The 72,089-nt window shown below is 37.4% G+C and overlaps 1 pseudogene and 2 gene segments (V, D, J or C); all 3 read left to right on the top strand.

The window, feature by feature from the left end:
• The first annotated feature begins 20,171 nt into the window (after positions 1-20,171).
• On the top strand, positions 20,172-20,939 carry LOC119512262. The segment is given in 2 exon segments: positions 20,172-20,326; positions 20,515-20,939. Coding segments are annotated over 2 exon segments (558 nt in total).
• An 18,077-nt stretch (positions 20,940-39,016) lies between these two features.
• LOC119512809 lies at positions 39,017-39,237 on the top strand (annotated as a pseudogene).
• A 15,567-nt stretch (positions 39,238-54,804) lies between these two features.
• Positions 54,805-55,536, top strand: LOC119512267. The segment is given in 2 exon segments: positions 54,805-54,876; positions 55,061-55,536. Coding segments are annotated over 2 exon segments (393 nt in total).
• The last annotated feature ends 16,553 nt before the right edge of the window (positions 55,537-72,089 follow it).

Here is a 72,089-nt window from a genome sequence, read left to right as displayed (position 1 = left end):
TTTTATTAAATATATTGCCCAGCTTTGTCTTTTACAGACTTAAAGTGTATTTTGTTCAATATTAGTATAGCTTCCTCAGCTCTTTTTTGGCTACTCTTTTGTGGAATATCTTTTTCCCAATGTTCACTGTCAACCTATTTGTGTCTTTGGATCTAAACTGAATCCCTTGCAAACAGCACAGAGATGGATCATATTTTTTCATCTATTCAGCCAATCTGTGACTTTTAACTGGGAAGTTTAATCAATTAACATTCCATGTTACTACTGGAAAGGCAGCACTTTAACTATCTATTTTATCCTTTGATTTTTATGTCATATATTATTTTTTGTCTTTTTCTTTACCCTTTTTGTTACCCTTACAGATGATCTTCATTTTTGCACTCTCATCTACTCGATGCCTCTCTCTCTTGTCTTACAGCCTGTTCCACTCCCTTTATTATTTCTTGTGTGGTAGCTCTCTTGTTAATGATGTGTCTCAGTTTCTGAATTTCTGTGAATATTTAAAAAGATTCCCCCATTTTAATAGGACAGTTTTGCCTGATAAAGAAATCTTGGTGGACAGATTTTCTCTTTAATTACCCTAAATATATCACACAACTGCCTTCTCACCTCCTTATTTTCTGATGAGAGGTCAGTGCATAGTCTTATTGAGTGTCTGTGATACATCATGAATTGCATTTCTATTTCTCCATTCAGAATTCATTGTCTTTGGCATTTGACTTTCTGATTAGTATTTGTCTGGAGAAGGCCTATTAGGATTTATTTTGTTTGGAGTGTATTGTGTATCTTGGTAATATACCTTTATGTCTTTCATAAGTGTTGTGTGTTTTTGCACATTAGTTCTTCAAATATTCATCTACACATTTTTCCCTATCTTCTCCTTTTGGGACACTCATGATGCATATATTGTCATGCTTTTTTCTGTCAGTAAATTACCTGAGACCATGGTACATTTATTTATTCTTTATCTCATCTTCTGACTGTAATTTTAATGGTGTCCTATTCTCTAGTATGCTGATCCTCTCTTGTGCCAGTTGAAATCTTGTCTTTTATTCCTCTAGGGTTTCTTAATCTCTTCTATTGTGCCTGTCATTCACATAGTTTCCTTTACTTTTTTGCATGATTTCAAATTATTTTTTATGCTAACCCAATGTCTTCTTAATGACCTTTATGTTTTGCCATATTCCCCTCTATATCCTTGAATTTATTTAGGCTATCTGATTCTAAGTCACTGACTAGATCTTTCCATCCCTGTTTCCCATGTGAAATTTTAATTTGTTCCTTTGACTGGGCCATATATTCTATTCTTTTTGCATGGCTTATAATTTTTTGCTGGTGACTAGCCATTTGGTTTCCTTGATGAATTTCCTCTGGAGATTGGTTTCTTTCTCTTGCTTAGATTTCTCTTGTTGCTTTGCTTTGTGCTAAAACTCTCCTTGACAATTAGTTCAAATTATTTTAGGCCTTTAGAATAGCTTGATTTTTTTTTTATTTTATAGGAAATTGTATTGAGATATATTCACATACCATACAATCACCCAAAGTGTATAATCAGTTGTTCACAGTATCATCATACAGTGTGCAGTCATCATCACAATCATATTTTGAACATTTTCTTTACTTCAGAAATAATAATATTAAAAATAAGAATAAAATAAACATTAAAAAATACCCAGAAAATCTCATCTCCCCATTCCAAAATCACCATTTTCTCATCTGTCCATACACTGGATAAAGGGAGTGTTTTCACAATCACACAGTCCCACCATATAAGCAATATACTTATAAAACTGTCTTCAAGAATCAATGCTACTGGAATGCAGTTAAACAGTTTCATGTATTTCCTTGTAGCTATCTAATACACTAAAACCTGAGAACTAAAAAGGGATATCTACATAATGCATTATAATACCTCCAGAAAGGCATCTTTAAACCATTTTAAATCCCTCAGTCACTGAATATTTATTTTGCTTCATTTCTCTTCCCCCTTTTTGTCCAATGGCTTTCTTAATCACACAATGCTGGGTCCACACCAATACCAACAAGTCCTTTCTTACATTACCAGGGAGATTGACACCCATAAAAATCATGTCCCACGTAAGTGGGGAGGGCATCAAGTCCAACTGTTGAATTTGCTTAGAGAGAGAGGCCATATCTGAGCAACAAAAGTGGGTCTCTGAGGGTGAGACTTAAACAAAATTATGCGTAGGCTTAGCCTCTCCTTTGCAATAATAAGCTTCATAAGGACAAGCTCCAAGATTGAGGTCCAGCCTTCTAAATTGGTAGTCCCTTATGCTTGTGAGAATATCAGGAATTCCCCAGGTGGGTAAGTTTAATATTTCAAAGTTTTTCCCCAGTCCTTCAAGGGGGCTTAGCCAATACATTTTTATTCTCTGCCCAAATTACTTCAGGATGTGTCAGTGCTTTACAAACCCTGTAAGAGCTAGCCATATCTCACTCTATATTCAAAGATACATGTAATTATGGTGTTTGGTTAAAATGACACTGTAAGTTAAATTATACAGTGAATTGCAGAAAACATAGATTTTTTACCAAGTAAACATCTCTGCCAATGGTCTCACACAGAAATTGAAATTTCAAAACACAGTAAATAACGTCATCCATTGCCCTGTATTCTGGTTTATCTTAGTCCTAAACACGTCCATTTTGTTCATATCTCTAATTGTAGTGTGATCTCATTTTCATATTCTTTAACAGTTGCTGCATGGGTTAATGCTGACATTCATAACTGTCAAATTTTGATTCTGAGTCTCAGGTATCACACAGATGTCCAAAGTCCAGGGGTGGGCCAGGTTATACAGAAAGAGCTCAGTATCTCAGTATTCAGAAATAATAGTTGCAACTCATGAATACATGTGACTGCTGTAAGAGCTTACAATCTAGGAACTTTTACAATATGCCTTCCCCTTACAGTCTATGCTCTCAGGTTCATTTGCCAGAGTGTGCACATTATAGTTATTGCAAATTAGTGAGGTGTTACAATATTAGTCTTTCTGTTTCTGTCTTATTTCACAAAACGTAGTGTCCTCAAGGTCCATTCACCTAGTGCTATATCTCACAACTTCATTCCTTACTGCAGCAGGTCAATATTCCATGTATGCATACAACACAGTTCACCATTCTGTTCTTCAGTCAATGTACACTTAGGTCAGCTACATCCATTGCAAATTGTGAATGCTGCAGCCATAAACACCAGTGGGATAATGTCCATTTGTTTCCCTACTTTCAGTTCTCCCAAGAATATACTCAAAATGGGGTTGCAGAACCATAAGGCAACCCCATACTTAGCTTCCTGTGGAACCACCACACTGCTCTCCTAATGAGCTATAACCATAGATTAGCTCATGTTTAACTGAACAGAATTTTTTCTACTCTAATTCATCTCCTTCTGGCCCAGGATATATGATATGATTTATGGTTTGCATTATTTGTGCAATTGTATCAACCCTAGGAGAATGCTTCCTTTCCCCTATTTTCCCTATTTTTGTACTTCCTAATTCCAGTTGCCAGAAGGGGCATTGTGATGACCCATTCTCTGCTCTCCCCAGCTGTGTCTCCAGGAGAGAAGGTCACCATCATCTGTGAGTTCAGCCAGAATCCTCATACAGCTCCAACCAGAACAACAACTTAACCTGATATCAGCCAAAAAAAGGCCCCTAAACTGTCAGTTCCTGGGTGTCCACCTGGCTATGTGGGGTTCTACACTGATTCAGTGGCAGAGGGTCAGCTCAGCTCTCCTCTGAAGTGTCCCAGCCTGGAGCACAAACCTTTCTAGTTATCATCCAGTGCTTCCTCCCAACGGAAGTCTGGATTTCCACACCTGTACAGTTTGCCTGATAGGAGGAGCATCCTGACAATTATGGGGCTCAGTGTCTTGGATTTCCCCCCATGGGAGGTCACACTGAGAAATTCTGTAAAGATCTGTTTTTGTTTTCTATTTTGTCCGAAATAAATCACCAAAAGCTTATCAACTTAAACATTAGGAATTCAACATTTTATATTTCTGGAAATCAGAAGTCCAAAAGAGTCTCTCTCACTGAACAAAATTTAAAATGCCAGCATGACTGTGTTCCATTATGGAAGCTTTAGGAAAGAATCTGTTTCCTTGTCTTTTCCAGCTCCCAGAGATCTCCCTCATTCCTTGACTGCAGGCCCCTCCTCCTTCAAATCAAGTAACATTGCATCTCTAAGATCCCTCTTCAGTGTCACATAGTCCTCTAAGCACAATAGTCAGAGGCTCTTTGTTTTATTGACTAGGAAGACTGGATGGATCTACCCAGATATTCCCCCAGATTCAAGGTCCCTTTTTGTCATGTAAGGTATCATATGCCCACATTCCAGGGTTTGGGTGGGGCATCTTCAGTGTTCAGTGTTCTACCTACTACCACTTTTGATGGAAAATTCTCTTACATTGTAAGGAACATTTGGATCACCAGTACCTGCATTTCCCATAAATATACATGCTCATAACTTAACAAGCAGAATCTTAGTTATACTCACTGCTATGTAAGATCCAGAGAGTTTTACACTCCAATGAATGAACAGCCAATTCCATCTGCATTCTTCACTTAAACTCTCTATTATAACTCCTTCTTAGTTCATTTTCTTCTCTGGTTCCTTTTATTGTCCTCCAAATCCAATATCAAAATATAATCTAGGTACTTTCAGTTGAAAATTTCCACCAAAGATCTTCTGTTGACCATCAGCTGCAAGTCCAGCCACAGTATGAGCAGCTACTTAGCTTGGTACCAGCAGAAACAAGGACAGGCTTCTAAAGTGCTCATCTACAGAGCATTCAACCAGATACTTAGGATCCTAAAACCTATGGGACCAAACATTCTCAATTACCATACTTAGATGGATAACCTCATGTGATGAGTTAGCAGATTTTAGACTAGGTACACAATTTTTTTTTCAAATGCTGTGTTTAGATAAATTGATGTAGATTACAGGAATGGGAGGTAGAACATTTATTACAGAAAATCCCCATTATTTAGATGAGGTTTCCCAGTGTTGCAGTTTGAAAAGCAGGTGGAGTACTGCACTGTCATGTTCTCTAAAGTAAATCTGCCTAACATAGTGCCAAGAAATCTCAGGTGCAACTATCATAATCATGAAAAAGGTTCATTTTTAGTGTTAACAATTATAAGTGTGCAATATATATATCACTCTCAAACTATATATTGCACTCAAACTACAAGAAAAAAATCCTACTATTTAAATTCAATTTGGGGTAGTATTGGTAATAGCTGGAAACTAAACTTTGTCTGGACTCCCCAACTTTGAAATTGATTTAGGGCATCTCTACTGGTAAGGTCCCCAGTTGAAAGCTTCTCTGGAGGAGGATATATCCATCCTGAATCCTCAGGAATCCTCACAACTATCAAGAAGTCTGGGATTCTTGGCATTTAAGAAAATAATTTAAGTCAATATGAATGAGAAGCAGAAGAAATAAGAGAGGAAAGAGGGCTGCCTGGACTTCCACAGCCTTAGATTCCTAGGGCTGCTGTTGCAGAGCCAGAAACCAGGTGTCTTAAGAGAAATTTGTTGTCTAACAGTTCTGCAAGCTAGGAGCCAAGGCGTCAGCAGGACCCACTATGCTGTAAGGGAGAATCCCTCCTTGCCTCTGGTAGAAACCTTCTGGTGTTTCTCAGGAAGTCCTTGATGCTCCCTGGTTTGTAGGGGCAGAAATTCTATCTCTACCTCCTACATTTTCACATGGTCTTATTCCCAGTATTTGTGTCTGTGTCTAATTTTCTATTCTTATAAAGACACCAGTAATATTGGATTAGGGCACATCCTGATCCAATTTGGTCTCATATTGACAAATCACATCTTCAAAGACCCTATTTAAAAATAAGGATAAATCCTGAGGTAATGGCAATTAGGACATTAGCATACCTGTGTGGGAATATTCAGTACATAGTGTCCATGTAATAATTTCCATGCCCCTTTTCTCCTTTGTATGCAGTCCATGAAATGGGAAGTTTTTAATTGGGAAAATCAAGTTGTTCTGAGCATTCAAAAGGATGTTAGTAAAGAAGTACTTGATGCCTTTTTTACAGCCCCAGTAGAAGAGCCAAGTAAAATATTCACACTAAGCCCAATAGTTGCTGATTGTTTATATTCTGTCCCTACTATGAATGATAGATGGACCACAACAGGATGTTTGTTATTTTGTGAAAGTAAGTAAATATAATTCAGATCTTAGAGATTTTAGATTTTTCTTGTCAAAAGTGAATGAGCTGAATTTGGCAGATTGGTGAGGTGTAGAATTTAGTCTATCCTCTAGGGCAGCTGTTAGTCAGGAACTGTATGAAACTGGCTTTTTGGGGACTCCAGTGACAAGGCACATGTCGTACGCAAGTTTGGAATGTTTGGAAAAGCTGAGATCACAGCAAAATTTGTAAGGTCCCTGGATCAGGAGTCTGGTGAGTCTCCCCACCCCAACCCCATGAACTATCTTGCAGCTGACTCCCAGAAAGGAAAAAAAAAAAAGAAACAACAATCTGCTGTGAGCTAACAGGGGTGCTTAACCCAGCCTCAAGTGCAGAATTAATTAATTAACTTTTGGAGCTGGGTTGTTTGATAAAGGCTGCCCTCTGGGAAGAGAGGCACATAAAAATAGGCACCCATTCCCTGACTCTAAAAATGCTTGTTTTTTTTTCTACATTTTGTCTCTTGCCCTTTCTCACAACTCCTTATATTTTTATACTTCAGTAGCCACTGGCAAGGGTAGAATTAAAGCTATTGGAGAATAATGATCCAGATAATAGCCAAAAGTGCATCTTTAAACACTCTATTCTGACACTGACAAAACTTCCAGGCTGGGGAAAGGATTTAAAAGGGACTTATTTTTCTCCCATTTTTTCTTTTTTTGTTTCTATTTAATAGTAACATATGTGGCTCAAAAATTTAACGTAACATATGTGGTTATTTTCTATCAGACAGCCCAAGTTGAAGGTCCAGGCTAGTATTGGGGGGAGACAGATTACCCAGAACTTCTTTGAATTCCAGATTCACTTGTTAAGAAAGTCTCCTCCCCAGTCTTTAATTGGCAAGTCAGGCTGACCAAGGAATTAAGCTGGAGTTGTCCCAATAGAAGAGGGTAGAAGGGAGTAGTGTCCCTGGGGGACAGCTGGATTTCCTAGGATTGAGAGAATGGAGGGAGGTCCAGCTCAATTGGCAGCCCCCCTTCTGGGAATTCAGACCCCAGGGGCTGGAATTCAGAAAACAGCTTCAGTCAGTCCCTCCACCGACAGGATCAGAGTTGCCAGAACTAAAGGCACCACACCTACTTACACTTGCGGGGAAGCTGTGGGCTGGGAAGTGCCACCTGCTGGATGGATAGGAAAAACACTGAGTCTAGAGGCCTCACAGGAGGGTCTCATCCTCAGGGAATCTCCATATCCTCCTCCTGAGACCTGGGCCCCTCTAGACTGGGAAAACCTGACTGGAGTCGACCATATCTGAGGAGATCCTCTCAAAAAAAAGCTACACAGAGGAAGGGCAAGAAACAAAAAAAAAAAAAGAGGGGAAAAATTCTGATCAACTAAATAGAAACTAGATTAGAGAGCTACAGTAAGTTGAATTAAACACCAAAGGTTACAGAACAAAGCAAATCAATAAGAAAACCCTAGGTAAAACAGTGAAAATGAGCTCCAGAATAAACTAATCAAAAAAATCAGATACCTAGACAACTTAAGATAATGAGTCATACTAAGAAACACAGAAATATAGATCAGCCAAGGGAGCAACCTAATAGTTCAACCAAGATACAGGAGTTCAGGCAACTAATGCTAAGTCAGTTCAATGAACTGAGGGAAGAACTAAATAAAAGATGTTCAAAGAAATCTCCTAAATCAATTCAACGAGCTGAAAACAATAGAGAGAACAAAACAAGATTGGTTCTTGAGAAAATCTATAAAATTGATGGACCCTTAGCTAGGCTAATAATAAAAAAAAAAGGAAAAGAGGGAACAGTTGCAAATAAATGCAATCAGAAATGGGAAAGGAGACATAACTACTCACCCTGCAGAAATAAAGGAGATAATGAGAAGACACTATGAGAAAGTATATGCTAATAAACTAGATAACTTAGATGAAATGGACAACTTCCTAGAAAAGCAAAAACAACAAACATTGACTCATAAAGAAATAGATGACCTCAACAAACCAAACACAAGTAAAGAGATTGAGTCAGTCACCAAAAAGCTCCTGAAAAAGAAAAGCCCAAGACCAGATGGCTTCACATATGAATTCTACCAAGCATTTAAGAAAGAATTAGTACCAATCCTGATCAAACCCTTTAAAAAAATTGAGGAAGCAGGAAAGCTACTTAACTCATTCTTTGAAGCTAACATCACCATAATACCAAAATCAGATAAAAATACTACAAAAAAAAAAAGGAAATTAAAGACTAATCACTTTAATGAATATAAATGCAAAAATCCTCAACCAAATATTCACAAATTTAATCCAGCAGCACATTAAAAGAGTTATACACCAGGACCAGGTGGAATTTATTCCAGGTATGCAAGGCTGGTTCAACACAAGAAAATCAATTACTGTAATACACCACATTAAAAATTAAAGGATAAGAACCACACAATCATTTTGAACAATGCAGAAAAGGAATTTCACAAAAGTCAACATCCTTTCTTGATGAAGACACTTCAAAGTATAGGAATAGGAGGAAACTTTCTTAATATGATAAGTGCAATATATGAAAAACCAACAGCTAACATCATACTCATTGGAGAAAGACTGAAAGCTTTGTGTGGAGCAGAGCCCTCTTCTGGCTCTCTGGGTATATAGGATGAGGAATACAGCCATGTGTTTCTGTGGGGAAAATAGATGTGAGGTGGTGGCATAATCTAGGCCACCCCACTAATGTAGATGCACAAAAGAAAAATTTCATGAGAATAATGAGAGATGACAGCATTTTGACTATTTACCAAAGTATTGTCTTATAAGTCTAAAATGTGATATTTAATTTATTCTTACAAAAGAAAATCTTTTCATGACTGAATTCTATTTTCCAATTTATTTGCAGTTCCACCTTCCTGTGGCAACAAGTAGGACAGTGTTGAACTTTCTCTGTGACCACAGGATTCCAGGCCCTGTGGTAATCACACTAATGCTGTCCATTTCCAAGGAAGGCCACTCAGCTACATTCCTCATCCCAGTTACCAAGAGAGTAGGAAGTAAAAACAACTTAGAAATTTTCTATCTTGCCCTTTGATGTGAGGAATTAGTGGCAAAGAGAGAAATATCTCAACTTGCCTAGATCATGGCAGAGCTGAGGATTAAACTAGGTCTTTTGGCTCCTAATTTTGGGCTTTTTCCACCTTATCACACCATTTCTAAGGGTCTAAAAACTGGGACAGCACATAGGCTGAAAACTCCCTACATATATTTCCTATAAAAGAATTAAAAATTAATTTTTTTATAAGTGATAAGAAATGGCTTCTGCTCTGTACAATAAGTGGTAGAAAAATGCATCTCCTTCTCCTCCACTCTAGTCTGTGTTGTGCAAACCTCATCTTTTGAATCATCATTTACTCATGGAAATAATAACAAACTTAACCATATGTTCTTAAGTATTTGCATTTTAATATAAAGGATTTGTGTGAAACATTTTTGTAAAAGTGACACCCCAGAAAGTTGTTCCATGACATATGGCTTCACCTTGTCCCCTGTTAGAGCTCCTGGTGGAGCTGGGGGTTCACCTTATCCCAATATGGTAAGAGCTTCTGAGGGCAGCAATAGCACCATGACCAAGGTCCCAGAGCAGTATCTGGAATCCCACAGGAGCATTGTCAGTTGTCAATGCTGCAGAGTCAGCTCATGGCAGGACCAAGGTGCCTCACTGGTCTAGTTCAGCAGTAGGATTTACTGGATGTGAAAGCCTGTGCCCAGTTCTCCAGCCTTCCCTGTGTCTCTATTAACTACCCAATATAGTTTTTTTTGCCACAAATTTCTAATATATTTCTATTTTACATCTATCTGCTGCAGTTGGCTTCTGTCACTTACAACAAGAAATCTAATACACTGTGAAATTTGGAGATAGGACTCTTCAACAACAGTAATGTTTGGTAATTCAGTAAACATTACTACCATGGGAAAGTTGTGGGAACCTCAGCAGGGCATTTATTACAGCAATTGATGGTAATTTTCCAAGAGATTGGTGGCCATATTGAATCCACTATTGCCCATTCTCACTCACTGGTACCTGTTATGTCTTGTGTTCCACAGGGATCCTCATTTCTAAACTTTCTGCAATCAACCTAGAGATCAAATTCAAATCATTCCAGTATTAAACAGTGCACCCTCCATGCCCACCATACCCTCATCATATCTGGTAAGCATCTATATGGTAAAAATATTCCTTATTCTTGAAGTCATCCATCACCATCATCTGCAAAATGAGGAATAGGAGTAGGAAAAGGTGGAGTTTAATTTTTGAGATACTTGATGTCTATTATATTATTCTTCGTGATATTATCATGCTTTTATTATTATGTTGAGATCAGAATGTGCCTGCTTTCTTGATAATCTAGTCAAGACTTCCAGTAGTGACTGTGATGAAATGAGATTAGATTTGATCAAATTTTAAAGATTGAAGAAATATAATTTGCAGAAGTAGTGGAAGTGAGAATTGAGAGAAAATTAAATTCAAGGACTACCACAAGATTTTGCATTTGAGTAATTAGAAAATTTGGAATTTCTTTTATGGAGATAGGGAAAGCTGAGGAAAAGTTTTTTTTTTTTTTTTTTTTTTTTTTGGAAGAGAACTAGGAATCATGACTTTATTTGGACTTGTTAGACTTAGAGGATGCCTGCTAGATCTCTAACTGGCAGTGTTGCTTAGGGTGGATTTATGAGTCTGAAATTCATGGAAACAATCTGTGCTAGAGCTTGGTTTAGTGGCAATGAGTGGAAATAGAGATGAGCAGAGGAAAGTGACCTGGGCTCTTGCAGGAACCTCAAAATATAGAAGTCAGAGAGATGAGTAGGGACTAGCAAAGACAAGAAGGAGGATCCTGTGCAGTGGGATTTGAGTCAAAAGGGAGTGAGCCAAGAAAATATTTTAAGAATCTATTTTCATGTCACCAATGTAAAATAAAATGTTTAATGAAATGAAAAAAACTTTTTTACAGTTGATTGTTATTGAATAGTATAAGCACTGTTTTATTTGTAGGATTACAAGTTCCCCTGGTATGGGAGAAAATTTTGAAAGTTGCATATATATATTAAAAACAATGGGGCATTTACTCTCCTCTACTGGCCACATTAATGCAAGTTCTCCTTGTTCATCTCCAGCAGAGCTATTGGGTGACCAGGTGCATTTCAATGAACAGTAATATTTTGAAATGAATCTTCTTTTTTCCTCTGAGCAGTAGGTCTCAACATTTGTTTTAAAATATTTAGTAAGCCATGTGGTAAAGAGCTGGATTATCATATATGCTTTCATGTTCCATTTATTGAGCACAGGCAGAAGAGATTAACCATAATTCTTAAGGGCCCTAGGATTTTGGAATGGTTAATGTGAATTTCATTCAACCCAATTCATCAGCTGCATCAGCCCCTAAAAAACAGGCAGCCAGTCCTTCCCAGTGGAGACAGCTGAGAAAGAAGGAGGATACAATGAAGAAACGGCCTATAATTTTCACATTTCCACTTCCATTTTTTTCCATCTTTCTTTCTGGCTGTCAGAGTGGATTTCTCCTCTCCTTTTAAAATGGTGTTCATTCTGTAAATCCCAGTAATTTATTTATTTGTGATGAGGCCTAAGATACTGCAGAAAATGCGTTAATTTTTTCAAAACAAAAAGAACAATACTGAGGCAACATCAACACTCTATTGTCATAAAACCATTTCACATAAAACAAGGAGACATATTACTCCTTTAAGAGAAAGAACTGCAGGCAACATTCTGACTTTCCATATTAACCATACATATGGAGTTCCTGATGGGATTTTAGAACCCCTAGTAGACATACTGTTGTTCATCTGTCTAGTAATTCAAAGGAATGAAGAGTAAGAAAGGAGACTTTACAATTCAGGCTCTTAACTAACTGTTATATACCCACAAGTACTTCAAATAATCTGCTCAATTCAGGAATTGGCAGAATAATTGCTATACTTGTCATCAGAAATTTGGGCAAAATATAACTGAAACGAAATCCCCTGCTGAGCCATAAAATCTCTCCAGGAAGGTAGAAGAGAGGAGAAAACAATTCAATTTTTGAATTAAAACCAGGATATGATGCACATCCTAGACAAACCCAAATAGTGACTGCAAAGGCAGAACAACATATCACCTTTTTATAAATCCTGGTAAGATACAACTCAAAACACATGTGTTCTCAATGATAACTATTCCTCCATTAAGAGGACTTGACAGCAACATTCATCACACATGCTTCATCCTAAATGCACCTTGTTATGGGGGTAACCCTCTCTGTCTAGTTAATTGCCTTTATCAGGAGGAAATGATATTCCCATATCCTTCTGACAAGAAGTAGGTTTTCAACTTGGAGCCAGGCATCCATCTAAGGCACCTACCCTCCTATAGAGATGGGAGAGAAGTAAACAGTCTTCCTAATGAATCCATTTCAAGGAGGTGGTTCCCAGGTGCCTGAGAAAGACATTCCTGCATAGCTGGTATATAAAGCTGGCAAGATGCTTATTTATCTTTTAAACCTAATGAACTACAAATGAGTAAAGATTTCCCCAAGAACTTGGTCCCTGAGGTATCTAGTTTTTCTTAAAGTTCTGATCCTTCCTCTCTCTGAGGAGTGGAGTAACATGCCCTGTCATTAGTTTTTCTCATATATTGGATATAATAATTGGTTCTGTTTTGTTAGATTGCTGTGAGGAAAATTCAGTCAATACAAGTAAAATGCTTTGGGCAGTGCCTGAAACCAAGACCACACTTGGGCACTGCCATCTTTTCCATGCTGTATAAGTGGTTCTTTCTTCTCAGGCTATCACATCCTCAAGTTTTTATCCTAATGTAAGTATGTTTGTGGCTGCTTAATAAACCAGAAGGCTGGTTTGTTAAATCATCAGTCAATTGGCTGCAGCTGTAAATGATGACATCAATTAAGGGTGTGTCTTCCAGAATGAAAGAATGCAGCCAGCTGTATTTAATAAAATCAGTTGAAGGCTTTTAAGCAAGAGAGATAGAGGGCCTTCACTTCTTCTTTGGCAGACCAACAAAGCATTTCCTGAGGAGTTTATTGAAGTTCCCAGTTCATTACCTGAGGAGTTCATTGAACACGTTCATTGAAGATGCTAGTTTGCTTCCCGAGGAGTTCATCAAACAACTTCAATGGAGTTACCAGTTTGCTGCCTGCCCTAAGGAATTTGGACTCATGCACACACACAGTTGCCTGAAACACTTTTATAAATCTTATATTAATAGATATCTCTCATTGATTCTTTTTCCCTAGAGAACCCTAACTAATACAGTTGGTTTCTAAATGCACATTCACTGACTGGTGCAGATAGTCTAAAAGAAAATATAGAGAATTTGCTAAAATTTGCATTACCAACTCTAATTCTGGAAATTCTGTCTGGTTTGAACAGATGTTGCTGAACAATTTCAACCATTTCCCACCAGATTGTGATATGCAGTAAATCTGGAAAACAGTGATTATTCTTGTTGATTATGTGATCATGGGTAAAACTTTCAGTAGTTGAGCCCATTCACATTTTGGGTGACCTTATCTCTTCAGACTTACCTGAAATAGTCCTGCTTTATATAAAGTGTTGGAGAGTGTATTTTCCATTTTGGTATTTGGCCCAGATTTTCAATTTCCTCATATAGCAGGAAAATTAGTAGTTTTCTTTAAATAAATCATGATAGTTTTGAAGTTCTTTTATTTATTTTTTTACTCCAAGTTTCTAACTGGTCTCAGTTTAGGAGATATATTTGTAGTAAACACAGCTCTCACTCTAATACATGGGTAAATCTGAGACTTGCAATAAACTTTATTGCTTTCTGGGCCCCATGTGACAGCTACTTCCTCTAGTCTCAGCAGTCAATGGGTGAAATATCTGATGCATCAGTACCTCCCAACATCTTTGTACACTGGTCAATTTGGCCTTTCTCAGTGAGTTATCCACCAAAATGCACAAAGATGTCACACTGACCTTGCTGTAAACAGAGGAAATATTGCAATTTATAAATTAGTTAAATGAAAAATAGTTTTGCCTGCCTTGGAAGTAGTAGAATATGGTGTAAATTCTCTTACACAGTGTTTCTGTCATTAATGCATGATGTAAATTGGGACTATTTTTGTTTTGGAGCAGTTTTTTTTCTTTTTTTTTTTTTTTCACAATCAAGGAAAAACCTCACTGGGCAGCAACAAGATTAAAAGTTATAAGTGAATATCTAAAAAAAATTAATTATCAATTTTTCTTTGACTTTAAGTAGAAGATAAGAAAGGCAAAACTTGTATAAAAGGCTTGTGGACACTTGCTGTATAATATGAAGGCTGACCACATGAAGACCAAAACAATCATAAGTGAAAGAATATTAGCATCCATTCTGCAGGGAAGCATGTTTTATAAGAGTAGTAATCCCAACACAAATTTATCACATGAATCTGTTGAAAACCTATTTAAATGTCACTCTGAAGCATGAGTTTGCATTTAGGTGTAACGGCAGTTCTTCTAAATTAATTTTCCTTATCTTTATTTCCTTTGCTTGATGCTGCAGGTAACACCCACAGTATGATGAGTGCCAGCTTTCTTTATTAGATTGCAGCAGGAAGACTGTGATCTTAGCAAAACAATTTGACAGTTCTTGGTCAGATACTCTTTAGGAAAGAGTTTGAACAGAGCACTAATATCTAGAAATTAATTCCCTCAAAGTTATTCATTCCCAGGAACCACATGGAAAAGCTTTGAACACACCTGTGTTCCACATGCCCTGGTTTGAAGAGGGTTGTGTAAAGGAGGTGTGTTTGAGATGAAGGGACAAATGAGCAAAAGAAAATCAGGTGTTAAAGAAGCATATTTAGCAGCCAATGTTCAGTTTTCCCTTCCAAAGATTGATGCTGAATATTCAAAGCAATATCTCAATGTCAGTTGAGATAGATTCTGGAGTTTTAGATGGATTATGCTATACACTGTAAGCTTGGGTAGACCTCAAATTGTCCCATCCAGTGTTCACACAGCTTTACAAATGCACCTTTCCATGTTCTTCTTAAATAACATGTATTTTGGGATAATTTTAGATTTATAGAAATATGTACGGATATTACAGAATTGCGACATGCAATTCCTCAGGTTTCCCTAAATGTTAATATTTGATATAACCATTGTACATTTGTCAAAATGATGAAATTTTATTTGTACATCAATACTAAATAAACCCCAGACATTATTTGAGATTAAGCATCTTTCCACTAACTTCTTTTTACTGTTAAAGGATCAAATCCAGGACACTATGTTGCCTTTAATTTCCATGGATTTAATCACTGCACAATAAGATGCCCTGTACAAAATAAATAAATAAATAAAAATAAAACAAGGTCTTGGCTTCTGTTAACACAATGCATTTTAGATATGCAGAGTAACATTTTATTGATTAAATCAATGTTTTATATTTGCCACCAAGTCTGATCATACAAGGTCAATGATTAATCTGGTTCTCAAGCATAGAAGACAAAACCTGCTTCCTGAAATATTCATAAGAGTAATTGCACCTGAGATTCCTTTGCAAAGGTTATAATGCAGCACCCCATCTTCTTTGGAAACCACAATAAATTTGTAAAATTCCATTGAGATTAATGATAGTTATGGTTTGTGCAATATAAATTCTACTTTCTAATCCACAAATGCGTCAATTTATAAAGTTCAAGTTTTGAAAAATTGCATCTTAAATTAAGAATTTCCTAACTAATCTCATTCACTTATACATCTAAAACACTAACTGAGAACCTGTTTTGTGTGTTGGGTGTGCAGTGTGGAACAAGGGTCTCATGGAGCACATACAAGGGTTGGAGGACCCTGAGGCATGCTAAAGCTGGGGGAGGGTCATCAGCCCTTCCAAACTCACTCAAGCTAATGGTGTATCTGAAACAGTAAAACAGTTGTTCTGAGTACTACACAGGTAAGGGTGTGGGGTAGAGTGAGTTGTGCTAAGAAAACATACAATGGGTTGTTATATGGATTTTATCTACAATTAGATTTATGTTATCTGTACAATGGGGGGGTGTCAAATTTTTGAACCATGTTTTAGAATTATAAATTCTATAAAATTAAAGAAAGTCACATTTTTTCCTCATAAACCAACAATTCTCATAGTCCTGGGATGCCCCATGTTAACAGACTTATTCATATTTCTGCATCTGAAACTTTCTGGGACTTAAGCCAATGTGCAGACAGCTGAAAAGATTGTGTCTGCTTCGAATATCTGCCTGCTCACTGCCTTCCCTTAGAGAGATCCCTTCCTGGAATTCCTTCAATTGCCAGAGAACATGACTGTGGAGAACAGGAAAGCAGAGACCATGACTACCTTCAAATATAATTCTGTTACTACTTGTATTTTCATAGAGAAGTATTCAGTCCTGACCATGTGGCCATGGACACATTTAGGAAATTATTGTGGAAGATAAAGGGCAGCTCACATCACATGAGGAGGTGGATGTTTCAGCATCATCTTCGACATGAGTGAGGTGGTAAGATAACTTCATCTACCTGGATTTAGAATTTGCATTTTAACCTGTGCTTTGTATTTACCTGTAATTTTTCTATTGCTTCTTAACAGATTACCAGAATAGCAGGATATTCTCTCACAGTTCTGCAGATCAGAAGTCCTGGCTTAGGTGGTGGGTTCTCTTCTTGGTGTCTTGCAAGGCAAAAATCAAGGTATCAGCTTGGCTATGTTCTTTTCCAGAAATTTGTGTCATCTTCCAGTCCCACATAGGTCTGGCAAAATCAGGTCACTGCAATTGTAAGTTTGAGGTCCCTGTTTCCTTGCCCTCTGTCAGCTCTCAGAGGCTGCACTCATTCCTTGCTATTGTGCTCTGCATTCCAAATTCAGCACCAGAGAATATTCCCCTTGCTGAACCTTCTCATGTTTCAAATCTTTATCACTCTTTCCAAATTCTACACTCAGATAAAAGACTTTTGTGATTAGTTCAAGATATCTCTGATAATTTCCCTAGGTGACTAAATTCCTTACATCTGAATAAACCCTTCCCAGCAGAACAAAAATTGCTGTTGAACTGAAGTGCTAGAAGAGGTTTATATACATCAGGGGCCACAAAATTTCAAGGACATCTTAGAACTATGCATCCAATATTATCCTACTGCATTATTTACCAGATAGCAACTTGCCACAATTGTATCTTTGACATTGGTAATATTTGGACAATTTTATTTTTAAAATCATTACATGATTTCAAAGAAGGAGGAGATGGAAGAGTAACTTCCCAGTTGGCATAGAAATGCTTATGGCTTCCACATTTCTATTTCCTTGTACTGTTAATATGTCATATAAAATATTTGGTAAATGCATGAATTAATCGCCACCACTGACCCATGTGTTCTTGCATTTAAATTTCTCCAAACACAGTTTCCTTTGACTTCCATGAACACACCAACCTGTGTATTCTCCCAGGTCTTCTGCATTTGATGATGTGCTCTACTCATCCCTGAAATTTGCATGACCAACTCAAGCATTCAGGCATCAGCTCAGATGTTTCCTTGTCAAAATGGGCATTCCTGACCCCACATCTTTTTAAAATTAAATTCAGTTTTATTGAAATATATTCACATACCATAGAGTCATCCATGGTGTAAAATCAACTATTCACACTACTATCATATAGTTATGCATTCATAACCACAATGACTTCCTGAACATTTTCCTTACATCAGAAAGAATCAGAATCAGAGTAAAAATAAAAGTAAAAAGAACACCCAAATCACCCTTCCATCCAACCCTATTTTACATTTAGGTTTTGTCCCCATTTTTTGATTCATCCATCCATAACACTAGATAAAGGGAGTGTGATTCACAAGGATTTCACACTGTAACCTCTTGTAATCTATATTGTTAAACAGTCATCTACAGGAGTCCAGACTTCTGGGTTGGAGTTTGATGGTTTCAGGTATTTACTTCTAGCTATTCCAATACATTAAAACCCGAGAGGAGTTATCTGTATAGTGCATAAGAATGTCCACCAGAGTGACCTCTCGACTCTACTAACTCTCTCAGCCACTGAAATTTTATTTCATTTCTTTTTGCATCCCCTTTTTGGTCAAGAATATAGTCTCAATTCCATGATGCCAGGTCCAGATTCATCCCTGGGAGTAATATCCTGCATTGCCAGGGAGATTTACAGCCCTGGGAGTCAGGCCCCACGTAGGCAGGAGGGCAGTGAGTTCACCTGCTGAGGTGGCTCAGTTAGACAGAGTGGGGGGCACATCAGAGCAACAAAGAAGTATTCAGGGGGAGAATCTTAGGCAAAATTATATGCAAATTTAGCCTCTCCTTTGCAGTAATGAGCTTCATAAGGGCAAATCCTATTATAGATGCTCAGCACATCAAACCTCCTGACCTCACAGTATATGTAGGCCCACCATTCACTCTCTTTTTCATATTGTGTTTAATCACCTTGTCATTCATTAGTATCTGACACATTCTAATGTTTGTAATGTTAGAAAGGGGATTCTACCATATGGAAGCAGTGAAACTATCAATGTTAAGGAATAGATTCAAAGTTTAAGTTGGTATACATGAGACTGTATATAAAAATAAAGATATCTTCCTGGAAGACAAGGGAAAACACAGGTTAATGAGGGCAAAAATGTAGAATATATTACTACCAAGTAAACCCGAGTATTTGGTGGACCAGGAACTCTGCAGACATTTGATTGAGTAGGAAGTCTTTCCAGGGGCAGTGGGTCTGTGCTGAAACCCACTCCTGAATTCCTGATAAAGGGATCCTCACTTAAAGTAATGCTCTCATAAGAAGATGAACTATAGAGAAATGGGCTTATTAAATAGACATGGAAAAATACATGCTTAGGAAGGTGCTCCTCAAGGAAAGTTCTTGGAGATTTAAGGATGTTTCTCTACTGCAAAATTTGAAGTTTTGAGAGAGGAAGAATTTTGTTGCCCGTAGAAGTGTTAAACTGTCCTGATTGGTTCTGTTCTCTCATTCTCTAAGCCTTTTCATTGTGAGGAATGATAATCCATGAAATTTACAGGGCACACATTGCCCCACTTACCCTTGCGACACAGGGAGGAAAACTCAGAGGGCTCAGGTTCAAAAAGGTGGCAGAGGTGATTTGTATGTTTATTATCTGTCCCTCCCAAGAAAAGGAGAACTTTACAAAGTCAGCAGTTTTCTTTGATTTCTTTGTAAGTTAATGTACTGTGATCAGAAGAGTGATATGATTATTGTGTTTTTGTTGTGTTTTGTTCTGTTTTTGTACAGAATGAATGAAGAACTCTTCTACCAGAATTTGGGAGCTGAAGTTATTTCACCTATAACCTCCAGGTGGAGCTGTGACACCTGACAGGTCTGTGATTGACAATGGGGTCTGGAATGACTTGAGTTGTGATTTGAGAATCTCTCTGATCAAAAGGACCATGGCTAGGGTGACCGCTAAGCTCTGGTGACACATTTTCATTTACTGTTTCTATCAGCTATCATAAGTCTGGATTTGGACATATTCAGATGAATTTTGATGTCCAATAGGAGCTTCATGTATAAATTTAAAATTCAGAACAGAATCTGAGACAGAGTTCTAATTCTCTGCAATACGTCCTCATTCTATCCAAAGATATACATTCTGCAGATTCTAATGAATATAACCACTGAATATACATTCCATTTATATTCATGATATTATATCTTGCAATTATGCACTCACATACACATATAGTCAATTAGACAAATAATCTGTGTTTGCAAGGTGATTACATTTGCTTTGAAAGAATACAGTTGATTAAAAAATATTCTACATTTCAGTATTTTGCTAAATATGTTATAAATTTTGGTCAGTTGAAATTCTGATCCTTTGGTTGGCATATAATCGTTTTCCTGTGTTAGTGATAATTTTGTCTCCTTCACTTCTTTGTCTTCACAGTTCCCTGTTTAGGCATATTTGTTTTCAGAGTCTCTGATGCTTTGCATAGGCTGCTTGAATACAAAACTGGCTGCTCAGACTATTAATGGGGCTCCCCTTTTGATGGTGCCTGAGTGCCTCAGACTGGTGAGCAAGATGGTGTCACTTTCCCAACTCCTCATCCTCCTGGTGCTCTGGGTGTCAGGTGAGACGTTCAAATGAGCAACATCTTTAAATAGTTGGAAAAATTATTTTCACATGTAGAATGATGAAACTATTTCATCTAAAACAGGTCTGTTTATTTAAGATAAATAAGAAATCCAACTTTTTAAGATAAATATTGCAACATATATGTTCTATTCAATATATGATCTTGTCCATTCTTCTTCACAGGTGCCAGTGGGGACATTGTGATGACCCAGTCTCCAGACTCCCTGGCTGTGACTCCAGGAGAGACCACCACCATCAACTGCAAGTCGAGTCAGAGTGTTTTATACAGCTCCAACCAGAAGAACTACTTAGCCTGGTACCAGAAGAAAACAGGACAGTCCCCTAAACTGCTCATCTATGATGCATCCACCCAGGCATCTGGGGTCCCCAACCGATTCAGTGGCAGTGGGTCAGGGACAGATTTCACTCTCACAATCAGTGGTTTCCAGCCTGAGGATGCAGCTGAGTATTACTGTCAGCAATATTACAGTCATCCTCCCACAGTGTTTCATCCTCCAACACAAACCTCCTCCTCAGGTCTGTTGGTCAGTGAGTCCTGCTGCAGCAGCTGTTTCCTCCCCTCACAGCCCTGAACATGCACACTTCCTCTGTCTGCCCAAAAGTGTGTGTCTCCTGAATCATTTCATGCAGGGTTTGCAGAAGGAGGGGAAATTAAGGGACTTGGCATATTTTTAATCTCTTTGTGGAAGATTACTAAAGAAAAATGCTGCAACGTTCTCCTATAGATGTTGTTAAGAAAAAGTAAAATCATGATTCTTGTAAAATGAATATGTTAATTTTATTTTGCTCATATCATATGAGGGAGCCAGGAAGACATTATAAGTAGTTTGCAGGAAAAGTCAAAACACTACAGATATATTTGGAATAAAGGAACGTTGATATGAATTGCAAATTGCAACAAAAGTGCTTTCTTTAAGGGAAGAAGAGGCAATTACATCATCACTGGATAGGATAGAATATATCTATTACCTACAACTTACAAAATGTTGGAAATAGTACAAGGACCATGAACAGGGCTAAAGTCTGATAACCCCAAGTTGAAGTTATAGATGATGCATAGTTTTCAACTGAAACTATTGGTATAAATTTGAGTTTTTTTAGTCTTGTTATACACCAAATGATGTTGAAATGAACAAACTTGTATATGTGTCATTCCATGTATGAAGGAATATGATGAGTTGAACAAAAAACCTATAACAATATAGATAACAATGAATATTAGTGAGTTTTTATTGTCAATCATTTTAAAAGAGATTTATTGAAATACAGTAACTATCATTGGAATATGAAAACTTTACATACACCATAAGACCAACACCTTTCATTTAATCAGCCTCATCCCCTATGATTTAAACATTCACCAGTAAGCATGGGTAGCTAAGGCATTCACAATTATTATTTTCAGGCAACAATAAATGAAAATAGGTATCAAAAAAGAAGTTATAGTTGGAAACCATATTCAAGTAATATTGACCAGAGAGGCTTGATGGAAAAACAGGGTCCATGGAAGTAAAAAGTAAGGGAGGAAGGTGACCAGCCATGTGGGAAGTTTTGAAAATGTAGGATCAAAAGTTTATTATTGGGAAGGTCTGTAATTAGAAGATGATCTCAAAGCAGAAAAAAAGACTGGAGGAGAAGGAATTAAGATGGGAAGAATCTCAGTAACATGGAAGAAGAAGCAAGTTAGAATCAATCCATCAGGGTGCAAAATTTACTGGACATTTCCCCAGATTGTAGATATAGAATTTTATTTGTCTGGTCAATTATTATATCAATGCTACATGAAGGTTTCTATAATGCAAACTTTGGAAACATCATTAAAAGATTTTTTGGTATTTTCTTCTTTAATATCTATCAACAAGGGATTCAGAAGAAGATAAGTCAATTAAGACTATTTTCACCCTGAAATCCTTCCCAGAAATGAGTCAGAATTTGAGAGTTCTGAGATGGAGGATGCATAAATATGTAGGGTTGTGTTGGGAAGAAGCAACTGGCACTTCAAGACTCAGTGACCTACAGCCCTGGGGGTAGTTTTGTGTTTGAGGCTGAAACAGTATGAAAGGATAGCTTTTATATTTATGACAGTAATAATCTGCCATATGTTCAGCCTGTATCCTGCTGATGTTGAGTGCGAAACCTGCTCCAGAATCACTGTCACTGAATCTGTTGCAGTCTATTTTTTTGCAGTTTTATTGAGATATAGTCACATAACATACAACCATTCAAAGTATACACACAGTAGAGTATCATCATATAGTTGTGCTTTCATCATCACAGTCAAACGCTGAACATTTTCATTACTCTGAAAAATAAAATGATAATTAAAATAAAAAGAACATACAAAATATCTCATTGCCTTCTCCCCACCCCCATTGTTCATTTACTTTACTTTTTAAAATACAGTTTGTGATATATTCAGACACCATGCAGTTATCTACAGTGTACAATAAATTGCTCATAGTACCATAATATAAATTATTCATTGTACCATCATATAATTGTGCATTCATCACCACAATCATGTTTGTCACACTGGTTGACTCATACATTCATGAAAGTTTTCTCTGTTGCATTCAATGAGGTTTGATAACATTCTACCCACAGTAGAAACCTCTTCCCTCCAGTTTTGGGTCAGTGAATCTCTGTAGCAGGAGCTGCTTCCTCTCCACTCAGCCCTGGATTTATCCATCTTCTGCCTCCCAGGCTGTATATGTCTGACTTATTTTCAGGGCTTAGGAAACAATTAGTGGTTCAGTGTCATTTTGATCCCTTGTTGTGGGATGTCACTGTAGGAAAATGCCATGAAGATATCTGTATTAGTTTCCTATTGTTCCTATAGCAAATTCCCATGAACTTTGTGACTAAAATATTAGACAATGGTCATTTTATAATTCTGGAGTTCATTACTCTATTGTGGTGTCATTAGCCAAACATTGAGGTGATAGCAGGACTCATTCAGGGAAGAATCTGTGTCCTTGCCTTTTCTAGCTCCTACAGGCCCCTACATTCCTTGGCTGCTGGTCCCTTTGGGCATTTCACAGTCATCAGCATCACCTCTCTGATCCTTCTTCTGCACTCACATCATGCTCTGGCTATTCCGGGAAAGGCTCTTTGCTTTTATGGATACATGGGGCCACCTCAAGGTCCCTACTTTTATCAACATCTTCAAAGACCCTATTGCCATGTATAGTAATATATTCACTGGCTCCAGGATTAGATTGTGAACATCTTCTGGGCTGTTTTTCAGACCACGAGAACCTTCTGCATGCCTGATGTACTCATAGATATTGTCAGGAACATTTTCTGCAAGTTTCATAGAGATGTCAGCACATGACTAAAGTAAGCAAATTCTCAGGTCAGCTCCCTGGTTATTTGCATGTTCTTGGTGTGGCGAAGTAGAAAAAACAATAGAAAGCCAGGAAGACTGCATGAAAGGACAGATTTATTGAATTAAAGAGCATGGAGGAAAGAGGCAATAAGGGTTGTGAAATATCCCAGGCTTACCGAATCTCAGCCCCTATGAAGTTCCATGGAGGAGGGAGTAAGAGGCACATGTGTGTCCTGGGTTCCTGCTTTTATGGTGACAAAGAGGGGAGAGGTAAGCTTTACCCCCAAATACTGGGGATTGGAAGTTTCACATACATTGAGCAAAGCAGGAGTGGTAAGGGCCAGGCCATTTGGAGAAGGTGAGTGCAGATTCTGGGCATCTAAGCCCTATGGAGACACACATATTGCCAAACAATTATATGGCTTGAGATGATGAGGGGCCATTTGAAGATGATGCAGCAGAGCCAGTCAGAGAATCTAAGGGTGCTCTCATCCCCAAAACCATGTGGAGGTGCAGGTTTAGAACCAGGTTACAACAAGGCAGGACTAGCCAGAATGGTCACTTGAAGATGGGTGTTTATCACTAGACAAAAATGATGAGAAACCAAATATAAATACTTTTATGCCACAGGAAAGTGTCATTTGACTGAAGGTGACTGTATGTTTTCCTCTATGTCATTGATATTCTGCAGTTTTCTGAGATATGTCTCAGTATGGCATACTTTTAAATAACTTACCTTTGGTTTGATGTGCACTTGAGCCTGTGAATAACTGACTTTCACCATTTCTGAGTAATTCTCAATCATCTGTTCAAATGTGCATCTGCTGATTACCTCTTTCTTCTTCCTCAAATATTCCTAAGACTATGTCAATGTACCGTTCACTGTATCCTCTATGTCTGTATAGTTTTCCATCTTTTTCTTTCTGAAGATTAAATTTTGGAAAATTTGTTCTGCTTTGGCATCTTGTTCTATAAATTCTCTTCTGCTGTCAATTACATTTATTAAATTTGCTATTTTGCTTATTCCTTATCCAATTTCTAGAAATTTGGTTTGTTTATTTTTAAAAGTATAGTATCTTTGAAATTTACTTTTTGGTATACACGTTTTCATTTATGTAATCCATTCCTTTAAATAAACATGGTGAGAGTTGCAAAATCTGAAGTTTAAGGAGAACTTTGTGTCAGCAATTCTGCTGTGATTCATATTTTTCATGTTCTGGTCATCTAGTTTTCTTAGATCCTGGCAAATGCATGAGATCTTGAGGATGTTGACCCTTCAAAACTAATTTCTAGATCCCGTGAGAACTAAAAGTATTTTGTCCCTCTACAAGACATGTGCTACATATTTTTTTTCTGACAGTTACTTGGAGGCTCTACTATTCAGACCAATTAATACAATTTCAAGTTTGGAAAGGTCCAGGCCCACTTAGGAGATTCACACTTGAGGTGTGCAAAAAAACTAGACATTTTACAGGAAATGTATTTTTTGCAAGAGTGATATGAACAACCGAGACAGACCAGAGAAGAAATACAAAACCTCAACAAACCAATCTAAAGTAAAGAGATCAAAGCAGTCATGAAAAAGCTTCCTACAAATTAATGTCCAGAGACAGATGGCTTCACAGGGAGATTTGCCAAACTGTCTTAAAAAAATTGACATTACACCTGCTCAAATTCTTTCAAAAACTGAAGAAAATGGAAAACTACTTAAATCATTTTTGAAGCCAACATCACTGTAATACTAAACCAGATAAAGGTACTACAAGAAAGGAAAACTACAGGCCAATGTCACTAATAAACATATATGCAAAAATTCTCAACAAAATACTTGCAATTTGAATCCAAAGATACATTAAAAGAATCATACAGCATGACCAAGTGGTGTTAATTCCAGGCAGGCAAGGGTGGTTCAACATAAGAAAATCAATTTAATAAAACACATTAACAAATCCAAAGGGAAAAATCAAATGATCATCTACATAAATGCTGAAAAATTAAATAGAATGTGGCAGTCTTTTTGATTAAATCACTTCAAATAGTACAAGTTGAAGGAAAGTAACTCAATATAATAAAAGGTATATGTGAAAAACCCACAACCAGCATAGTATTAAATGGTGAGAGACTGAAAGCCTTCCCCCTAAGTTCTGGAATGAGACAGGCATGCCCACTGCCACCACTGTTATTCAACATTGTGCTAGAAGTGCTAGCCAGAGCAATCAACAAGGCAAAGAAATAAAAGGCATCAAAATTGGAAGGGAGGAGTAAAACGGCCATTATTTGCTGATGTCATAACCATATGTTTGGAAAACACTGAGAAATTGGTGACAAAGCTACATGATCTAATAAACAAAGTCAGTAAGTTGATGGGATACATGATTAATGCCCAAACATCAGTAATGTTTCTATACCCTGGTAATGACCTAACTAAAGAGACACTCAAGAAAAAAAAATCCATTCCCAATAGCAACTAAAAAAAATATCAAGTAGCTAGGAATACAGTTAACCAAGGAAGAAAGTACCTCTACAAAGAAAATTACAAAGCTTTACTAAAAGAAATATCAAAGGACTAAAATGAGTTAAAAATTATTCTATGTTCATGGATAGGAATGCTAAAGATCATTGAGATGTCAATTCTACACAAAGTGATCTGCATATTCAATGCAATTCTAATCAAAATTCCAACAACCTACATTGTAGACTTGTAAAAGCTAGTTATTAAATTTATTTGGAAGTGAAAGGGGCCTCAAATTGCCAAAAACATTCTAAAAATGGAGAACAAGTAGAATGACATTCACTTCCTCACTTTAAATCCTGCTATGAAGCCACAGTTGTCAAAACAGCATGGTACAGGCAGAAAGATAGACATATTCATCAATGGAATCAAACTGACACTTTGGAAATAGATTTAGATCTATGGTCAACATATTTTTGATAAAGACCCCAAATCCACTGAACTAGAACAGAACAGTCACTTCCACAAATGGAGCTCTGGAAAATGCTTATCATTGCCCAAAAGAAAGAAAGAGGGCCCCTACATCACACCCTAAACAAAACTTAACTCAAAATGGATCAAAGAATTCAATATAAGGGACAGTACCATATAACTCTTAGAAGATAATGTCAGGAAACAGGTTCAAGACCTAGTATAAGAGGTAGTTTCTTAGACCCTACACCCAAAGCAAAAGAAATGAAATAAAAATTCAATAAATGGAAATTCCACAAAATTAAAAGCTTCTGAGTCTCAAAGGATTTTGTCAAATAGGTGAAGAGGCAGACAAACCAATGGGAGAAAATATTTGGAAACCATTTTTGTGATAGAGACTGATAGCCGGTTTATGTAAAGAAATTCTACAACTCAATGACAGTAGCACAAACAGCCCATTTATAAAATGGGCAAAAGTAAGGAAAACATTTTCTGAGGCAGAAACACAAATGAATAAAAGCACCTGAAAAAATGTTCATATACAATAACTATTGGTGAAATGGAAATTAAAACCACTGTGAGATATCATCTCACACCAATAAGAATATTCAGATGCCAATAAACAAACAGGAAACAACAATGCTGAAAAGGATGTGCAGAAACTGTCACATTTATTCTCTCCTTGTAGGAATGTATAAAGGCACTGCTGCTCTGGAAGTCAGTTTGGTGATTCCTCAGAAAACTAGGGATTGAGTTAACCTACAATCTGGCCATTTGATTTCTTGCTATATACCCAGAAGATCTGAAAGCAGTGACATGAACAGATATTTGCACACCAATGTTCATAGTGGCATTGTTCACAATTTTCAAGAGATGGAAACAATCAAAGTCTCCTTCAACAGATGAGTAAATGAACAGATGTTCACTCACTAAATTTATTTTTCAGAAACTTAAATCCTCCATAGTGTTCCTATAACAGATAAATCCCCAAAACCAGAGGCAACAGCCTGTTCAAGAACATCAACAAGATGCATCCCCCTTCTCCATAATGTTGTCACCCCTTTTCAGTATGAATGAGTGAAGTTTGGTCACTACCTAGACATCCCTGAAGCTTGAGAGGTGATTAAAATAGAGGAAGGGATAGCAACAGACAAGATAGGATTTAACAGAGGATTACAAATACTGAATCTTTATATAAAGATTTTTTAGATGCTAGGGTATTAGAATAGCTAGTGGGAGATAACTGAAATGGTGGAAATGTAACCCATAATATTCTTTGAAATGTGCTCTATAATTACTTGTTTAAATGTACTTTGAAAGTAATCACTTTTCTGTATATATATTATATTTCACAATGAGGAAATAACCGAAATTGTGAAACTGCAACCCACAACTTTCCTTGAAATTACCTATAAAACTGCTTCTTAAATCATATTTTGAAGTTATCGCCTTTCTGCATCTATGTTGCATTTCACAATAAGGAAATAGCTGAAATTCTGGAACTGTAACGTATAACATTCTTTGAAGTTTGCTCTCTAACTAGTTGTTAAATTGTACTTTGAAAGTTAACACTGTTCTGTATGTATATTTCACAAAAAAAAAATAAAACAAAAAAGGAACTGGGCACCTTCATGGGGGTGCTGTAGCTCCAATGTGTCATGGGATTCCCATAGACCATTTAAAATTGTTTGAGAACAGTGAAGCATTGTAAAGCTGCCTGTGTATGAATTGGCTCTTAAAACTCACTCAGCATAATAATATCTCTGCAAAAAGAATACTTATATTGAATGTTTCCAGATAAGGGCATTGTGTAGTGTGGCATGGGCCAAGAAAATTTATAATGGGATACCATGTTGACTTTTATCTAAAATTAAGATTTTTATTTTTGCCAATTTAACCAATGTTAAATTCAACAGTTAGATATTTCAATGCTAAAAGAAATGGAAGAATAGGACACTTCATTTCTTAGATCAAGACAAAAACACAAACAATAATGTTGTCTCCTATTGCAAGAGACATCTGCATTTGGGAATCAGAAACATTCTGGGCTCCTAAGCAAATGTGCAGGAAGCAGTGTGGTACACATTTGCTTGGGATGTCCCTAGTTCAGTCATCTCTCTTACAGGCAGCTCTGCCCAAAATTCCTTCATTTGAGAGAAAACATGGCCAAGTAGTCGAAGAGGGGACTAATCCTAACTATCTTCAAAACTAATTCTGTTCTTACTTGCATTTTGATAGAAAAATATTCAGCTGTGGAAGTGGTTATGTGTCAGGAAATCATTTGTTATTAAAATATGCATAAAGCACACTAGATTGCACTAGAAGACATAGGAGTCAGCATCACTCAGCCACTAGTTAAAAGGTATGCTAATTTCTTCCACCTGGATTTATGAATCTCCTTTCATAATGTGGCTCAATGATATATTTAAATAAATTTTCTGTCATTTACTAATTATTGGTTTATTAGCTCACAACATTGTAGATTAGGAGATGATACACTGTGGAGGGTTGTGTGCTCAGGGTCTTAAAAGGCAGAAATGAAGGAGTCAATGGGGCTAGAGTCTCTCCAGAGCTCAGTGTTCTTTCTAGGCTGACAGTGTTGCAGAATCAGTCTCTTGGGTGGTAGGACTGACATCCTATTTCCTTGCTGGCTGTGAGCTCCCATTTCCTACAGGTTTCCCTCATTCCTTTCCACATGGCCCGCTTGACTTCCATAGTGAAAATTAGGTACTTTCTGCCATGTTAAATCCTAATTATCCATAATCCTTGCTGAGTTCTTTCTCTCTGGTCAATACTTCAAGATTGAAAGGGCTCCTGGGAACTGGTCAGCCCCACATGCATGATCTCCCCTTCTACAAGTTAACAGATTCCATTACAGATGAAAAATCCCTTCATAGCAGAATCTTAATTAGTGTTTGTCTAAACAACTGGAAGAAAGTGGTTATGTACTAGCAGGCAGGATTCTTCAGGGCCTTCTTGGAATTCTACTTACTGCCAGATGTTTTATAAATCATTTACTAGAGATTGATTGGGCCTCAATGGTGTCTTTGGCACAGGGGATAATTTGGACAATTTTACTTTTTAAAATCATATAACTTTAGAAGAGAGAATATGAAAGCTAGTATCCAGCTGGCACAGGATTGTCAATGGTTTTGAAATTTTACACTTCCTCACATTTTTAATGCACATGAAATTACCTAAAAAGTGTCTGCTAAAAGCAAGAATTAATTTTAGCTATTGTTCCCTGGATTCTCCATGCTCTGAATCTAAACTTCACACTTGAATCCACACTTTAATGGTCTCCTGGGATCAGGCTCTTGTCTGCTTCTCACAATGTTTCTTTTGTCCTTCTTGAACATCCAAGCCCATCTTCTCCCAAGGCATGTGATCTTCCTGAAGTGTTTTTCCCTGATCCCTGCTTGCCAACTCCCTCCATTCATGCATGAGTCCAACTATCACTTCTTCACACATAGGTCATTTCCATACCACACATTTTATGTAGACCCCTCCGACTCAGTCACTCTGATGACATATCCTGATTTACCCTCATGTCATCTGAGACTACCTGGGATTTTTGAACAGTTATAATTTTGGGAAGGTGAATATAATCAATTGAAGCAGGAAAACTTTCAATTAGGAAGCAGAAATTTCAACTATTAGTAAGCAAGAATATATTTATATTAAGTGTAACTTCATGAAGGGCGGAAATACAGAAGAAAATCAACCAAATTTGCAGTGGACCAAGAGTATGCTGGGCCTTTGGCCTAGGAGGAATATCTTCGTGGATGATGTTTGTCTTATCCCTGCACCACTCCTGAAAGCCTGGTAAGGAGACCCTCTCCTAAGGTAATGGGCTCTTAAGGAGACAAACCATGGAAAAAATGAACTTATTATTAATTAGAATTAGAAAAATGCATGCCTGTTGATGCTCCACATCAAGGGAAACTTCCTCTGGGCATTAAGTCTTCTTTGCAGGAAACATTGAAACCATGTCAGAGGAAGAATTTGGTTTCTGTAAAATTGTTAAATTGCCTTTTTTTTTTTTTTTTTTTTTTTTTTGTCACTTCCTCTGACACTGCTCATGGTGTGGCTTGACACTTGAAATGGACCTGGATGCACATTGACCAAATTTTCCTGAGTAAAGACAAGGCAAAGTGCAGGGGGAATCTCAGAGAAGTAGGAAAGAAATGCCCTTGGTTTATTGTCTGTCCCTTACAGTAGAATGAATGTTTGAAGAAGTCAGATGTTCTGTTTTATTTGTTCCTAACTTAACGTCCTAGAACTATAAATATTCCTGATATTTTTACTTGCATGACTCCATAAAATTGCTGATTGGGTTAGGAATAAATTGAAAACCTGCTCTATGAGACACTGGGAACTGAAACTATTTTACCCACATTGCTGAGGTGGATCTTAGGCTGCTTTAAATCTATTCTGCCCCCCACAAAAGCCAAGTTCTTTAACACAACCTTCTATGGGAAGACTTATTAGGCTTTTGTTTAGGGTGGAACGTTCTGTTTATGTTGTTTCCGTGGAGATGTGACCCACCCAACTGTAGGTATGACCTTTTGATTAGATCACTTCCATTTAGGTGAGATCCCAACTATCCAGTGGACTAGAGTCCTTTAAGATAGCTCAAGGGTAGTAGGAGCTCAGAGAAGCTGCGACAGACATTTTGGAAGGAAGCTAAGACATGTTTGCCCCTGGGAGAAGCTATGAGCCAACACGGACCCAGATGCTTGGAGATGTAGATGGACATTTGGAAATGCTAAGTGAAGAGATGAAGCCCAGGGTTTGCTCTGGAGAAGGTAAGAGAGGACTACCAGATGCTTAGAGAGAAATGCCCCAGGAGAATCAAGCAGAGAGCTGAGAAATCCTAAGAGAGACAGAAGCCAAGAGACATTTTGGAGAAAGCAATTTTGAAATGCAATCCAGGTACAAAGGACTATCAGTCATGAGCCATGTGTCTTCCTGGCTGACAGAGGTGTTCCAGATGTCACTGGCCTTTCTATAGTGAAGATATCCTCTTGTTGATGCTTTGGTTTGGGCACTTTTATGGCCTTAGAACTCTAAATTTATAACTTAATAAATCTCTTGTATAAAAGTCAATCCATTTCTGGTATTTTGCATAATGGCAGCATTTGCAAACTGGAACAGGGCTGTTACACCTTATTTCTGCTAATCATTTCATTTGTAAATTGAGAAACTGGTGGACCTAAAGGGCAGAGCCAAAGTGACTGTAAGTCTCTGGTGACTCACTTTTGGAGATTGTGTTTGTGGTGAGGGAAATATCAGGGTCTGGTTTGTACATATTGAGGTGTCTTTGAGATTTCAAAGAAGAAAATCAAATAGATATTTAAAATTCAGAAGAGAGTGATAGAGACATAAAATTAGGGTTGTATATCTTCATTGTATCCAATGATATGAATATATTCCAAATAGTTTCTGGCACCATCTTTAGAAAAGCTAAGTTAAATTCTGATATAATCCATTCACAGACACATATACTGTATTGCAAAATTATATATTTTTTAATTTTTTAAATTATGTTTTTTAATTAAATTATTGAGACACATTCACATACCATACAATCATCCAAAGTGTACACTCAGTTATTCACAGTACCATCAGATAGTTGTGCATTCTTCACCCCTATCTATTTTTTGAACATTTTCCTTGTACCAGAAAAAGTATAAATAAGAATAAAAAATAAAATTTAAACAGAACTCCCAAATCATCCCCCACATCTCACCCTATTTTTCATTTAGGTTTTTTTTTTTTTTTTGCACCCATTTTTTAGTCATTCATCCATAAACTGGGTAAAGGGAGTGTGATTCACAAGGCTTTAACAAACTCTCATCACTTGTAAGCTACTTTGCCGTATAATTATCTTCAAGGGTCAAGGCCACTGGGTTGCATTTTGATAGTTTCAGGCATTTATTTCTAGCTTTTCTGATGCATTAAAACCTAAAAAGTGTTATCTATGTAATGCATAAGAATGCCCACTAGAGTGACCTCTCAACTTCATTTGGAATCTCTCAGCCACTGAAACTTTATTTTGATTCATTTCACTTTCCCCTTTTGGTCAAGAAGATGTTCTCAATCCCACAATGTTAGGTAAAGATTCATCCCAGAAAGTCATATGCCACATTGGCAGAGATTTTCACCCCTAGGTGTCAGATCTCATGTAGTGGGGACAGCAGTGATTTCTCCTGCCAATTTGGCTTAGCTAGAGAGAGAGGGTCACATGTGAGTAACAAACAGGTACACAGAGAGAGACCCTTAGGCACAATTATAAGCAGGTTTACCCTCTCCTTTGCAGTAATGAGCTTCATAAGGGAAAGTCCCATGATAGAGGGCTTGGCACATCAAACTGCCAGTCCTCAATGTTTGTGAGAACATCAGCAACCATCCAGGTAAGGAAGCCCAGCACCTCTGCATTTTTCCCCAGCTCCTCAGGGGAGACTGCATATATATTTTTATTGTCTGTTCAAATCACTTTGGGATGTGTCACTATTTCATGCTATCCTATGCAAACCTACCAGATCCCAATTCCTATTAAAAGTTCCATGTAATTATGTTATTTCAACAAGCTGTATGAGTTAAATTGTTTAGGAAATATAGAGCTTGCACAAATTAATCATATCTTCCCTTGGTCTCACATGGAATTTAAAGTTTTAAAATGCAATCAGTATTATCCTTTACCCTTTGGTTCAGTCTGCCCTAGTCCTAACCACATCTGCTTCATTCATATCTCTAGTTTTAGTCTGGACTCCTTTTCAGGTTTTGTAACAGTTGCTATGTGTGCTAATACTGACATTCATATCTGCCAAGTTCTAGTTCTGAGTTTCAGGTGTCACACAGATACCCAGAATTCCAGGGATTGATCAGGTTACACACAAAGTGATTAGCATCTTGGAATCAGAAGGCAGCCATTACAATTTGGGAATAGATGTGACTTCTGTAAGAGCTTACACTCTAGGGACTGTTACAATAAGCATTCCCCTGATAAGCTGTGCTCTAAGGTTGAATTCTGAGTTTAGCACATTGCAGTTAGCCCATATTGGTGAGGCATTAGAGTGTTTGCATTTGTTTCTGGTGTATTTCTCTCAAAATGCTTTCTACAGGATCCATTCACCTCATTACATGTCTCACAGCTTCACTCCTTCTTGTAGTTGCTCAATATTCCATTGTATGAACACACAGCAGCTCACCATTCTGTTCCTCAGTCGTATTGTTAGATCACCTTTGCCCATTGCAAATCATACATACTCTCTCCACAAACACCAGTATACAAATGTCTGTTCATGTCCCTGCTCTCAGATCTTCCAAGTAAATGCCACCTAATGAGGTTTCAGGGCTTTATGGCACCCAGATACTTAGATTCTTGTGGAAACACCCCAGTGTCCCCCAAAAAAGCTATACCATCTGCCTCCTAACCAACAGTAAATATGCACATCCCTCTCTCCATGTTTTTTTCCAGCACTTGTATCCCTGTTTATATTTTTCCTTACAAATTTACCAATCTATATTCACATACCATATAATTATCCACATTGTGCAATCAGTTCTTCTTGGTATCATCATAGAGCTGTGCATTTATCACTACAGTCAGCACATGAACATATTTATTATTGTGAATAAAAGATTATTTTTAATGAAAAATAAAAAAAAAGATAATAAAAAGAAAAATAAAATATCATACACTATAAGAGTAGGGTCAAACAACAACACCACTGCCAAGGATCCCATATCCCTCCCTTATATCCACCACTCATATGCATTTAGCTTTGGTATATTGCCTTCATTACCTTTAATGGAAGCATAGTACAATGTTCCTGTTGACCATAGACTCCAGTTTGCTTTGATTATATTTTTCCCCAATAACATTCCCATTTCAACACCCTGCACGGTTGACATTCATTTGTTCTCCAACAGGTAAGAAGTTTTATATTTGTACATTTAGTCACAGTCATTGACCACTCCAGTTTCTGCTAACAGTCCCAGTCTTTATCTTCTATCTTTACCTCAGGTGTCATTCATGTCCCTAGCCCACCTCTTTCAGCTTTTCTCATAAACACCTTCATTCAGTGTAGTTAAAATTTTGTGCTACCATCACACTTGTCTTATGTTTTTATCTTATGTTTTAAGTTATTGCAAGTAGTTTGGGTGAAAACAGATAATAAAATATTTTAAATTTAGTAAATTTTGAAGATCTTTGTGAAAATTATAGTATTAAGTTGATTTCTGTGTCTTTTGTAATAATACAAACACATTTCCTTGGTAATGATATTCTTATATCCTTTCTATTGTTATTGTCTTTACATCTCACTGCACAAGTATGTTTCCCTTTCAACTTTCTCATGCTTTGCATAGGCTCCTTATGGACTAGGCTGGCTACTCAGACACTATAAATGTGTTTTCCCTGCAAATGGGGCCTGAATGAGTGAATCAGATAGATGAGCAAGATTGTGTCAGAGTCACAACTCCTAATCTTCCTGGTGCACTGGATCCCAGGTGAGCAGTTCCTTATAAACTAAGAGAATTGTTTTAACATGCAGCATGTACAGAGTATTCCATCTCAAACAGATCTGATTCTATATGATTCATCAGAAATCCTGCTTTAAATATGTATTTTATATATTTATGATTCATTTTATTATCTTTGTTCTCTGACTTCAGGTGCCAGTGGAGGCATTGTGATGAGCAATGAGCCAGTCTCAAGTCTCCAGTCTCCAGTTCCCAGTCTCCATGGATGGGTCTCCAGGACAGACCATGACCATGAGGTGCAAACAAGCCAGGGTGTAATCAGGAATGTAGATGCTACTAGCAGAACCAAGAACAGACTCTTAAACTTCTCATCTATGTTGCATCCATTCTGGCATCCAGGGTTCCCAACCGATTCGGTGGTAGAATATCCAGGACACAATTAACTCTCACCATCAGCAGGCTCCACACTGTGATGTGGCAGATTGTTACCACTGGCTACATTACAGCCATCCTTTCCCAGCACTTCAGCCTCAAAAAGAAACCTCCTCTCCCAGCTGAAGGACAGTGAGCCCTGGTGCAGCAGTTGGTTCCCTTCCTCCCATCTCTTCATTTTCAAAACGTTCTGCTTAGTAGTTGGTTTTCCTGTCTTACATTTTCCTTCCACAGACTCTGCCTTTCTTTCAAATCTTCCTTGTCATTATTACAGCTGCAGTTATACTCAACCCACTTTCTAACTGCCCTTTTCTTTCCTCCATCTCATTCAGTTATACTCATTCCTTCAAAGACAATTCTGCAGCTTTTTAAAATCTGTCACTCTAGAAATATATGACAGCTTTTCCTATGATCTGTGACTGGTCCAAATCATAGTTTTTAAGTCAGATATAGCTGGAATATTTTGGAAAATACTTAATAAACATGTTTCTTTCAGTGTATAAACAGGAAAACTTCAAGTGACCTAGTATAACTTATACATGTCTTTCTGAAACATACTAGTTAATGAAGTTTAGTTTCAGGAAGTGTCTGAGAATGTTAGAATAGTGTAAACCAAACATTCCTAATAACCATTACTTTAAAAGTGGATGTTAAAGAATACAAGCCTTTAAAATATATTTATACTCCATACTATGTGTCAGACACAAATATCACTCCTTTTATTCTAGTTTTGAGAGAGAAATTAAACTTGTCTATATATAAAATGTTTCCTCTGTCTTTTCCTATGAAGTAAAATAAAGAAATGTGAGGGAATACAGTTTCCTGGAGTAAGAGTGGTTAGCTATTTAAAAGAAGATAGCATATTACTCAGTGATTGCCATGTTATAAACCACCCCAATTCCCAGTGTCTTAAAATCTTTAGGATTTGTATTACTCTCTTGCTTATTGGTTAGTTCTTTTGATATCAGCAGGCTTGAATGATCTTGCCTTGGCTTGCCCTTGTGTGTCCAGTCAGCTGCTAGACTCACCTGATCTAGAAAGGATCAAATATTTTTCTTTTTTTCCACATGTATGTTGTTGGACATCAGTTTATATTTAGATAGCAAATTTCAAAGAATGTTATGAGTTACAGTTCCACAATTTCAGTTACTTTTTTCTGTGAAATATAGTGTATATTCCAAATTGTGGTAATTTTCAAAGTACAATTTAGTGAGAAGCTATAGAGCCAATTTCAAAAAATATTATGGGTTACAGTTCTAACATTTCCCTTTTCTCCTTCTAGCTCTTCTAATACCCTAGCATACACACACACACAAAACCACACACACACACAACCACATACACACACACACAAACACAGTTTCAGTATTCCAAATTGTTAAATCCTATCTTGTCTGTTGCTACCCCTTCTTTTTTCTCTCTTGTTTAATCATATTCTCCATCTTCAGGGATGTCTAGTGATGTCTAGTGATGTCAGTGAACACCCTAATTTATTCATATGGAAAAGGGGTGTCAACAATATGGGGAATGGTGATGCATCAGATTGATGTTCTTTGAGCCTGTTGCATCTGTGATTTTGTATTATCTGGCATAGAAACCCCTGGGGGATTTAAGTTGCTAAAAAGTAAACTTAGTGAGTGAAACCTGTATAGGGTTTCAGACAGGAATCTACCTATTTTGGGACTATTGCTGGTTGGGGCTTGGCATACTGTGGCTATTTGGTATACCTGGCTGGAACTTGCCTAAGAGTTACTTGCAGGATACCATCTTGGCACTATTTGAAATCTCTTAGTCACTGTAACCTTATTTTTTTTACCTTTCTTTCCCCCCTGTTATTCAAGTAGGAATTTGGTCAAGAAGTCTTTCTCAATCCCATGATGCCCCATCCAGGCTCATCAGCAGGAGTCATGTCTCACATTGCCAGAAAGGTTTACACCCCAGGGAGTCATGCCCCACGAGGGGGAAGTGCAGTGAGTTCACCTGCTGAGTTGGCCTAGAGAGAGAGACCACATCTGAGGAACAAAAGTTCTCTGGGGGAGACTCTTAGGCACACTTATAAAGAGGCTTAGCCTCTCCTTTGAAGTAACAGACTTCATAAGGGCAAGCTCCAATATCAAGAGCTCAGTCTTCTAAACCAGAACTCCACAATGCTTTTGAGAATATCAGTAATTCTTCAAGTGGGGAAGTTAATATTATCACTCAGTTGAATTTGATTTGTCAGTATATCTATCTTTAGGCCAGTACCATGCTGTTTTCAACACTGTTGCTTTTTAATATACTTTAATGTCAGGTATTGCAAGACATCCCACTTCATTCATCTTTTTCAAGATATTTGTAGTTATTCAGAGCACCATGCCCTTCCAAATTTGGTTACCGGTTTTTCTATTTTTGAAAAGTAACTTGTTGGGATTTGAATTTCTATTTCTTTGAATCTATAAATCAATTTAGGTTGAATTGACATCTTAATTATATTTAGTCTTCCAATAGATGAACATGATATGTCCTTCAATTTATTTGGGTGCTCTGTGACTTCTATTAACAATTTCTTGTAGTGTTCTGGGTTTAGGTCTTTTGTGGTCTTGGTGAAGTTTATTCCTAAATATTAAGACTGTAGCTGTGTAACCAAATAAACCCCTTTTATGAAAGCCAATCCAATTCTGGTATTTTGCAAAATGGCAGCATTAGCAAAGTGGAAGAGGCCCCCATTTGAAAGCTTCTCTGAAGGAGGGCACATCAATCCTAAATCCTCAGGAAACCCCACAACTAACAGGAAGTCTGGGATTCTTGGCAATAAAGAAATAACTCAATATGAATGAGAAGTAACAGAAATAATAGAGAAAAAGAGGGGTACCTAGACTTCCACTGCCTTAATTTCTTAGGGCTGCTATTGCAGAGCCACAAACCAGATGTCTTAAGGTAAAAGAAATTTGTTGTTTCACAATTCTGCAAGTTAAAAGTCAAGATGTCAGCAGGATCACATTCCCTGTTTAAGGGAGAATACTTCCTTGCCTCTTCTAGGAAGCTTCTGGTGTTTGCCAAACTCCTTTATTTCTCCCTGGATTGTTGGTGCAGACATTGTCTCTGCCTCCTGCATCTGCACTTAGTCTTACACCCAGCATTGGTCTGTGTCTGGGTCCAATTTTCTGTTCTAATAAGGACACCAATAATACTGGATTAGGGCACATCCTGATCCAATTTGGCTTCATCTTGACAAATCACATTTTGAAGACCCTATTTAAAAATAAGGACAAATTCTGAGGTAATGGCAATTAGGTATTTGGCATATCTTTGTGGGGGGATTCAGACCATAGAATCCATTTAATAATTTTTCATGCCCCTTAGAGCCTTTGATTGTATGCATACAATGAAATGGGAAGTTTTTAACTGGGAAAATCCAATTTCTCTAATCATTCAAAAGGATATTAGTGAGTCCAGTGGGCTGTAGCCATCCCACTCTGAAGTGGGTGGAGGCCAGAGCAGTAAAGGTGCTCATGAGGCCCCAGTATTTTGAGGACAAGCCAGAGGGCAGTGCATGCATGAGTTGAAGGAGGACCTGGGCACCTGTCTGCTGCACTCAGACTGTGGGCTTCAGCAAGGAAAATTCCCTCGGCAGTGTCTGTAGGAACAAAACTGCAAAGCTTTGAGATACGCATTTTTCAAATGTAAAAGGTCAATGTTGGATATCAGATTAAGATTCAGAAGAAGAAAATGATACTGATACTATTATGTTGGAAGGAAGTTGTAGACAACAATGGATTTTCCGTGGACATTAGTAAAGAAAAGCCAAAATAGGAAACATACAATTTGCTCCATCTGGTTGGTTCAATTTTTCCCTCCATGGAATATGGGAGAAAATGGATGAGTTCTGCTTTTGAATATGTATGAAGAAAATAAAGATTGTCTACCTGTAAGTTACATTTAGAAGAAAAATTTGGGTAAACAGTATAGGCATATAATAAACAGGTTTTGGGAATTGTTCTAAAGCACAAAGAATAGAAAGTTTGCTCTTGTAAAACTTCATTCTACATTCAAATAACACAATATGTACATCCTCTGTGAATATTATGATGGCCACTAGTGTGACTGAACAATCATGAACATGGACCCTGGTGAGAAAAAGGCTATTGGAAAATTTTAGGCTAAAACTTTCTTTTCTTTTATCCAGCCTTCCTATCTAGTTTAAAGTAAATTGGGTTTGATTCCTTGGAGAAGAAATGTTTCATTCACACTGAATCCCTTAAATGATTTGAAAACACTACTATTATCCAGTAGGTAGAGCTTGATACAGAGCCTCAGATTATTTGGGGCAGGGCTCTTTACCTCCATCTCTTGAATGTTTTTTGCTTTGTTTCCTGACTGCATTTTCAGCCTGGTCCTCTCCACATGGTACAAAAGAAATGAGCAGCATCAGACATAAGCTGGATCCCTAAGATCTGAGATCCAAAAAGGAAATACATCCTCTTCCAGGGTCCCCACATCAAATCTTATAAAAGCCTTCTGGTCTTAACTGGATCACATGCCCTCCCACTGGACCAGTCCTTGCAGAAAAGGTGATGGGAGTTGCATGGTCAGCCAGACCTCACTCATAGGGGCCTGTCCCCCTGGCACTGTAGTTGATAACTCCCAGCAGAATCCTGTCAGATGAGTGATGAGAGGGATTTGGAGCAAGCAGGAATGACAGATGGTCACTGTAGAAAGTAAGGTGAAATCAGGAAATGCTTGGAGAAATTTAGAATCATAGATGTTATTTTATTCTGATCACTTGATGCAACAGAGGATCAAATTTGAATTTAAGTTTCAAACTTTATTTTGGTTTTGAAGAATAGTGGACCTTAGATTTCCTATACTTCCATGGTTCATTACAGTTAAAGCAATCAAGGTGGTCTTTGGCTCACTTACTGTAACAGTTCACCTTGGATGGTGAGGACTCCACACAGGCCCTGTTCATTTTTGCAGAGTATCACTAAAGTCTGTGTTCTATTTTTCTCTGGGAAAAGGAAAAAGATGATTTTTTCAGTAACTATTTTTTTCCTATTTAAATGCTACAATTTTATTTAAAGCTTTGTTAAGAAAAAAAAAGGACATTAGTGAAGAAATACCTGATACTGTTTTTGTCAGCCTCAGTAGAAGAGCCAAGTGACACATCCATCCTAAGCCCAATAGCTGCTTGATTCTACATATTCCATCTCTAATCTAACAACAGTTGGAAACCAACAGGACATTTGGGATTTTGGGAAAGTAAGTAAATGTAATTTAGAGATTACAGATTTTAGATTTTTCCAGTCAAAAGTGAGTGAGCAGTTTCTTATCTAAACTTCATGCCAAAGAAAATAAAATTAATATCAGACAATTTATGAATATAAGTATGGATTTTAACTTATTTTCCACTATCCAAAGTAAAAAGCCTCATAGCACTAATAATTAATCAAAGTAAAATGAGTCAGTAAGGATATATTACTTCATTGATTCAATGTGTTTTAATAGCAAAATTTAAAAATAAATTATCTTTTAAATGTCATTGTTAATATAAAATTGTAAACTCTGGTAAGTAAATATGATAGCTAGCATACAGCCATTAAACTGATAAACATGAAGACCTTGTAGATATATGAAAATTCTTCACATATATTAGGAAAAATATAGATATAAAAATAAATGTAATTTATATGTGTACCTTTACAATTTATTTGCATACATTTATACAGTAAAATATTATGGCATGGACATTACTACTTTCTATAAACTCTAGTTGTTCATCTACATTTCCCAACCTCCTTACAAATGTGACTTCTAACAAATGAAATATATGTACAAGTCACATGCTTCAAATGTAATCTGAGAAAGGGAGAAGACCATCTGTAATTTTCCAGTCTCTCTTAACTACAGCAGAAAATGAAGAGGCCATGTGCTCCGATAACAGCAAACACAACATAGTGGAGACTCTGTTTAGGTCCTTGAGTAACTGTGTGGAGCAAAGTCCTTTTCTGGCTTTTCTGGGCATGTAGGATGAGGAAGACAAGCATTTGCTGGTGTTGGGCAATTAAATGTGGGGCTGTGGCATAATCTAGGCTATCCATTAATGTAGATGCATAAAAGAAAACTTGCATGAGAGTAATTAGAGATGACTGTGTTTTCCTTATTTCCTTTAATACTGTTGTCTTAATAGTTTAAAATGTGAAATTTAAATTATTCTTAGAAAAGAAAATCTTTTCATGGCTGAGACCTCTCATCCAATTTATTTGCAGTTGCAACCTCCTGTTGGCAATGAGTAGGACAGTGTGAGTATAAGAATAACATCAGTGTGAAATCAGAGGTGAACTTTCTCTGTAGCCACAGGGTCCCATGCCCTCTGGTAATCACACTAATGCTCTCCAGTTCCAAGGAAGACCACTCAGTTACAGTCTTCATCCCAGTTACAAGAGTAAAAAGTAAAAGGTCCTTTGAAATTGTCTATCACACGCTTTGATGTGAGGAATCAAAGACATAGACTGAAATGCCTTAACCCAGGTAAATTTACTTAGTTGAGGACAGAGCTGAGGCTTAAACCAGGTGACTTGACTCCAAATTTTGTGTTCTTTTCACCTTCTCACACCACTTCTAGAGTCAGAAGGCTAGGACAGCACATAGGTTGAAAAATCTCTACATATATTTGCTATAAAAATATTATAAGTTAATTTATTAATAAGTGATAAGAAATTGGTTTGACTCTTTACAGTAAGTTGTAGAAAAATGCATCTTCTTCTCATCCACTGTTTCTGCTTGTGTTGTTCAAACTTTGTCATTTAAATCATGTTGTTTAGTCATAGAAATAACAAATTTAGCCATCTATTCTTACATACTTGGGTTTTAACATAAAAGTTTTACATGAAACTTTCTTGTAAAATTGACACTCCAGAAAGTTGTTCCATGACATATGGCTTTACCTTGTCCCCAGTTAGACAACATGGTGGAGCTGGGGGTTCACCACACCCAACTTGGGAAGAGCTTCTGAGTGCAGCAGTAGCAGCATGACCAAGGTCCCAGAGCATTATCAGGACTCCCCAAGGAGCAATGTCAGTGGATCATGCTACAGAGTCAGCTCATGGCAGGACCCAGGAGCCTCACTGGTCTAGTTCAGCACCAGGATTTATCAGATACATAAGCATAAGCCCAATTCTCCAGCCTTCCCTGTGTCACTGTGAACTATGCAATACAATTATTTTTCCCAACAAGTTTTTACTAAATTACTCCTGGAGTTGACCTTTTTCACTTACAAGAAGAAATCTAACACACCATGAAATTTGGAGACAGGACTCTTTGGCAATAGCAATGCTCATAAAACCAGTAAACCTCAATACCATGGGACAGGGGTGGGAGCCTTCGCAGGGCATTTCTCACAGCAATTGATGGTAATTTTCCAAGGGATTTATGACCATATTGAGTCCACTTTCGGGCATTCTTCCTCACCAATACCTATTAGGGCTTGTGTTCTACAAGGAACCTCATTTCTAAGTTTTCTGCAAGCAACCAAGAGACCACATTCAAACCATTCTGGTATTCAGCAGTGCACTCCCCATGCCCAATCTACCCTCATCACATCTGGTAAACATCTATATAGTAAAAATATTCCTTATTCTAAAAATCATCCATCATCCCCAAAATGAGGAATAGGATGAATAAAAGTGGATTTTCATTTTGGGGCACTTGTTATCTAGTATATTTTTCTTGCCCATTTTATCATGCTTTTATTGTCATATAGAGTTCAGAATGTATCTACTTTCTTGATAATCTAGTCAAAATTTCCAGTGGTGATTCTTGTGAAATGTGATTAGATTTGGTCACATTTTAAAAGCAGAAGAAATGTAACTTGTTGAAATAGTGGATGTGAGAGTTGAGAGAAAATTAAAATCAAGTACTTCCACATTATTTTGGGCTTGAATAACTAGAAAATTTGGAATTTATTTTACTGATATAGGGAAGGCTGAGGGAAAGCAAATTTTTGGAAGGAAAACAGGAATCATGGTTTGCTTTGGACATGTTAGACTTTTGAGATGCCTCCTAAATCTCCAAATGGCAGTGCCCCTTAGGGTGTATCTATGAGTCTGAAGTTCAGGGAAACAGTCTGTGCTAGAGTGTGGAATACGGACAATGAATGGAAATAGAGATGAACAGAAGAAAGTGGACTGGACTCTTATAGGAACCCCAAAATGTAAAAGTCAGAGAGATGAGTAGGGACTAGAAAAGGAGGGTGAAATGGAGTGTCCAGTGTGGTAGGACTTGAATCAAAGAAAGTGAGCCAAGAAAATATTCTAAGAATATATTTTCAAGTTGCCAATGTAAAATAAAATATTACATGAAAGGAAAAATCTTTTTTAAAGATGATTGTTGTTGTATATCCCAAACATGCTATTCTATTTGTAGAATTACACCTCATGATATGAGCAATTTGGAAAGGTGTATATATATGTATAGATATATAAGTATATAGTATTGAGAAGCATGCTTATTATGGGTTCTAAAATCCGATCAAGAAAACCATGTGGTTGGATAATATGGAAAGTCAGAACATTGTCTGCAGGACTTTCTCTTAAAGGACCGATATCTCTCTCCATCTTATGTGGAATGTGCTTATGAGAATACAGTGTTGAAGCTGCCTCAGGATGGTTCTTTGATTTGGAAAGAATTAATGTATTTTCTGGGGTTCCTTAGGCCTCATCTCAAGTAAATAAATTCTTGTTATTTATGGAAAGAACATCATTTTAAATTGAGAAGAATAATCCACTTTGATAGCCAGAAGGGAACATGGAGTAAAATAGAATGCAAGTATGAATACTGTTCTAGTTTGCTAATGCTGCAGAATGCAAAACACCAGAGATGGACTGGCTTTTATAAAAAGGGGGTTTATTTGGCTATACAGTTACAGTCTTAAGGCCATAAAGTGTCCAAGGTAACACATCAGCAATCGGGTACCTTCACCGGAGGATGGCCAATGGCGTCTGGAAAACCTCTGTTAGCTGGGAAGGCATGTGGCTGGCATCTGCTCCAAAGTTCTGGTTTCAAAATGGCTTTCTCCCAGGACATTCCTCTCTAGCAAGCTTGCTCTTCTTCAAAACGTCACTCACAGCTGCACTCTGTTCAGTCTCTTTGAGTCAGCATGTTTTATATGGCTCCACTGATCAAGGCCCACCCTGAATGGGTGGGGTCACACCTCCATGGGAGTATCCCACCAAAGTCACCACCCACAGCTGGGTGGGGCACATTCCAAGCAAATCTAACCAGCACCAAAACGTCTGTCCCACAAGACCACAAAGATAATGGCATTTGGGGGACACAGTACATTCAAACCGGCACAAATACTAAAGGCACATTCTCTCTCATCGTCCCCTCCTCCTTTCTCTGCTCTTTACACTATTAAGGACAGGCTGCCTGTCTGGTTAGGGGCTGATGCAGCTGGTGGCTTAAGTGGAATGCAATACTCATTTACCATTCCAAAACCCTAGGGCCCTTAAGAATGATGATAAATCTCTGCCTGTGCTCAATAAAGGAACAAGAAAGTATGAAAGATAGTCCAGCTCTTTACCACATGGCTTATTGAATATTTCAAACCCAATGTTGAGACCTGCTACTTAAAACAATTCCTTTCAAAATATTACTGCTCATTGGTTACCCAAGAGTTCTAATGGAGATGAACAAATAGAAACTATAGTGCATGAATGTGGCCAGTAGAGATCAATAGGTGCCCCACTCTGTAAAAAAACATATATACATATACATATATATACTTATATATTTAGGACCCACTTTTTTAACTGTGGTTCATTTTCATCTGTAATTGTTTTCTATTGCTTCATAACAAATTACCAGATAGCAGGATATTAGCTCACTTCTGTAGACCAGAAGTCCTGGCATAGGTGGTGGGTTGTCTCCTTGGGGGATTTCAAGGCAAAAATGAAGGTGTCATTGGGGCTTTCTTTCCAGAATTTGATGTCATCTTCCAATCCCACATAGTTGTGGCAGAATCAGCTCATTGGAATTTTATGTTTGAGGTCCCTGTTTCCTTGTCAGCTGACAGTTCCCAGAGGCTGCACCCATTCCTTGCCATTGCCCTCTGCATTCCAAATTCAGCATCAGAAAATCTTCCTCTTGTTGAAACTTCTCATGTTTTGAATCTTTCTGGCATCACTCTTTCCAACCTCTACACTCAGATAAAAGGCTTTTGTGATTAGTTCAACACATCTCTGATAATCTTACTAGGTGACTTAATTCCTGACATCTGAACAACCCCTTCCCAGCAGAACCAAAATTACTGTCACATTGAAGAGCTGGGAGAGGCATGTATAATCAGGGGTGAGAAATCTTCAAGGCCAGCTTAGGACACAGCATATTATCCTACTGCATTATTTACCAGATAACACGGGGCCCCAATTGTATCTTTGACATTGAGTAATATTTGGGCAATTTTGTTTTTAAAATAATTACATGATTTGAAAGAAGCAGAAGATGGAAGTGTAACTTTCCAGTTGGCATAGAATTGCTTATGGCTTCCACATTTCTCTTTCCTTGTACTGTTCATATGCCATATAAAATATTTGGCAAATGCATGAATTGATTACCACCCTTGACCCATGTGTTCTTGCATTTAATCTTCTCCACACACTGTTCTGTTCCTCCCTGAACATGTCAATCATGTCCTCTCCCAGGTCTTCTGCATCTGAAGAGGTTCTCTACTCCTCCCTGAACTTTGCATGGCCGACTCCCTCAAGCATCCAGGCATCAGCTCTGCTGTTTCCTTGTTAAAACGGACATTCCTGGCTCCACAATTTAAGCAGGGCCCCTGCACCATTCACTCTGCATTTTATATGCTGTTTTATCAAATTGTCATTCATTAGTATCTGAAACATTTTAATATTTGTAATGTTTGGAAAGTGATTCTACTGTACTGAAGCAGTAAACTATCAATGTTAAGGAATAGTGTCAGAGTTTACATTAGAAGATATAAGAGTGTATATAAATGTGAAGATATCCTGGAAGACAAGGCAAAACAGAGGGAAATGGAGGCAAATTCATAAGAGTACATTGTCACCCAGTAAACCCAGGTATGTGGTGGACCAGGAACCCTGCAGGCATTTGACTGGGTAGGAATACTTTCAGGGGGCAGTGGGTCTCTGCTGAAACTCATTCCTGAATTCCTGATAAAGGGATCCTCACCTAAAGTGGTGCTCTCATAGGAAGATGAAGTATAGAGAAATGGACTTATTTATTAGACATGGAAAAAAACATGCTTGGGAAGGTGAACCTCAAGAGAAGCTCTTCGGTGTTTTAGAGATGTTTCCCTGTTGCTAAATTTGAAATCCTGAGAGAGGAAGAATTTTGTTGCCAATAAAAGTGTTAAACTGTCCTGACTCATTCTTTTCTCTGTTTCTCTGAGCCCTTTCATGGTGAGGGGTAATTCATGAAATTACTGAACATGCATTGCCCCACTTACCCTGAGTCCCAACATTGTCACAGGTTAGAAATCCCAGAGGATTCAGGTTCAGAAAGGTGGCAGAGTTGATTTGTATGTGTATTCTCTGTCCCTCCCAACAAAAGGAAAGCTTTATGAGGTCAGGGGTTCTGTTTGATTTCTTTGTAACTTAACACCCTGTGCCCAGAAGAGTTCATGATATCTCTAATTTTGTTTTGTTACATTTCATTTTGTTTTTGTACAAAATGAATGAAGAACTCTTCCTTCAGAATTTGGGAAATGAAGTTATTTCACTGATTAGCCCCCAGGTGGAGCTGTGACACCTGACATATCTGCGATTGACAAAGTGGTTTGGTTGACTTAAATTGTGATTTGAAAATCTAGCTGATTGAAATGCTGTCTACCGTGACTGCTAAGTATCTGGTGACTCATTTTCATATACTGTTTTCTTACAGGGAGATACCCTAAATCTGAACTTGGAGATATTCAGGTGCCTTTAGAGGTCCAATAGAAGCTTCATGTATAAATTTAAAATTTACCAAAGAATCTGAGACAGAGTTATAAATCTGTGCAATACATCCTCATTCTATCCATTAATATATATTCTAAAGTTTTACTGCATATACCTACTGAATATTCATCCCATGAATATTCATGATATCACATCTTGAAATTACACATTCCCTAACACATATATTCAATTACAAAATTAATTCATGTTTTCAAGGTGATTGCATTTGGTTTGAAAAACTTGAGTTGATTCCAGAATATTTTACATCTCAAATTTTGCTAAATATATTCTTTATTAAATTAAGTTTTATTGAAATACATTCACACACCATACAATCATCCATGGTGTACAATCCACTGTCCACAGTATGATAACATAGTTATGCGTTCATCACCACAATCTATCTCTGAACATTTTCCTTACATCAGAAAGAACCAGAACAAGATTAAAAAATAAAAGTGAAAAAAGAACACCCAAATCATTCCCCCTTCCCACCCCATTTGTCCTTTAGTTTTTATCCCGATTCCTCCACTCATCCATACACTAGATAAAGGTGGTTTGATCCACAAGGTCTTCACATTCACACTGTCACCCCCCATAATCTACATTATTATATAATTCTCTTCAGGAGTCCAGACTGCTGGGTTGGAGTTTGGGTTTCGGGTATTTACTTCTAGCTATTCCAACACATTAAAGCCTAAGAGGTGTTATCTATATACTGCATAAGAATGTCCACCAGAGTGACCTCTCGACTCCATTTGAAATCTCTCAGCCACTGAAACTATTTCGTCTCATTTTGCATCCCCCTTTTGGTCAAGAAGATACTCTCAGTCCCACGATGCCAGGTCCACATTCATCCATGGGAGTCATACTCTGCATTGCCAGGGAGATTTACACCCCTGGGAGTTGGGTCCCATGTAGGGGGGAGGGCAGCGAGTTCACCTGTTGAGATGGCTCAGTTAGCGAGAGAGAGGGCCACATCTGAGCAACAAAGAGGTATTCAGGGGGAGTCTCTTAGGCACAATTATATGCAAGTTTAGACTCTCCTTTGCAGTAACAAGCTTCATAAGGGCAAGTCCCATGCTCAAGGGCTCAGCACATCAAACTGCCAGTCCCAATGTTTGTGACAAGATCAACACCAGTCCAGGTGAGGATGTCCAACACATCCGCACCTTCCCCCAGATCCTCGGGGCTGGGGAGGGGGAGGCTGTAAATAAATTTTTTATTATCTGCCCAAATTACTCTGGGATGTGTCACTAATTCACTCCAGCCTATACTAACCTTCCATATCTCACTTCCTATGCAAAGTTCCATGCAATTGTAGTGTTTGAACAAATCGACTGTAGAGTTGTACCGTTTAGAAAATTTAGATCCTGTACCAAATAGATATCTATTCCCTTGGTCTCATATGGAAGTTGAAGTTTTAAAACACAATCAGTTTGAACCTTTACCCTTTGGCCTGGCTTGCCCTGATCTTAACCAGACCTGCTTCATTCATATCACTAACTGAAGTCTGGGCTCTTTTTCAGCTTTTTTTTTTTTTTTTTTTTTTTGACATTGCCTGTAAGCACTAATACTGACATTCATATCTGCCGAGCTCTAGCTCTGAGTTTCAGGTGTCTCAGAGATATGAATGGTTCCAGAGACCAATCAGGTTATACACTAGGGGATCAGCATCTCAAAGTTTAGAGATAGGCATTACAATTCAGGGATAGTGTTAACTGCTGTAAGAGCTTACAATCTAGGGACTATTACTATTATTGTGTCCACATTAGGCTATGTTCTAAGATTCAATTCTGAGTTTACACATTGTAGTTAGTCCATATTGGTGAGGCATCATCCTTCTCACCATGTTTTCTCCAACACTTTTACTCCTATATATATATTTTCCTACAATTTTATAGAGTTATATTCACATACCATACATTTATCCACAGTGTACAATAAGTTGTTCATGGTATCATCATAAAGTTGTACATTTATCACTGCAATCAGCACTTGAACATACTGATTACTACAAGAAAAATTTTTTTTCTAGCAATAAGAAAAAAATGATAAAAAGAAAAATATCATCATACAATACAATATATTAGTAAGGACAGCAAATAACACTACACCAAGAATCCCATATTCCTCCCCTATATCCCCCTCTCATATACATTTAGCATTGGTGTATTGCCTTTGTTACATTTAATGGAGGTATATTACAATGTTACTGTTGACCATAGACTCCAGTTTGTTTTGATTATGTTTTTACCTGTATACCATCCCCTTTTCAAATTTCTACATGGTTGACATTCACTTGCTTTCCCACATGCAAAAACTTTTTTATATTTGTATATGTAGTAACAGTCATTGGCCACTCCAGTTTTTGCCACATTATACAGTCCCAGTCTTTATCATCTATCTTTACCTCTGGTGTCATACATTCTCCTATCCCACCTCTTTCAGCTTTACTCACAGACATCTTTGTTCAGTGTACTAACAATACCGTGGTACCATCACACAGTATTATGCTATCTATTTCTGGATCTATGCAATCAATCCTAAACATTCTGTAGTCCTTCAGCATCAAATGGCTGGTCTCTGCCCTGTTTCTATCTCCTGTTCACCTGTGTTGTCAGCTTTTAACTCCCAAAGATTGTTCATTAATGTCTGTTCATATTAGTGAGACTGTACAGAATCTGTCCTTTTGTTTCTGACTAACTTCACTCAACATAATGTCCTCAAGGTTCATCCACATTATTACATGATCCATGTCTTTGTTCTGTCTTACAGCTGCATAATATTCCATCATGTGTATATACCACAGTTTGTTTATCCACTCGTCCTTTGATGGACATTTGGGTTGTTTCCCTCTCTTGGTAATTGTGAATAATGCTGCAATAAACATCGGTTTACAAATGTCTATTTGTGTCTTAAATTTCAGTTCCTCTCAGCATATATCTAGCAATGGAATAGCTGGGTCATATGGAAAATCTATATTTAGGTTCCTGAGGAACCTCCATACTGTCTTCCAGAGTGGTTGCACCATTCTACGTTCCCAGCAACAATGAATAAGTGTGCCTGTTTTCCACATCCTCTCCAGCACTTGTCATTTTCTGTTTTTTCAGATAATGGCCATTCTGGTAGGTGTGAGATGATATCGCATTGTGGTTTTGATTTGCATTTCCTTAATAGCCAGTGAAGTTGAGCATTTTTTCATATGCTTTTGAGCCATTTGTATTTCTTCTTCAGAAAAATGTCTGTTCATGTCTTTTGCCCATTTTTTAATTGGTTGTTTGTCTTTCTGTTATTGCGATGCAGGATTCCTTTATATATTCGGGATATTAAACCCTTATCTGATATGTGGTTTCCAAATATCATCTGCCATTGTGTAGGTTGCCTTTTTACTTTTCTGACAAAGTCCTTTGATGTACAAAAGTGTTTACTTTTGAGGAGATCCCATTTATCTATTTGTTCTTTGGTTGCTCGTGCCTTGGGTGTGAGGTCTACGAAACCACCTCCTATCACAAGATCTTTAAGATATTGCGCTACATTTTCTTCTAAGAGTTTTATGATCTTGGTGCTAATGTTTAGGTCTTTGATCCACTTTGAGTTAATTTTGGTATAAGGTGTGAGATGGACATCCTCTTTCATTCTTTTGGAAATGGATAACCAGTTCTCCAAACACCATTTATTGAACAGGCTGCTCTTTCCCTGTTGCTTCAGCTTCACTGCCTTATCAAAGTTCAGTTGTCCATAGATGCGAGGGTCTACTTCTGAACACTCAATTTGATTCCATTGATCAGTATATCTGTCCTTATGCCAGTACCATGCTGTTTTCAGCACTGTAGCTTTGTAATATGATTCAAAGTCAGATAGTGTGAGACCTCCCACTTCATTCCTCTTTCTCAATATATTTTTGGCTATTTGGGACACCTTACCCTTCCAAATAAATTTAGTTATTGGTTTTTCTATTTCTGTCAAGTAAGTTGTTGGGATTTGAATTGGTATTGCATTGAATCTGTAAATCAGTTTAGATAAAATTGCCATCTTAACTATATTTAGTCTTCCAATCCATGAATATGGTATGTTCTTCCATTTTTTCATGTCTTGTTCAATTTCTTTTAGCAGTTTCTTATAGTTTTCTATGTAAAAGTCTTTTGTGTCCTTGGTTAAGTTTATTCCTAAATACTTGATTCTTTTCACTGCTATTGTAATTGGGATTTTTTTGTTGATTTCCTCCTCTTGTTGCACATTACTTGTGTATAGGAACACTACAGATTTTTGCGTGCTGATCTTGTAGCCTGCTACTTTGCTGTATTCATTGACTATTTCTAGTAGCTTTGCTGTAGATTTTTCTGGATTTCCTACATGTAGAATCATGTCATCTGCAAATAGTGAAAGTTTTACTTCTTCCTCCCCAATTGGGATGCTTTTGTTTCTTTGTCTTGCCTATTTGCTCTAGCTAGAACTTCCAGCACAATGTTGAATAACAATGGTGATAGTGGGCATCCCTGTCTTGTTCGTGATCTTAGATGAAAAGCTTTCAGTCTCTCTGCATTGTGTGATGGTAGCTGTGGGTTTTTCATATACTGCCTTTATCATATTGAAGAAGTTCCCTTCTATTCCTATCTTTGAACTGTTTTCATCAGGAAAGAATGTTGAATTTTGTCAAAAGCCTTTTCTGCATCCATCGAGATGATCATGTGGCTCTTCTGCTTTGATTTATTGATGTGGTGTATTACATTAATTGATTTTCTTGTGTTGAACCAGCCTTGCATACCTGGAATGAATCCCACCTGGTCCTGGTGTATAATTCTTTTAATGTGCTGCTGGATTCGATTTGCAAGTATTTTGTTGAGGATTTTTGCATCTACGTTCATTAAAGGAATTGGTCTATAATTTTCTTTTTTTGTAGTATCTTTGTCTGGTTTTGCTATTAGGGTGATGTTGGCTTCATAGAAAGAGTTAGGTAGCTTTCCCTCTTCTTCAATTTTTTTGAAGAGTTTGAGCAGGATTGGAACTAATTCGTTCTTGAATGCTTGGTAGAATTCACATGTGAAACCATCTGGTCCTGGGCTTTTCCTTTTTGGGAGCTTTTCGATGACTGACTCAATCTCTTTACTTGTGATTGGTTTGTTGAGGTCATCTATTTCTTCTTGAGTAAATGTTGGTTGTTTATGCTTTTCTAGGAAGTTGTCCATTTCATCTAAGTTGTCTATTTTATTAGCATACAGTTGCTCATAGTATCTTCTCATTATCTCCTTAATTTCTGCAGGGTCAGTAGTTATATTTCCTTTCCTATTTCTGATTGCATTTATTTGCATCTGCTCTCTCTTTTTTTTTTTTTGTTAGCCTAGCCAGTGGTCCATCGATTTTATTGATTTTCTCAAAGAACCAACTTCTGGTTTTGTTGATTCTCTCTATCATTTTCCTGTTGTCAAATGCATTTATTTCTGCTCTAATCTTTGTTATCTCTTCCCTTCTGCTTGCTTTGGGGTTAGTTTGGTGTTCTTTCTCTAATTCCTCCAGGTGAGCAGTTAACTCTGCAATTTTTGCTCTCCCTTCTCTTTTAATATAGGCATTTAGGGCAATAAATTTCCCTCTCAGCACCGCCTTTGCTGCATCCCATAAGTTTTGATAAGTTGTGTTTTCATTGTCATTTGCCTCAAGGTGTTTACTAATTTCTCTTGTAACTTCTTCCTTTACCCACTGGTTTTCTAAGAGGGTGTTGTTTAGCTTCCATATGTTTGTGAATTTTATGACCTTCTGCCTTCTATTTATTTCCAACTTCATTCCATTGTGGTATGAGAAAGTGTTTTGTATAATATCAATATTTTTAAATTTGTTGAGACTTGCTTTGTCACCCAATATGTGGTCTATCCTAGAGAATGTTCCATGAGCACTTGAGAAAAAAGTGTATCCTGCTGTTGTTCGATGTAGTGTTCTATAAATGTCTGTCAAGTCTAGTTCATTTATCATAAATTTCAACATCTCTGTTTCTTTAGTGATCCTCTGTCTAGATGTTCTATCCATTGATGAGAGTGGTGTATTGAAGTCTCCAACTATTATTGTAGAGGTATCTATTTCTCCTTTCAGTGATCACAGTGTTTTCCTCATGAATTTTGGGGCATTCTGGCTTGGTGCATAAATATTTATGATTGTTATGTTTTCTTGATGAACTGACCCTTTTTTTAATATACAGTGTCCTTCTTTGTCTCTTTTAACTGTTTCAGTTTTGAAGTCTACCTTGTCTGATATTAATATAGCTACTCCCACTTTTTTCTGGTTGTTGTTTGCATGAAACATCTTTTCCCAACCTTTCACTTTCAGTCTATGTTTGTCCTTGTGTCTAAAGTGAGTTTCTTGTAGACAGCATATAGATGGGTCCTGTTTTTTAATCCATTCTGCCAGTTTGTGTCTTTTTATTGGGGTGTTTAATCCATTTACATTTAGTGTTATTACTGTAACTTTCTACTACCATTTTGCCTTTTGGAATTTATATGTCATATCTTATTTTTTCCTCTCTCTCCTTTTACCTTTCCTGATAATCATCATTTCTGCACTCTTCTCCAACTCTCTCTCTCCTGTCTTTTCCTATCAGCCTGTAGCACTCCCTTTAGTGTTTCTTGTAGTGCTGGTCTCTTATTCACAAACTCTCTCAGTGTCTGTTTGTCTGAAAATCTTTTAATCTCTCCCTCATTTTTGAAGGAAAGTTTTGCAGGATATAGAATTCTTGGTTGGCAGTTTTTCTCTTTCAGTATCTTAAATATATCATGCCACTGTCTTCTTGCCTCTGTGGTTTCTGCAGAGAAACCTGTACATAGTCTTATCGACCTTCCCTTGTATGTGATGGATCACTTTTCTCTTGCTGCTTTCAGAATCCTCTCTTTCTCTTTGACATTGGACAATCTGACCAGTAAGTGTCTTGGAGTAGGTTTATTGGGATCTTTTCTATTTGGGATATGTTGTATTTCTTGAATCTCTAATTTTCTGTCTTTTATAAGAGTTGGGAAATTTTCAGTGAATATAAAATTAATTCATGTTTTCAAAGTGATTGCATTTGGTATGAAAAACTTGAGTTGATTTCAGAATATTTTAGATTTCAAATTTTGCTAAATATTTTGAAACTTATGGTCAAATTAAATTCTCATCCTTTGGCATATAAACAATTTCGTATGTTAGTGATATTTTTTGTCTCCTTTCTCTCTTATTTGTCTTCACAACTCACTGCACAGGCATATTTGCTTTCATACTCTCTAATGCTTTGCATAGACTGCTGGGATACAAGCCTGGCTGCTCAGACTCTATTAATGGGGCTTCCCTTTTGGTGGGGACTGAGTGCCTCAGAGGGATGAGCAAAATGGTGCCACAGTCCCAACTCCTCATCGTCCTGGTGCTCTGGGTCTCAGGTGAGAGGTTGAGCAGAGCAGTATTGTTAAAAAATTGGAAACATGATTTTAATATGTGAAAGATCAAACTGAATCATCTAAAATTGGTCTAAAACATATGATACATAAGAAATCAAATTTTTAAGGTAAATATTGTAATATATGCTATATTCAATATGTGCTCTTTATCAATTCTTGTTTTCAGGTGCCAGTGGGGACATCGTGATGACCCAGTCTCCAGCCTCCCTGGCTTTGTCTCCAGGAGAGACTGCCACCATCAACTGCAAGTCGAGTCAGAGTGTTTTTCACAGCTCCTACAAAATAAGCTACTTAAATTGGTATCAGAAGAAACCAGGACAGCGTCCTAAACTGCTCATCTACATGGCATCCACCTGGCAAACTGGGGTCCCCGAACGATTCAGTGGCAGTGGGTCTGGGACAGATTTCACTCTCACCATCAGCAGTTTCCAGCCTGAGGATGTGGCAGATTATTACTGTCAGCAAGGTTACAGCTCTCCTCCCACAGTGTTTCATCCTTGAACACAAACCTCCTCCCCAGAGCTGTTGGTCAGTGAGTCCTGCTGCAGCAGCTGTTTCCTCCCCTCACAGCTCTGAACATGCACACTTCCTCTGTCTGCCCCAAAGCCTGTGTCTCCTGAATCATTTCTCAGAGGGTTTCAAGAAGAGGGGAAAGTTAAGGGACTTGACATATTCTGGATCTCTTTGTGGAAGATTACTAAAGAAAAATGCTGTAAAGTTATTTTACAGACATTGTTAGGCATTTTCTGTAACATAAAACTCCATGTTTCACATGGACAGATCACATCTCTGAGCAAATAAACTTCTATCTCTACCCTGTAAAGAAGTGTCCAGTGTGATAGATGATTCTCTCTTCTGTGTGCCTCCAAGACTCTGGTAATTTTATATTTTAATGCCTTCATCTCCCAGTTTTACTCCTTTCTTTGCAATTATCCTCTATCTTCAGTCCTTCCAAAATATGGCATTTCATCTTCTAAGCCCCATGCATAGAAGATCGTCTTCCTCTCATACTCTTTTCTACCACACACCCTCCTTCCCTGTTTCCCTTCTAATGTAAGTGCCAATGTTGCTGAGGGTGCTTTCCTACACTATTTCTGTTTAGTGCTACTTTCCCTTCTCTCCATTTCTTTCATGATACTCATTTTCCAACAGCATTTCTCTTATCCTTTACCCCTATTACTGTGGATATATGTGAGCTTTCCCCATAAATTTTTCCATCAGTTTTGGACTCCCTGTTTAAATTCCTGAAATGTGCAGATCATCTTAAGGAACTGGGGTTTATAACACTGTTAAGAGACTCTCAGATTATAAAGAAACCCTTCTAGCTCTAAAATATTTTGGAGAACTAGAGAGATGAAACACTTTATTGAGTAAGCAGGTATATTATGGGTTCTAAAATTCCACCAGGAACACCACCTGGCTGGATAATAAGGAAAGTCAGAATGTTTTCTTCAGCTATTTCTCTTAAAGAGGTAACATCTCCCTCTGTCATATTGGTAATGGGTTTATAAGAATACCATTTTGATGTTGCCTGAGGAAGATTCTTTTGATTTGGATAAATTAACTTATTTGCTCCACTTCATCTCCAGCAAAATAATTACTGGGATTTTTTGGAATAAACACACTTTTTTAAAGGAAATGAAAAAGTCATATGGATAGCAAGAAGGAAAGGTTGAGAAAAAATGTGAAAATTAAGGACACTTTGACATTCATAGAGATCTCCTTTCTCTGCTGCCTCCACTTGAAAGAACAGGCTGAAACTCTTGTTAGGGGCATTTGCAATTGGTAACTTTATGTTGAAGTCAATGCTCATTTACTATTCCAAAACCCTAGCACCCTTAATAATTATGCTAAATATACACTGCCCATGTCCTTATAAATCGAACAAGAAAGCCTGGAAGACACAGCATATGCTTACAAAATGGTTAATGAATATTTTAAGCCCACTGTTAGACCTACTGCTCAGAAATAAAAGATCCCTTCGAAAATAGTAGTGCACTTTTCCACCCAAGAACACTGATGGAGCTGTAAAATGAGATTAATTAGGTCTGATAACATGTCCATTCACAAGCCATGGAACAAGGAGTCATTTTTCTCTCAGAACTTATTATTTTAGAAGTATATCTGAAAGGGCTATAGTTGCCATAGATAGTGATTCCTCTGATGGGTCTGGGCACAGCCAGTGGAAAACCTTCTTAACCTTCTTGAAAGGACACTCCATTCTAGGTCCCACTAAAAACACTATTGATTCATGGGAAGAAGACAAATATCAATATTAACAGGAGGTTGGAAGAAGTAGATTCCAACCACCATGGATGACATTGAGGAGTAGTAACTACAAATGTGTTGGAAATAGCAAGAGCATTAGAGTTACAAGTGGAGTCTGAAGAGGCTCTGAATTAGTTTAATGGGTGAGGAGTTTCTTCTTATGGATCAGAAAGGAAATTGTTTTCCTGAGATGGAATCTATTCCTGGTGAAGGTGCCCTGAACATTATTGACACAACAACAAAGGTTTTAGAATATTACATAATGATAGTTGATAAGGCAGTGACAGGGTTTGAGAGGATATACTTCAATTTTGAAAGAAGAACTACTGTGAGTAAAATGTTATCAAACAGCATCACATGCTACAGAGAAAACTTTCATGCAAATATGAGTCAACCAATGTGACACTTTATTACCTTATTTTAAAAAGTTGGCACTGCCATCACAAACCTTCAGCAACTACACCCTGATCATTCAGCGCCATCCACATCATGGCAAGACCATACACCTGCCAAAATGTTATGACTTGCTGAGAGCTCAGTTTATTGTTGTCATTTTTAAGTAGCATTGTGTTTTTAATTAAGATATGTACAATTTTTTTAAAACATACTACTAAAGAGTTAAAAGCTAACTTGTAATGCAAACATAAATTTTATATGCACTAGAAAACAAAAAAAAAAATGCATTAGTCACTTTATTGCAGTGGCCTGGTAGCAGATGCACACTACCTGTCAGGTCTGATTGTTCTGATACCATATTTATAAGTTCCATGAAGTTCGGAAATTTTACACTCACAGACACATATATTTTATTTAAAAAATTTGTGTTTTCAAGTTGATTGCAACTGGTTTAAAAAGTACCATTGATAATAAATATACAATGTGGCTATTATGATGAACTTTGATAGCAATTAGTCTTAAGTTGATTTCTGGGAATTTTGCAGGAATAAAATTGCAACTCCTGTGGTAATGATATTTTTATTTCCTTTCTTCCATTATTTGATGTCAAAACTCAATGAACAGGCATGATTGCCTTCATATGCTCTGTTGAGTTGCATGGACTCCTGGGGTCTAGGCTGCCTGCTCTGACTCTAGTAATGGAGTTTCCCTGGAGATGGGGCCTCAGTGCCCCAGACAGGTGAGCAAGGTGGTGTCACAGTCCCAAATCCTCATCTTCCTGGTACTCAGTGCTTCAGCCAAAAACACAAACCTTCTCACAGGGCTGTGGTTCATTGAGTCCTGCAGTGCCAGTTGCTTCTTCCCAACACAGCCATATATATTCATGCTTCCTCCATCTCAGAGGCCTCATCTCCTGACTCATTTCTGGGAAGGTTTGCAGGGAAAGCAGAGTATTAATTGACTTAGCTTTTTCTGAATCCTTTGTTTATAGATATTGGACAACAAAGTCGTGTAAAATCTTTCATAAATGTTTTCAAAAGTTTGCATTATAGAAACCTTCATGGGTTTTATTGATAGAATAATTGACAGGATCAATAAAATTCTATCTCTACATGCTGGGGAAAAATCCAGTAAATTTTACAGCCTGGTGGATTGATTCTCACTTGCATGTGCTTCCTTGATGCAGAAAATTTTCCCATTTTAATTCCTTCTCCTACAATCTTTTTCCAGCTCTGACATCACCTTCTAATTATGGAGATTCCCAATATTATACTTTTAGTCCTTCATGTTCAAAATTCCCCCATGTTGAGTAGCAAGATGGCAGCATAGAAAGGTATATAATTTAGTTAGTCCCTTGGAGCAGGAATGACTAGTAAATAAACAACAAGGAACAACTAGTAAATAACCCGGAACAACTGCTCTGGGACAACCTTGACCATCCACACATTGTACACCAACCTGGATTGGGTGCAATGGCTGAGATCACAGCATAATATCTGTAAGAAAAAACTGTGGAATAACACCAGGAGCCCCCTCCCCCCCACACACAGCAGGCTGAGCTGCAAGAGCTCACTGTAGGAGAAAGCAGCATTCCCAGAGCAAGAGAACATAGCTCAGCCCAGCCCCAACTGGGGTTTTAATTAACAAATATGGACTGTTGAACACAAGCTACAAATATAGGCAAACCCCTAACAAGCTGCAAAGTACCCTGAGGTTGCTCCCAGTGGAGAGGAGGTGGGGCTGATGGAAAAATAAAATAATTTTTAAAAAAGAAGGAAAAATACAGAAGCTTTTAGAGATGACTCACCTTAAAGAGCCAGAAAACACCTGTGCCCCAGGAAAGGGAGCTGAGAAGACCAGGTGCTCTCTCTGACTAATGGACAAAACTGGGGTTCCATGGACTAGCTCTGAAATGGAGGCTTTCTTTCCCTTTTTCCCTTTCTCAATGTAAGTGGTTCAGTGGAGACAGCCTCAAAAATTTTCAGTTTGCAGCCATCTGACCCAGAGAGGGGTGGAGTTAACAGAGTCAAGGAGACAAAGGAGTAATTCAAATGCAGCAAATAACTCACTATTGGGTGTATCTTCTCTAAGATGAAGAAGGTGGGACCCAGATCTAGTGACAGCCATCCCTTCAGGAATTAGACCACAGGGCCTGGGGGAAAATGGCCCAAACCAAAAAACCTAAGCTCTGAACTAAAGGGGCCACAGCTCCTTACACAAATCGGGACTGACAGGCTGACAGGCACCACTTGCTGGGCATGTTAGGAAAAGAAGAGTGGCTAGAGGCCCCACAGGAAAGACTGCCAATGTAAGATACACCCTCAGGGAAACTTGAAGCTGAATTTAACCCCATTCTGAGACCTGAACCCATTCTGATCTGGGAAAATCTGATTGGGGTAACCAAGGAATGATGCTTAGACAACAGAAAACTGCAAATTACACTAGGAAAAATGAAGGTATGGACCAGTCAAAGGAAAAAACTGACACCTCAATTAAGATACAGTTGAGATATTGTTTCAGTTTAATGCCACAAACAATTAAAGATTTTCAAAGAAATATGGTAAATCAATTGAATAATGAAATAAATGACTTCAGGGAAGTTATGGCAAAAGAGATGAAGGATATAAAGAAAACACTGGGCTAACCTAACGCAGAAATCAAAAGTTTGAAAAAACAACTGGCAGAATCTATGGAAATGAAAGGCACTACAAAAGAGATGATAAACATAGTGGAGACATACAGCAGCAGATCTCAAGAGGCATAAGTAAACACTCAGGAACTGGAGAACAAGACACCTGAAAGCCTACTCACAAAAGAATAGATAGGGAAAAGAATGGAAAAATATGAGCAACATCTCAAGGAATTGAATGACAACAAGAAGCACATTAATGTATATGTCATGGGTGTCACAGAAGGATAGGAGAAAGGAAAGGGGCAGAAGCATAATAGAGGAAATAATCAATGAAAATTTCCTCTCTTATGAAAGGCATTAAATTAGAGATCCAAGAAGTGCAGCATTCCCCAACACAATAGATGTGAATAGACCAATGCCAAGACACTTAATCAGATTATCAAACATCAAAGACAAAGAGAGATCCTGATGGCAGCAAGAAAAATGCAATCCATCACATAGAAAGGAAGCCTGATAAGACTCTGTGGATTTCTCAGTATAAACCATGGAAGCAAGAAGGAAGTGGTGTGATATATTTAAGACACTGAAAGAGAAAAACCACCAACCATGAATCCCATGTCTGACAAAGTGTCCTTCAAATATGAGGGAGAGTTTAAAATATTCTCTGACAAACAGACAATGACAGAGTTTATGAGCAAGGTACCTTCTCTTTAGGAAATACTTAAGGGAATACTACAGACAGATAGGAAAAAACAGGAGTGAGAGGTTTGGAACACAATTTTGGTTGATGATAGCACAACAATGTAAGTACACTGGACAAAGATGACTGCAATTACGGTTGCAAGAGGAAGGTTAGGAGCATGTGGGAGACCAGAAGGAAAGAAGAAAGATAAATCCTGGGACTGTATAACTCAGTGAAACCTACAGTGCTCAACCATTGTGATAAAATGTACAAATGTATATTTTACATGAGTTAGAACAAATGAATTTCAGACTTGCAAGGTGTTAAAAATGGGGTGGTATTGGGAAAAAATACAATCAATGTGAACTAGAGACAATAGTTAACAGAAACACTGTGTTATGCTTCCTTTAATGTAACAAAGGCAATATACCAAAGCTAAATGCCTATAAGATGGGGACATAAGGAAGGGATCTAGACTTTTGGCATTGGTGATATTGTCTGACCCTTACTGCACTTTAGTTTAACTCTATCTTTCCTTTTCTTGCTTTTTAGCTGTCTTTTTCCTTTCTTTTTCTGTTCTCTTTTTTCTCTCTGCCTTATTTGACTCTTCCTCCTTCTTTGTGGAAGAAATGGAGATATTCTTATATAGGCAGTTGTGGTGGTGGAGAATGCATAAATATGTGATTATACAGGGAATCATCAACTGTTTATTCAGGATGAAATGTATGGTGGGTGAAGAAAACAATCCTAAAAAAGCAAACATACATAAAAAAGGAGGTTGATGAAGAAATCCTGAGGGCCTGACATTGAGTGAAAGAAGTCAGGCACATAAGGACAAATATTTTATAATCTCACTGATATGAACTGATTATAATATGTAAACTCATGGACATGAAATATAAGTTACCAGGATATAGAATGAGGCTAAAGAATGGGAAACAGTTGCTTTTTATGAGCAGGATGTTTAACTGGATTGAACTTCAATGTTTGGAAATGGACAGAAGTGATGGTAACATGTTATTGAGAGAAAAACTACCAGTGTTGAATGGTGTGTGAATGTGGTGGAAAGGGGAAGCTTAGAATCATGTGTGTCACCAGAGGGAAAGTTAGAGGTTAAAAGATGGTAATGTATAAAACAGTGAATCTTGTGGGGAATGTCCATGATTAACTGTACAAATATTAGAAACCTCTTTCATGAACTAGAAAAAAATATATGACACTATAAGTAAAACTTAATAATACAGGTGCATATAGGGAAAATATGCCTATTGCAAACTATGTACTATATTTAGTAGTATTTTAACATTCTTTCATCAACAGTAACAAATGTACCATACCAATACTATGAGTCAATAATGGAGGGGGGTTGGATATGGGTATGGAAGAAACTGAGTTTTCTTTTCTGTCTTTATTTCTTTTCTGGAGCAATGAAATGTTCTAAAAATGGAAAAAAATTGATTGTGGTGATGGATGCACAGCTGTATGATGGTATTATGGGCAATTGATTGTGCACCTTTGGATCTTTGGATGACTGTATTGTATGTGAACAATCTCAGTAAAATTGAATAAAAAAATAAAAATAAATAAAAAAAAGTCTTCCCCCATGGCAGGTCACCTTGCTGCCTTACATTTTACTTTCATGCAGTCTGTTTTCCAGTCAAGCCTCTGTGGTCAATTGTATTTAAGGTGGTTTCCAACTCTAACTTCTTTTTTTGATAAGCATTTTTATTTATCATTGCCTTAAAATAATCATCTAAATGCCTTGACTGTCTATGCTCACTGAAAAATGCTTAAATCATAGTGGATGATGCTGATTAAGTGGAAGATGTTGATCTTATGTTGTATGCAAAAAATTTTACTGAGTTTCATATTCCTTGGATGGTTATCCTATTTCTATAATTCTCTTTTAAAATGGGTGACCCATAAAAACCCACTAAAAGTTCACTGTTTTCTATGTTGGCAGAGGTTTGGTGTTCAAGTCATCATATTCCCACATGTATCAAATGACACATACACAAGGTTGGTCTTTACAACATCCTTTGTTGTATTAAAAGATTAAAAATAACTCAAATTTTTATCAAAAGTTTCAGTTGAAAACTATCCATCACCTATAACTTAAACTTTTGTGTTACCAGACTATTGCCCTGTTCATGGTCCTTGTACTATTTGCAACATTTTGTAAATTCTAGGTAATAGATTCTATCCTATCTGATGATCATGAAATTGCACCTTCTCCCCTTAAAAAGGCATTTTTATTTCCATTTGCAATTCATCTCTACATTCCTTTACACTAAGCGTATCTTTGGTGTTTTGACTTTTCCTTTGAACTGATTATAATATCAGAGTGGTTCCCTCATATCATATGAGCAAAATAAATTCTCATATTAATTTTTATACTTGTATAAGAACAATGATTTTAAGTTTTCTAAAAAATTATTAAAAAAACTATATTCACTTTCCCTAAATGTGTGATATTCTCATTTCCTTCCTTAGCCAAATTAAATTATGTCTTGGGGGTTCTGACTCCTGTTACTGTGATCTGCACATCCAAGTGATAAATCACCCTGGAAGGTAAGAGAGCTTCATTCTCAAGATAAAGAAGGAGACTTGAGTGGTACCTATGTGGGGAGTCCTCAGTAAGAGAGATGGATGTACCTGGAATCCAAGGATCTTCTTCCTGGAAACATTCCTTGTCTGATGTGTAGGAGGGAGAATGTCACTCTGACCCTTCGACGGGAGGCGTAAAGGCATCGAGACCAACCAGCAGTATCTCACACTCAGCTACAGGGGACACTGTACAGTACTTTGTCTAGATGTGGGAAGTATCTGATTATTCAACAAGAGGAAGGTTCCAAGGGCTTAGAAAAACAAAGGTTTACGTCTTGGGAGTCCCTTGGAATATTGACCACTCAGGATCTAAAAGAATGTTCTGTGTTAATGAGCTGCAGAATTCCTGTGGAAGTAAATGTCACTTTATAATCAGTAATAACACTGAGTGAGGAACACTGTGCAGGAAGATGCCTTCGGTAGAACGGCAGGCAGGGAAAAGCTTAGGCCAAACTTAAAATTACCAAATACAGCAAACCTGAGCAAACCTGCCAAAATGGCCAGGGAAGAGACTTTATGGAACAGCAATCCTGTAACTACATTAGTTGCAAGGAAAATTTCTCCTCTAAATCACAATAACAAACAGGAAAAATTATCTACAAGTGCCCCATGTATAGGGCATTATTTTCTAAGAGAGTAGATCTTTTTATGCATCAAAAAATTCACACAGCTGAGAAGCCCCATAAATGTGGCAAGTTGTGATGAGGGTTTCTTCTACATATCAGAACTTCATATTCATTGGAGAGACCACACAGGAGATATCATCTATAAATATGATGACTGTGGTAAGGATCTTACTACTGTAACAAAACTGAATAAACGTAAGTAAATCCACACGTTGGAGAAACCCTATAAATGCTGAGTTTGGAAAAGCCTTCAATTGGAGCTCACATCTTCATATTCATAAGAGAGTAAGGCCTTCAGTCAGAGTTCAAGACTTTGCATCTTTCAGTGTCCACACAGAAGAGAAAAACCATCTGAAAATATCAGTTATATAAAAAGTTTTGCTAAGGGTTAAAAAAACTTAAAACCCCTAAGTGCCACTAAGAAGGAAATCCTGTAAATACTCATGTTGACCCAAAAATATTTACAGCAATTCCTAGCAGAAAATTCTTTTTGAAGATGTGTATATGGGGTTGATTTTTTATACATGCTATGTGTGTTCCATAACTTGACTTTTAATACAAAATCCCTCTGAATATCAGCCCATGTCAGGTTCCAGTCATGAATATGCATTTCCTAGATTTCAGACACTATCCCTCAATAGTTGAAATACTACATAAAAATTCATTAGCATTGCCCAACCTTCTCAGTCACCTTTGATCTACTCTTTATTTAAAAATTATCTCAGATGCTTCTCCCTTTAGGAGCTCATAACTTTCATTCCTCTTAATTCAAGCATACTGGTTAACGCCATTGAAACAGACAACTCTTACTAAAATAGCATTCTGGTATTTCTGAACTTACCACTTAATTCAGCTCTGATGCATCTTTCCTTATATTCCATTATTTTTGAACCCACTTGATGTCCTCAAAATACCCTTAAATATCCACCCCTTTCAAGATAACATTGAATTTCATTTTAGATTTTAGATAACTTAATAACTATTCACTTGGCCGATCAGTGAAGTCATTGGCAGGCATACATGCCCTTGAACTTTTCATGAACATTTTTTTATTAATTTTGTGATTCTTTTCATCACTGTGTCTGCATAGTAGTCTTATCCTCTAGTGGCTACATCACATATTTTTAACTTGAATTTTTTTGAAATAGCTGAACATAAATAGGGAGGAAGAATCAAACAAAGTTAGAAATTTTCTCTACCCAGAATTGCTCTCTCTAGCTCCTTTTGCACCATATGGGAGCCCCTTTTGTAGCTGAGGGGGGGGGCCCTTATGAGAAGTGGATGGTAGGAGGAGCCACTAATAATATATAGTCTCTGGTTCTGCAATTTGGGCAATAATGTGTAGAAGTCCTCTCTGCTGCTTCATTGAGGACTATGTATCAATTCCTCTTTAAGCATGATTGTTTTGTTAATCCATCATTCTTTTCTTCATTCATTCATTAAGCAAATATTTATTGAATGCCTCCACTTTGCTGGGAACTGGGCTAGGTGCTGGGAATAGCACTGAATAAGACAAGATTCCTGCTCTCATGGAATTTACTTGTGGTGGAGGAGACATATGATAGATAAGCAAGTAAGGAAATTACTAATGTGGTTTGCAGTAGTGATTAAAGTGCTATGAAGAAAAATAGGGTGGTGATTTAGAGTTCTGTGGTGGGGTAGGGTTGGGGGCAACATCAGGTAGCAGTCAGGGAAGGCATTTCTGAGGGGAGGCATTGGAGCCAAGAGCAGAAGGATGAGAAGCACCAGCTGGCAGAAAGCCAAGGCCTGAGCCTGGGAGGACTTGCTGGAGCATTGAAGGAAGGGAGGGGCCAGGCAGCTGGACTGCAGTGAGCAATGGGGAGGGGGTGGAACTGAGTGGCTCAGTATCTTTTTATAGGCTTTTCTTTTTTAGTTAGATTGATATTGAAATCTCATGTGGAGGAACTCAAGGAATGTTTAGAAGACCAAAAGTACCCGGTGAACAAAAAGCAACCAATTTTTCATTTTGTTTCCCTTCTCTTTCCTCTTTCCATTGATTTCCCCATGTAGTCCTTCTGCTCAGGAAGTTCATTGGGGAGATTAAGGATCTCTGAATCTCTGAAAGGGGTGATCAGGTTAGTAATATCTGTCAGCCATCTAAGAGGTTGGAAAATGTACTACTGGAGATATTCATTGAAATACTGAAACAAAGTTTGGTTTTTCTCTATATATTTGAATTATTTCTTCTCTTTGACTAGAATGGGTTTTTGTATAACTAAAACCTTAACACATAAAGGAGATTTAAAAGGGGCTCATGATTCAATGGGCGGGCCATGAAACTAGAGATGGGATTTTGGAAGTGAATTTGTCAGTATCTGGATTTGAATCCAGACATCTCTTCTAACAAGGCTGTGGTAAGTCACTTCACATACATTTCCCCTTGAAAAGGAGAGGGCTGGCTTATTTATTTAATAAAGCCCCTTCTATGCTTGAATTCTGAGACTATGATTTACTGTATTGTCTTATCACTCTTTCATGTCATGGTAGTATGGAACATTAGAGAAAAGCCTAGAATTTCAGGTGATAGGAAGCCAGGTGGAATATCATTGATAGAATTTTAGTTTTAGGAAAAAGTTTTATTTCTTCCTTGATTACTAGTAGGTATGTGAGCTTGGGAAAGTTATTTAATCATTGAGTCTAGTTATCAATTAAAAATGAAGATAATAGGCTAAATGATTTCCAAGTTTCCTGCTAGTCCTCGAGTTCTATATTTCTAAAGAGCTGAATTATTTTATCATGCTGTTGCTGAGGGTATGACTAAAACTTCTGAAGCTCCTAATTTTATGTTGGGCTTTAAAGTCCATAATTGTTACCTTTGGGAAATATTATTTGATCTACAGTATGGCCACATCAACATAAGAAAATTGCTTTATAATAGGGGAAAATATATCCTGGCAATCTGTAAAATCTCTCTACAAAGGAAACAGTTTGATTATTCAATCAAACCAGAATATGATGCACATCCAGACAATACCCTGAAAAGATTGCACAGAGAGGAGAAAATCTCACCTTTTCATCAAGCCAGGTGGATGCAACAGATTAACTGCATGTTTTCAAGAAAAATGATAACAGATGCTCCCGAAAAAGGACTTCACACGTCACACATAATTCATCCTAAACTCACTTTGTTATATGGATGACACTCACCTTAGTTAATTGCATTTATCCAGAGGAAACATAATCTTCTGATATCTTTATGACAGGAGGTGGGTTTGCAACTTGGAGCCAGGTGTCCACATGGATTAGTCTCCTACTCACCCACAGAAATGAGAGAGAAGGGCACTATCTTTCTGATGATCCCTTTTCAGTGAGGTAGTTCCCAGGTATCTCAGAAAGTCTCCTGGTTGTAAAGCAGAGAAAAGGCTTATTTAGCTATACAAACTTACATCTAAAAGGGAAGTGGAAATAATTTTCAATTAAAATTTTTTAAATTCAGTGATCTAACAAAAGATAGGAGGGGAAAAGTCTCTTAACTTCTTGTATCAGGGAATAGCATTTTTTTCTTTTTCCTTTATTAGGTTTGTGATTACTTTTTCAGGTGCTTGCAGCATTTATTTCATATACCTTTTTAACATAGGGGATTTTGTATCTGAATAGGAGGTTCTCAATGTAGGAAAAATACCATCATCAAGTTTGCAAATCTTCTCTCATCTGAAACAGAGTGGGTCAGGGCCCTGGGAATTTGGGATGGTGACATCATCTTGCAACTTTGCTTTGTCTCTTGAAACATAGAATCAGAACTTTTTTTGTTGTTGCATTTTATTGATCAGTGCAATTCACAAGAATAGCGCATATTCAAAGACTACCACTTTACAGGAGAGGTTGCAAAGGCACATCATCAAATGAATGTTACAGGGCAGAATATAAGACAATTGGAGAACAGAAGGTCTTAGAAGGCTACACTGAGAAGCTATGATTTGATAAAGTCCTCATGTTGTGATGAAACTTCAACTGAGTGATACAGAGCTGCTATGCAACCTAGGCATAAGAAAAATAATCCAGCAAAAATACAGTCACTAACTGTATTAAGTGGGAAAATTTGTGGTGCTTGTAGCATTTATGTCATATCCCATTTAATATCTTAGATCTCTATGAATAGGGAGACCAACTGAAGGGAAAACTCAAAGTTTATACGTGATCTATCATGAGAATACAGGGAACTAGAGCCTGAGCTTTTTGCAGCTTCTCATTGTCCTGATGTTTCTGTGGTCCCAAACCTCGGGCATGGCTGCATTTGTGAGGCTGAGATACATAGGGATTATACAGGGTGTTGGCTGAGGGATGTTACTATAAAACCAGGAAGGACAAAAATGAAATTCTTAGATCCCAGTGTCCTGATTGAAAGTCATGTAAGCTTATGAAAACTTATATTTTGAATAGGAGGGAAGATGGCATCTATCTTCTTGGATTCTCTAAGAAAACTAAGATGGACATAATTACATTTTAGCACCCCACTATGGTTGCTAGGAACAGATACATATTCATAATGAAGCACATTTTGAAATAATACATATAGAAATTTTTCTGTCACTTGACTCACAATCTAAAATGTTTGCAGACAGAATCCTCTCCTATTATGGTGGCAGTAGAGGCCTCTAATCTCCAGTGTCTCATGACTGGTATCCAGGGACAGTGTTGCCATCAGGACTGCAAACTGTCCTTCTTTGGTGGGAGTGGAATCAAATAACTTTCTGTGATGTTCTAGACTGTGTTGATGACATCTAAGTCCTACCTTATTTTCAATTTTCCCCCAACTTCCAATCAAATCTGTGAGCCACATGGTATTCATTTGGTCATTTCATTTTCTGCTTACTATAGACCCAGTTGGTTTTTGTTGTTTATATTCAGAGACCCTAATCCATAAAATATTTCACATATTTTTCAGCATTCACTTTATCAAAAATTTTATCCCCAGAACATTTGTGGTCATGTTAAACTTAAACTATTTATGGTTGTACTGAAATTTTGAATAATTTATGGAGTTGAAAAAACATCCCCAAACTACTCATTATTTTATTGCTCAGGTTATTTGTTATTTATAAATAATCTTCACAGAATTTATGCTGTCATTTATTTATCTTTTTCCTCATTTACTTACTAAACAGGTCCTATAGTCAGGTACTCTTCTGTGCACTAAGGTGGTGATAATAGTGGTAACCAACGTAGAATATGGGCTTGGCTCCCAGGAGTGTAAGCAGATATTTTCATACAACCATGATTAAAGAATGCCAGAAAAATGCAAAATTTGAGTTAAGAGACCAAATTGGCAGTGCCTTCAAATTGTCTTTTGTGTTTATGCCATACACACTGGAATGATTTGGACAGTTTTGAAGCAGACAGATGACATAAACAAATTTGTCTTTTAAATAATCACTCTTGTTTCAATGATGAAAGCTGTATCAGGAAGGAAGAATAGGTGTAAGAAAGCCATATAGGGAGATATTTCTGGAATCAACATTAGAGGTCACAAGGGGTGCTCATGGCTTGGTCTATTTCCATGGCAGTGGAGATGGAAAGAAGTGGACGGATTTGGCAACATGTAGGTTTTAAAATCAATGGAATGTGTTGAGGGACTGGATGATATTTGAGGTAAAATGTAGTCTCAAGGAAGACTGCAGTGTTTCTGGTTTACACAACTGAATGTATGGTGGCCTTTACCCTGGGCAGGAATTTGGAATTTGGTAACGGTGGATTATACGGAGGTATAAAGATGGTGAATTCAATGTTAGAGACTGAATTCACATTCAGTTTGAAGTACCACTGTAACATTCTAATAGTTTTGAATTCACAAAAGATGTCTCAACCAGGGATATAAATATCCCTTTCATGAAGTAAGTTGACCTTCGATATAATTAATATTTTTGTTTTTATTCATTTTCCTTTTTCCCCTTTTAATGCAATTTTTGAGACATATTCACATACCACACTCATTTTCTTCCTCTTCATTACTTTTTCAACAATATTAATACACCACATAATCTCTGTCAGTTATAGTGTCAGGTACTTGGTGGATATAATTTTTCATATGTATAGTAAAATTATGAATTTTTTTATAATAAACTTTTAAATGCCTTATAAAATATGAAAATACAATGTGCATAAAACAGAGGCACACACATTTCAAATAGTAATAATCTAATAGTCACTAAGACCTCATCAAGGTCTTGCACATTTCTACCCTTACATACTGATCCCTTAGAAGCCATAATCCTTTCTTGCCATCAAAGTTAAATACCTCTTCTGAAATTCTATAGTGAATATTTCCTTGATTTACAGTTTTACATTCTGGACCTATGTGCTGGATTGAAGCTGTTATGTACCCAGAAAAGGTCATGTGGTTTTAATCCATTCCTGTGAGTATGGGCTGAACATGGATGGGACCTCTTTGTTAGGTTATTTCAGTTGAGATGTTACCTAATCCCATTCAAGTTGGGTCTTAATCCTTTAACTTGAGTCCTTTATGAGAGGATAAAGGACACAGTAGAAGCTCAGAGAGCTCAGAGAGAAACACCCAGAAGAGGGCTCACAAAGGAAGAAATTCCACAAATGCTAAGACGACACACAGGTTTGCAGAGATGAAGTCACTGGATGAGAAGCTGAAAGCAATGGAACCCAGGAGTGAAGGACTAGCAGATTTTGACCACGTGCCTTCCCATGTGACAGGTGTCCAAGATGCCAGTGGCCTTTCTTCAAAGTTCAGGTATCCTCATTCTTAATTGGGACATTTTCATGGCCTAAGAAGTGCAAATTGTAAGTTACTAATCCACCATTTTAAAAGCAAACCCGTTTCTGGTATACTGCATTCTGACAGCTTTACAAACCAAAACAATATACGTCTTTAAACCATATAGTTTTGCTGGTAGTGGATCCTTCTAAATATAAAGTCATATTGTGTATTTCTTTTGTGAATTGCATTTATACTCCAAATTATAAGACCATTTATGAAAATTATCCATTTTCATGGGTGCATAGTATTTCATTGTGTGAGCATATTACACTTTATCAAATCTAATTTTAATACAAATTTATTGAGATGCATCCACATAGCATAGAAACCATCAGAAGTATGCAGTCACTGGTTCATGGTATAATCACATAGGTGTGCACAGTCACCATGATCACATTTGGAACTTGTTCATTACTCCCAGAAAAGAAATAAAAATCAAAAGCAAAACCCTAATCCTCCTGTGCTGGGTTGAATGTATTATGTCCCCCAGAAAAAGCCACATTCTTTGATGCAAACTTGTGGAGCAGACATATTAGTGGGGATAAAGTTGGAATGTTTATATTACATTGTTTGCACAGAAATGTGCCCCACCCAACTGTGGGTGATGACTCTAATTGGATAATTTCCATGGAAGTGTTATCACAGCCATTCAGGGTAGGTCTAAATTAAATCACTGGAGCCATATAAATGAGCTGACAAACAGAAGGAACTCAGTGCAGCTGAGAGTGACATTTTGAAGAGGAGCTACAGCCAAGAGGAACACTTTGAAGAATTCACAGAAGATAAGAGAGTAGCTGCAGATGAGAGACAGTTTGAAGATGGCCATTGAAAGCAGACTTTTGCTTTGGAAAAGCTAAGAGCAGACACACACCCCAAGGGCAACTAAGAGTGACATTTTGAGGCGCTGAAGCCTAAAGAGGGACATTCTGGGAGAAAGCCATTTTGAAAACAGAACTTGGAGCAGACACTGGCCACATGCCTTTCCAGATAACAGAGGTTTTCTGGACACCATTGGCCATCTTCCAGTGAAGGTACCCGATTGTTGATGCATTACCTGGGACACTTGATGGTCTTAAGACTGTAATTGTTTAACCAAATACACTCCATTTATAAAAGCCAGTCCATTTCTGGTGTTTTGCATTTTGGAAGCATTAGCAAACTAGAACACCTCCCATACTCCTCATCCCCCTGTGTTATCGAGCCATAGTTTTGGTGTGGTGCATTTTTTACTGTTTA

This window comes from Choloepus didactylus, chromosome 17 (assembly GCF_015220235.1).
Source record: "Choloepus didactylus isolate mChoDid1 chromosome 17, mChoDid1.pri, whole genome shotgun sequence".
Classification (NCBI taxonomy): Eukaryota; Metazoa; Chordata; class Mammalia; order Pilosa; family Megalonychidae; genus Choloepus; species Choloepus didactylus.
Note: the sequence above shows the minus strand (reverse complement) of the source record. Positions and strands in the feature narration are given on the sequence as shown.